Genomic DNA, 72,089 nt, shown 5'->3' on the forward strand with positions numbered 1-72,089 from the left:
GGTGATAGAAATCTTGCCTCTTATAGAGGAAGAGATGGAATCAAAAGTGAAGGATACAAGAGTGTTGATCATAGAAGGTAAATAGTTCATGAAGGAGATTGTAGAGAAAGGTGCAGTTTGCTATATATGCCCTCATGCCTAGCCCAAAGGTGATAAGGAAAGAGAAGTATGCAGAAGGGAAAGGAGGACCAAAACACATAGAACCAATAGTCAGATAGTTGCTTGATAACCATCAAGGAATCATCTTAGATGGAATGCTAAGATCCCTACCACTAGTGAGGGACATCAGTCACTATATAGATCTGATCCCTAGATCTATATTGCCAAACAAGGTAGCCTACAAGCTCACCCCAGACCAGAATGTAGAAATGGCCAGATGCATTGAAGAGTTGCTTGAATCAGGACTAATTGGCAAGAGTCTAAGCCCATGTGCAGTACCAATAGTCCTTGCACCTAAGAAAGAAGGCACTTGGAGGCTTTGTATAGACTCAAGAGCCATCAACAAGATAACCATCAGGTATAGGTTCCCAATCCCTAGAATAAAGGATTTGCTTGATTTCTTAGGGAGTGCTAAATATTTTACAAAAATGGATCTAAAAAGTGGATACCATCAGATTAGAATAAGGCCAGAGGATGAATGGAAAAATATTTTTAAAACTAATGAGGGGTTATATGAATGGAAAGTCATGCCATTTGGGTTGTCCGATGCCCCTAGTACCTTTATGAGGTTAATGAAAAAATTCTTGGTGGAATTCATAGGAAAATTTTGTCATAATATACCTAGATGATAGCTTGATCTTCAGTCACACAAGGGAGGAGCACCTCAAAAAAATAGATATGGTTCTCAAGAGCTTACATGAAGAACAACTAATGATCAATTTGGAGAAGTGTTTGTTCATGCAGGAACAAATCATCTACTTGGGTTTTGTAATCTCACAAGGTGAGTTGAAAATGGATCAAGAGAAGGTGAGTGCTATAGTGTCTTGGCCTACACCTATAACTATGAATGATGTCCAAAGTTTCCATGGTTTAGCAACTTTTTATAGGAAATTCATAAGAGGATTTAGTCATATTTGTGCACCCATGCTTGACACCATAAAGGGAGGACAAAAGTGCGGGTTCAGTTGGACAAAAGAGGCAGATGATTCATTTGAGACATTGAAGAAGAAGGTTGCAGAACAACCAGCCCTTGTCTTACCTGACTTCAACAAGACATTTCAGGTGGAATGTGATGCAAGTCACATGGTAATTGGAGTGGTACTCAGTCAGGAAGGAAGGCCTATTTCTTTTTTCAGTGAAAAGCTAAATGATGTTAAGAAAAGATACTCATCTTATGACTTGGAGATGTATGCTCTAGTATAGTCATTGAAGAAATGGAGGCACTATTTATTGCCTAAGGAGTTCATAGTGTTTACTGATAATTAGGCACTCAATTTCATAAATACCAAAGAGAGGCTTAATCACTGACATATCAAGTGGGTAGAGACCCTACAAGATTTCACATTTACCCTCAAACACAAGAAGGGAGTCAAGAACAAAGTTGCAGATGCTTTTAGCAGAAGTGTTTTGACTGTAAACCAGATCAAGATGTAGAGTATTGGTATTGATTCCTTGAAGAGTATGTATGTTGTTGATGAATATTTTGGAGAAATATACAAGGTATGTGAAACTTTGAGTAACCAGTATCATATTGAGTTTTTTGAGTTTCTAATACAAGATGGATTGTTGGTCAAGGGAGTGCAGTTGTGTATTCCTAAATGCTCCATGAGGTTAAATATTATTAGGGAAAAGCATTGTGGGGCTATGGCAGGTCATTTTGGTCTTGACAAGACCCTAGACCTTATGAAGAGACATTATTTTTGGCCTAAGTTGCAAACAGATGTGAGGAAATTTGTGGAAACATGTTTCATATGTCAAAAAGCCAAAGGGAAGTCTATAAATGCAGGTTTATATCAGCCTTTACCCATCCCTTCTAGGCAATCAGAGAGCATAAGTATGGATTTTGTGTTGGGTTTGCCTAGAACAAGGAGAGCATTTGATAGTGTCCTTATAGTAGTGGACATGTTTATTAAAATGGCTCATTTCTTGCCATGTAAGACTTCTTGTGATGCATCATATGTTGCAGACCTATTCTTCAAAGAGATAGTCTAGATACATGGATTGCCCACAAACATTGTTTCAGATAGAGATGTGAAGTTCATAGGTCACTTTTGGAGGACTCTTTGGAAGAATTTGGGGACTAACCTATCTTTCTCATCATCCTACCATCCTCAAACAGATTGGTAAAATAAGGTTGTCAATAGGTCATTAGGAAACCTTTTAAGGTGTTTAACAAGGCAACATGGAGATTTCTCATACAATGACACCATAAATAGGAGTACCATTAAATCTCCTTTTCATATTATTTATGGCATACACCCATGGGGAGTGTTGGAGTTGAGAGATTTACCTAAAGAAGAAGCCATTAGTGCAGATGGTGAAGCCTTTGCATCAACCATTAAAGAGGTGCATGACCAATTCAAGCCTCTTCTCCAACAATCTACAGTGAATTATAAAGCTCATGTTGATAAGAAAAAGAGAGATGTACATTTTAGTGTTGGGGATTTGGTATGGATACATTTGAAGAAGGAGATGATACTGAAAGGCAAATACACCAAACTTATGCAGAGGAAGATTGGACCATGTCATATAGTAAAGAAGTGTGGACAAAATGCCTATGAGATCCAAACTCCTCTTGATCTTGGATTATCACCTATTTTTAATCTGTGTGACCTTACACTTTTCAAAAGTGATGGCAATGCAGAAGAAGAAACAATGCAGGTTGTAGCAGACAATGGCATTCCAAAATAGGAACCACCTAAGTTGAGCAAAGTGTTTGACACTAGAGTCACATAGAATAAAAGGAACAAGGAGTGCATTGAGTACTTGGTGGCTTGGCAGGATAAACCAGACTCTGAGACATTTTGGATGACAAGTGAGCAAATATCCAATCCTGGTGCGGATTTACAAACTCTGATCTCAAGTAGGCTTGAGATCTCTTCTCTCAGGGAGTATGATGCACCTCATGAACAAACTATTCTTGAACCTAAGGATGAGGACTAGGATCATTAGGATGTGTTAGTGTACTATCTTATGTTTCATGTATGCAAATAAACCCCACCTTGTAAGCCCATGTCACCAATTAGGCAAATTTGAGAGGCCAATTGGGAAAATGTGGTAAAAAGGGGTAGTAGAATGTTTAGAGTTATGGTTGATAGGTTTTAAAAAAAATATATGTTTTTTTCCATGGTCCATGTGTGTGGATCCCAACCTTAGGAAGTATGACAACTTTTTGTGCAAAATTGCAAAAATGCAACTTTTGTAAAATGCAACCTTTGAGTGCAAAAGTGCAACTCTTTGTAATTCAGTTGGGGAAGCCTTTCAATGGCTCCAAACTAACCCAAATTTCGTGGGGAACCATTGGAGAGTTGTATAATACTTGTGGGCTTGATTCCCAAGGTTTCTCATGTTGGAGTTGGATTTAATGAAGCAATAAAACTCCGAACAATTTAGTTTTCCCAAAATTTTTGAGTTTGTAAGCATTGTAAGAGACTGTACAAACGAATTGGAACCCCACATTCCATGGAATATATAGTGTGATGAATTAATTTTCTTTTGGTGGTTTCCTAAGTTCTTAATTGTTCAGGAGTAGAGAGAACCCTCCATTTTACTCACTGTGACCCAAAAATTTAGGGTTTGGAGAGGGTTTTGAACCAAAATGGCTTTATCTTACACTCTGGTCCATTAGAAGACTCTTCCTTTGGAAGGATGTAGGATAAGCCTTTGTATTTTAGTGTTTTCATGTTTTTTTTGTAGGGGAGATCTTTTTGTGTGGATAAATGAATAGATTTAGGTAGGCATCTGTATGTGACTACATAGGAGAAGTTTTAGGATAGTCATCATAATTTGTCTTTGTGATGGATTCTAGGCATGCAGCCCTAGAATTAGAATTTTCTCACTACCACTCACATTCCTATTAAGTTGATTTTTTATTTGGTCTACTGGTAAAGGTAGTTGTTTTGGGAAAAAAGGGCTAATTTCTCCTATTAAGTCTCTTAGCCTCTGAGGGAACAGACCTTATGTTTGCAGATTTGACAAAACCACTTTGGGAATCTATATATCTTCCAAAAGGGTGTCCAAAATGATAAGTTGTTTGTATGGGTGTGTGGAATATTTTTGAGTTAATGTCAAAGCACCAGTCTAGAAGGGGTACTAGCTAGAGGGGTAGGTTTACAAATGAGTTATAAGGATTTGATACCCTAGATCAAAACCAGTGCTTGAAGTGGTCTTAGATGTTATGTGTTGGCCAAATACAAAAACCAAAGGAGTGAGGATCATCAGTAAAGCTTGTTTGAAGAGTTGAATCCTTTTACTCATCTTACCAGTAAATCCTATTCGAAGAGTTGAAGCCTGTTACTCATCATGAGTAGGCCTAAGACTAGGGAATGTGTGTGTAGTTTCATTCAAGGTGTAGAGTCCTTCCTTGCAAGACCCTTGTGAGTAGTGGAAGGGTCACTAACCTAACCTTATTTGGGCTTATTAGTAGGTGTTTGGGTAGGCCTCTGCATCAAACAATGTGTCATGTAAACTTTGACTCATTGATTAAGATCAGTTCTAAACAAGCTATTAGAGATCTTCCTAAGATTGTTAAACCTATTAATCTATTTTGTAAAAAATGTTAGTTGGGTAAGCAAACAAGGATTTAATTCAAGAATAAATGGGATACATTTGATGGATTATTGGATCTTGTGCATACTGACTTGTGTGGACCTACAAATATTAGAAGTGTTCAGGGTGATAGATACTTTATGCTACTAATTGATTATTATTCTGGGATGATGTGGGTTCTTTTTGAAGGAAAAAATAGAAGCATTTGAGAAATTCAAGATATTCAAAGCTAAAGTTGAAACTGAGTCCGTATTGAAGCTGAAATGTTTGAGATCTGATAGAGGTGGAGAATTCTATTCTGATGAGTTCAATTCATTCTATGAGATGCATGGAATCAAAAGACAACTATCTGCTCCTAGAACCCCACAACAGAATGGACTTGTTGAGGGAAAGAATCGTATTGTTTTGGATGTTGTAAGAACTATATTGATTGAAGGAATTGTTCCAAAGGTCTACTAGAGAGAAGCTATTAGCACTACAGTCTATACATTTAACATAATTCATATCAAAGGTGATACCGGTAAGACCCCTTATGAGCTTTGGTTTGGTCATGTTCCTACTATGAAATATTTCAAAGTTTTTGGTAGAAAATGTTATATCAAGAGAGATGAGTATATTCGAAAGTTTGATGCTAGAATTGATGAAGGTGTCTTTTTGGGATATTCTACAAAGAGAAAAGCCTACAAATGCTATAATAAGAGTCTAAGAAAGATAGTTGAGAGTACAAATGCGAAGGTGGAAGAGAACCGTAGGAAGGATATTACAGCTTATGATGATGGTCAACATGTTGTTTTAGCTCCATTCAACCTGAAGAGCCTAAGTAGAATGATCTAGTAGAGACTGTTAATCTAGGTGTTGTTTCTACTGGTGATGATGTTTAGGAACCTGAGGATCAAAACAAATAGAAGACTCCAAGGTATGTTAAATTGAATGATTCTGAGATTATGATTATTGGTGATAAGAATAAACATGTGATGACTAGAAGAAGGTTAGCTATAGAAGAAGTATGTTTGATTTCTAAAGTTGAACCTAAAGATGTTGTTGAAGCTTGTAAAGATGATAATGTTAGGGGTCCCACAGATACTGAGAGGGGGGGTGAATCAGTATCTGACTAGTGATAAGATTTTCTTGAGTTAAAACATGCAGAACATAATATAACAGTGTACCGATATGCAAGAAATAATGCAATAAACAGAATCAAGAACATCCACATAAAAAGTACACCATAACACAACATTAAATACCTTTTTCTACCTTGGATGGATGATTGCTTGGAGTGTGCTTTCTTCTTGCTCAAGATGCTTTATCTTTGAATCTTCGCGCTCTCTGAAAATTTGAAATCACGGTGAAATGAAATGGAGCCAAAACCTTATTTTATAATGTCTTTTTGCCATTTACCACATTAATTGCATGTTGGTTAAGTATTCACTTAACATTGTCTGCCGGTAATAAGTAATTTTCAACTTCTTATCTCTAACCGAGGGAATAATTAGCACTTGTGTCATTTAATTGCCAAACCCTCAAGGAAATTTTCTTCAATTTGATGAAGAACTTCCTGCCAGTGGAGCACCGCTCTGTCCTGCTGGTGAAGCATCACTTTGTCCTACCGGTGAAGCATTTGTTGGTTCTACTACTGGAGAAGTATTCCCAATATTTAGATCTTCTTTTCTAATCCATTGCTTTGAGAATTCTTGCTTAACCTCTTCAACTTTTTCCTTACCTTTCAAGCTAGTACTTTTGTTGTCTATCGGTGTACTTTTACTTCTACAAAATTTAGCAATATGCCCAATCTTGTTACATGCATAACAAGTTACATTATTCTTCTGAATAGCTTTCCCATAACCTATGCCAGTTTGTGTTCTGCATTGGTTTGATAAGTGTCCAAATCTTCCACAAACATAACATCTCACATTCATTTTGCATTTTTCAGAGTTATGACCAACTTTGTTGCATTTTGAACATTGACCGGTTGGTGTATTGATATTTTGATAATTCCTAGATCTACATTCATTTTCTCTAAGACCATACTTATTACAGTTAAAGCATCTTCCATTGAATTTATAAGCATTAGGTTGTCTTACCGGTTTGCTGTGGTCTTGAGTATTTGTAGTACCGGAGCTTTCACCAACTTCAAAGCCAATTCCAGAAGTGTCACCTTTAGGTTTTTGATTCTTCAGCAAGGTACCAAGTTCCTCTGAGATTTTCTTGAATTTTTCTTTATGTTGATTTGCAGTTTCTAGTTCCCTTTCCAAGATTTCTTTTTGTCTCATCAGTTCATTTGAGTCATTCTAAGTATGCATCAAATCTATCTTCAACATGTCATTTTCATAGCTAAGTCTTGTGTTCTCATTTGCTGCGTCACTTAGTCTTCTGGTCAATTCTTCTTCATTCTTCTTCCTATCCTCAATCTCTTTGCAAAATCTCATAGTCATATCCTGCATTTCATTTTTTGTTGTCATGATCTCTTGTTTCAACTTGCTTGTCATATCATTAAGTGATTCCTTTTCATCATTCTCATTTTGCAGTTTTTCACAAAGTTCTCTTCTCTTATTTCTTGTAACAGCAAAATTTTCTTGAAGTGCCTGAATGATATCCTGAGCTTCTCTCAAATCATCTTCTAATTTGATATTTTTCAATTTCTCTGCATCATAGTCTATAAGAGCTCCTTCAAGTTGCTTCATCATATTTTCCATCTTTACCGGTATCAAGATCTTCCTCAAGTTGTTAGGGTTCTAGAAATAGAGGACCAAGCTCTGATACAAATTGTTAGGGGTCCCACAGATACTGAGAGGGGGGGGTGAATCAGTATCTGACCGGTGATAAGATGTTCTTGAGTTAAAACATGCAGAACATAATATAATAGTGTACTGGTATGCAAGAAATAATGCAATAAATAGAATCAAGAACATCCACATGAAAAGTACACCATAACACAAGATGTTTAACAAGGAAATCCGGTGTGGGAAAAATTTCGGTGGGATTTGTGACCCACAATATTGACTCACTAGCCAATAAGAGAATATTACTTACAATAGGGGCCTGCACATGTAGGAAGGCCAACTGCCTAGAGCTCACTACTCAATGGGAAGTCACACTGACTTACAATAAGGATTATATTAATCCAATGACTTGTATTGCTTTATAATAGCATCTTCAATGCTAGATTCGGTACCGGTTCTTGCTCTGTTCTTTACATATACCCTTGACCTATAATTCGCACATTAGGTCTACCTAATAATTTTCTTTATGCTTCTTACATCACCTCTATCTCATATACAAATGTCTATAATGATCTCCTTTATATACAAGAATCATTTTACAATTTTCCAAGTCGGCTTAAAATAATAAACAAAATATTACATAATAAAAATCTTGTCAGCCTCTGTGTTTGTATACATGTTTTCTTTTGTACTGGTGTTGGTGTCCTTGTTGATGCTGGTGCACTATCTTGCCTATGTAATGCTTTGTCAGTATGATGTCTTGTTGATGCCATAGGATTGCAAGGTTGCCTATAATACTTGTCGGTATGATGTCTTGTCGGTGTCATAGGATTGCAAGGTTGCCATCAATGACAAAACCTTCAATCACATACAATGTCTCATTGGAGTGTCCATATGCCAACAATCTCCCCCTTTTGCATTGATGGCAACACTCATGAGAAATTTCAAAAAGTATCCAAAATGTGTAGTCCAAAAAAAATGTTACCAAAAATGTTTACCAAAAATATGAGGGCTCCCCCTGAGCATATGATTCCTGTGTTTTGAACTTTCTCATCCCACTGCTCCCCCTTTGGCATGAATGACAAAGGTTGTCAAGATGTCAGTAGAGTTTGTAGTTTCATCTATCCATATCCTCAACCCTATAGCTGGGTAGTTATTATCTGAAAAAGATCTCCCAAAATTAAGTTTAAACTATCCATAAATTTCTTACTATCTTTTATTGTTGTCTCAGTCCTCTTTACTGTATCGGTGAGATGCTGCAAATGCTCTGCCAATGTTTTGTTTCCCTGTATTAGTGCCTCTGAGATTTCCTTCCTCAAAGATGCTAAATAGTCCAATCTTGGACTTAGTTTAGACCTCAGATTTTTTGCCTTGTTTATTATTCTTTCTTTTTCTATTTCCAGTTTGAGCAATTCTTCCTCAAAATTTGCTATCTTCTCTTCAAAAACTGATAATGAATCCTGTGAGTTGACAAAATTGTCTGCAAGCTTATTTATCTCATGCTGTGTCTTGCTTATTTTCTTGTTAATGTCTAAAGTCAAAAAGTTTGTTTTACATGTATCTTTATACAGATTTTTGTATTTTTTCAACAAACTACATAGTTCTGGTAGAAGTGTGTCAAAATCTCTGTTACACTTCTTTATTTCCTCATCAAAGAATTTATGTTTCTCTTTCTCTACCTTGTCCTTTACCAATTCTTCCTTTATTTTCTCAATGTTTTCAAAAATATATTTACACAATGTGTCCAATTGTCCTAAAGAATATTTATTATAAATGTTACAGTTTGGAGCTATTGCCTTCAAAATTGGTATTGAATCATCTATTTCTTTATAAGCCTATGAACTACAGTCAGTTATTTTCTTAATGGAGTCAAGTAGTACCTCAGTCACATTTGTTGACTTGAATGTTGATGATGACCCAACAATATGAGTGCCGGTGGAAGTAACCATGCTTGTATTGACCTCTGGTAGGTCAGTTTGTGTCTACATTTCTTTTAGCACTGGTTTTCCTACTTCACTACTTATCAGTGGCACTATTTCCTTGTGAACTTGTTCCGGAGGCTTTAGCTCTGATGGTTTCTCTGAATGTTGTGTTGTCTCTATCTGTGCCTCAGATTCTACCTTTTTCTCTGTGTCCTCTGCTGGTTTCTCTGTTTCCCCTGCTACCGGAGGCTCATTAGCCATATCTGACTTATCATTTGTATCTTTATCAACTATTATGTTGATCTTTTGGGTATCAACATTTACAGTATATAGAACCTCAGAATTAGGATTGCTATCCTCTACATCCATACTTTCTACTGCCGGTTGATCTTTACTAGTTGTAATTTTTACCAGTGGGGGTAGGTTGTCTTTAACCTTTATGCTTGGTGGTCCACCAACTTTTCCTTTCCCCTTGTCCCTATCCTTCTGATATACTTTTATAGGCCTAGGTTTCCTATATTCTTCTTGTTTTTCCTTGTCAACCAGGAATATGTCCCAACCATCTTCTATTTCCTTTGTTACTTCAGTAACTCTTCCTGCCATCAGTGAAATATGCCGGTGTGCAGTAGAGAATACTGACCGGTTTGCCTGAGCAATCAAATCATCAATTTCCTTGGGAGATTTTACTGGATATACAGCAAGTTGTTTCTCTATTTTTATTTTCTTATCTAATTCAATCACTGCTTGCCTTCTAGCTTCTAACCTTTTGTACAAATCATCAGGAATTTCATTCACTACGTCCATCAAAAATTTCTTATACATGTCCATATGCAGTATCACACCTTCTTCAACTTGCCCTTTCTCATCAGCAGATAGAGTTTCATAAATTTTCTCTATGTTTTTCACTTTTCCTTCTTTTGTGATTTCATTTAACAATATATCAAGAGGTGTCAAGTCACTGTTTGTCCTTTTCTTTTTCTTTGGTGTTAGCTTCTTCTTGGGGGTGACCTTTCTGACTGGAGATCTCATTGCTTGTTGCTTTTGCCTTGTCCTTCTAGGTGAAGGAGTGGTTGCCGGTGAGGGATCTCTTTTTCCAACAACTCTTTTAAAAGTTGTTGGCATGTCACCTTCAGAAGAAGTACCTATCAGTGATAGATGAGCTTCAGGTTGTGGAGCTGCCAACTCATCTTCTATTATGCCAGTTTTCTTTAGTACATCTTCCTTAATGGCCTTATCTTTCCTTGATCCTTTCCTCACAAATGCCTCAACCTTCTTTACTCTTTTCTTAGACTGTATTTGGCTTTCTATGGTCTCAGCACTACCAAATACTTCTTCCTTGGGTTCATTGGGGGCTTCCAGAAGTGCTTTAGCATAAGTGTCAACTATGTGATCATCTATCTCATAGCCCATTTCCATTACCCAAATTGTCCTTGGGATGACCGCTTCCATCCATATTTCATCTTTCTTAATAACAAAGCATATATTATCTTTGTATTTGTCTACTATTTTCTGGGATAACCTTATTCTTTGCTTCATTTTGGCCTTCAGTGCTTGAAAAAAGTCATGACTATTGTTCTCCTTGTTCTCACCCATGGTATTAAACATTTTTGTCAATTGGTTTCCTACCGGTATGTCATATCCAAATTCTTTATAACCTATACCGGGAACCTATTTTTGTTATGTGTAGCATTAGACATACCAATAGATTTCCAAATTTGAAAGTTCCTTTCTTGTCCTTCTTTATCTTTCCAAGGTTGTCTATTAGTTCATCTTTTAACCATTCACAAATGTCAATTTTTGGATTGTCTGTTACCATATCATAAGCACTCTTAATGCATAAACTTGAAACTGAGTTAAGTCTATTAGCATGAGTAGCTTTGTAACCCAATATCATACTTATGAATCTCACATTGATATCTTTTACATCATTAACCCTTAGAGATCTCTTATCGAAAGTTGCACTTGTTAGTTTTGTAACTAGGTCATTTGGAATCTTCTTGGTTTTGTCCGGTCTCTTACCAGTGGTCAGTAACCCTATGATAGCTTTCATAGCTTCCTTGGTGATCTTATGGATTGCATCTAGCCAGAAAAATTCTCCATGAACTCTGCCTAACACTATCCCAATCACATCCTTAGGCAATTCAGGAATGCTAAGGATTTCTGTGAATCTTAGGGTTTCAATAATCTTGTGTTCAGCTTTAACATTGCCGGTATCATCACATATTATGGTTTTGTACATGGTTTTGATTTCCTCATCTCCCAACTCTTCAATGTTGCAGTGGATGTACATTCTAGGGTCTTCAGGATATACAACACCTTTAGGGATTTGAGAAAATGCACCTAAGGTATCATCCTTCTTTGCTATCTCCGGGACTAACTGAAATACAGGCCTAGGTCTTTTATTTACTTCAACAACAGTAGGGTTTTCTATGTATTCAATTGCAAAGGTGGATGCCATGATTAAATACGTTTTTCTACCTTGGATGGATGATTGCTTGGAGTATGCTTGCTTCTTGCTCAAGATGCTTTAGCTTGGAATCTTCACACTTTATAAAAATTTGAAATCACGGTGAAATGAAATGGAGCCAAAACCTTATTTTATAATGTCTTTTCGCCATTTACCACATTAATTGCATGTCGGTTAAGTATTCACTTAACATTGTCTGCCAGTAATAAGTAATTTTCAACTTCTTATCTCTAACTGATAGAATAATTAGCACTTGTGTCATTTGATTGTCAAACCCTCAAGGAAATTTTCTTCAATTTGATGAAGAACTTCCTGCCGGTGGAGCACTGCTCTGTCCTGCCGGTGAAGCATCACTTTGTCCTACCGGTGAAGCATTTTTTGGTTCTACCAATGGAGAAGTATTCCCAATATTCATATCTTCTTTTCTAATCCATTGCTTTGAGAATTCTTGCTTAACCTCTTCAACTTTTTCCTTACCTTTCAAGCTAGTACTTTTGTTGTCTATTGGTGTACTTTTACTTCTACAAAATTTAGCAATATGCCCAATCTTGTTACATGCATAACAGGTTACATTATTCTTCTGAATAGCTTTCCCATAACCTATGCCAGTTTGTGTTCTGCATTGGTTTGATAAGTGTCCAAATCTTCCACAAACATAACATCTCACATTCATTCTGTAGTTTTTAGAGTTATGACCAACTTTGTTGCATTTTGAAAATTGACCGGTGGGTGTATTGATATTCTGATAATTCCTAGATCTACATTCATTTTCTCTATGACCATACTTATTATAGTTAAAGCATCTTCCATTGAATTTATAAGCATTAGGTTGTCTTACCGGTTTACTGTGATCTTGAGTATTTGCAGTACCGGAGCTTTCACCAACTTCAAAGCCAATTCCAGAAGTGTCACCTTTAGGTTTTTGATTCTTCAGCAAGGTACCAACTTCCTCTGAGCTTTTCTTGAATTTTTCTTTGTGTTGATTTGCAGTTTCCAGTTCCCTTTCCAAGATTTCTTTTTGTCTCATCAGTTCATTTGAGTCATTCTGAGTATGCATCAAATCTATCTTCAACATGTCATTTTCATAGCTAAGTCTTGTGTTCTCATTTGCTGCATCACTTAGTCTTCTAGTCAATTCTTTTTCATTCTTCTTCCTATCCTCAATCTCTTTGTAAAATCTCATACTCATATCCTGCATTTCATTTTTTGTTGTCATGATCTCTTGTTTCAACTTTCTTGTCATATCATTAAGTGATTCCTTTTCATTATTCTCATTTTGTAGTTTTTCAAAGAGTTCTCTTCTCTTATTTCTTGCAACAGCAAAATTTTCTTGAAGTGCCTGAATGATATCCTAAGCTGCTCTCAAATCATCTTCTAATTTGATATTTTTCAATTTCTCTGCATCATAGTCTGTAAGAGCTCCTTCAAGTTTCTTCATCATATTTTCCATCTTTACCAGTATCAAGATCTTCCTCAAGCTGTTAGGCTTCTGGAAATAGAGGACCAAGCTCTGATACCAATTGTTAGGGGTTCCACAGATACTGAGAGGGGGGGGGGTGAATCAGTATCTGACCGGTGATAAGGTTTTCTTGAGTTAAAACATGCAGAACATAATATAACAGTGTACCAGTATGCAAGAAATAATGTGATAAATAGAATCAAGAACATCCACATGAAAAGTACACCATAACACAAGATGTTTAATGAGGAGACCCGATGTGGGAAAAACCTTAGTGGGATTTGTGACCCACAATATTCACTCAGTGGCCAATAAGAGAATATTACTTGCAATAGGGGCCTGCACATGCAGGAAGGCCAACTACCTAGAGCTCACTGCTCAATGGGAAGTCACATTGACTTACAATAAGGATTATATTAATCCAATGACTTGTACTGCTTTACAATAGCATCTTCAATGCCAGATTCAGTACCGGTTCTTGCTCTATTCTTTACATATACCCTTGACCTATAATTCGCACATTACATCTGCCTAATAATTTTCTTTATGCTTCTTACATTACCTCTATCTCATCTGCAAATGTCTATAATGATCTCCTTTATATACAAGAGTCATTTTACAATTTGCCAAGTCGGCTTACAATAATAAACAAAATATTACATAATAAAAATCCTATCGGTCTCTGTGTTGGTATACATGTTTTCTTCTATACTGGTGTATGTGTCCTTGTTGATACCGGTGCACTATCTTGCCTATGTAATGCTTTGCTGGTATGATGTCTTGCCGGTGCCATAGGATTGCAAGGTTGCCTGTAATACTTGTCGGTATGATGTCTTGTGGGTGCCATAGGATTGCAAGGTTGCCATCAATGACAAAACTTTCAATCACATACAATGTCTCATTGGAGTGTCCATATGCCAACAAATAACTGGATAAGAGCCATGGAAGAAGAGTTAGATTAGATTGAAAATAATAACACTTGGGAACCTGTGCCTAAACCTAAGGATAAAAATGTTATTGGTACTAAATTGGTTTTTTAGGAACAAATTGAATGAAGCCAATGAAGTAGTCAGAAATAAATCTAGACTGGTTTGCAAAGGATATTGACAACAAGAAGGAATTGATTATGAAGAAACTTTTGCTCTGGTTACTAGAATTGAAGTTTTTAGACTATTAATTGTTTATGCATCTTATAAGGATTTCAAGGTATATCACATGGATGTCAAATCTGAATTTTTGAATGGTGATCTAGAGGAAGAAGTTTACATTAAGCACCCTAATGGATTTTCACTATGGGATGATGGAGACATGGTATGTAAGTTGAAGAAAGCACTTTATGGATTGAAACAAGCTCCTAGAGCCTAGTATGATAGATTAGACAAATACTTGTTGAAATTGGGATTTACTAAAGGTGTTTTTGACAGTAATCTATACTTTAAGATTGAAAATGATAACATTTTGATTGTTAAAGTCTTTGTTGGTGATATTATCTTTGGTGGTGATGATGATGTGAGTATGAATTTTGTCAGTGATATCTAGAAAGAATTTGAGATGTCTATGATTGGTGAGATGAAGTTTTTCTTAGGTTTACAGATTGCACAAATAGGAAAAGGTATGTTTATATCTCAAACTAAGTATGCAAAGGAACTGCTGAAGAAGTTTGGACTAGATGATTCCAAACCAGTTGGAACTCCTATAGTGGCGAGTTGTAAATTGTCCAAAAATGTTGAATCTCTGAAAGCTAATTAGAGTTTGTACAAATCTATGGTTGGTGGACTGCTATATCTTACTCAGACTAGGCCAGACATTATGCATGTTATGTGTATGGCTACTAGATATCAAGTTGATCTGAAGGAGAGTCATGTCACTGTGGTTAAGAGGATATTCAGATATTTAAGGGGAATTATGGATTATGGTTTATGGTATTCAAAGAATGATGATTTCATGTTGTGTGCTTACACTGATGTAGATTGGGTTGGGGATGTTGATGACTAGAAGAGTACTATCGATGGATCATTCTTTTTGGGTAAGAATTTGTTTTCTTGGGAAAGTAAGAAACAAGATATAGTATCCTTATCTACTCTTGAAGCTGAGTACATTGTTGTTCCTAGTAATTGCACTCAAATAGTTTGGATGAAGCAAATATTGAAAGATATCAAATTTATTCATGATGAGCCTATGGTCATTTACTATGATAATTCTAGTGCTATAAACATGCCAAAAAATCTCATGCAACATTAAAATACTAAGCATATATCTGTGTGGGGGAAAAAGCGAGACTAGGTTAATCATGCCCTAATCCTACCTTTTGACACACATTACGGAATACGAAAGAGCCTAGAGATATCGCACAATTGGCTACTTCTTTTGGTGAAAGAGAGAGCCATGAGATATCTATTAGGATTTCTATTCCCTTGTTGAAATTGGTAGATCAAGTAATGCAAGTTCAAACCCTAATCCCAAAATGCAAGTATGAGCTAATAACAAGATTGCAGAATTGAGATTAAACAATGAACAGCTATAAATACAAGGATGAAATAAGAATGCAAATGTGTACCCGGAGTCAAAATCAGACTGAAAATGTTCGGGACGGGGGCGCGGGCGCCACTGTCCTGAAAACTGCACCGGAAACTGCTGTTCTGCACTCTGGAACACTGTCGGAAAGCTGTCTGCAAACTGTCTGTCCGGAGGACCAGGGCACCCAGCACCTCTATCCCAGGGACCAAGGCACCCAGTGCCCCTGTCCTGGCAGGACTAGGGCACCCAGCGCCCCTGTCCCAGTCTTCTGCTCTGCAATTTGATACAGAGTGCTGTCTCGACCTTCTTTCTCCGGATCTGTATCCCGCGGCGTCGTCTGAATCCCGAAACCTGCAATGATATCTGAAAAAGGGTGTATGGGCAGCTATATAGGGTTTTGCCTTAGTCAAACCCCCACTTCGGTGATTTCCACCTCCACGAATAGCCAAGTTGTTTTGTAAAATGTATTGTGTGTGCAGACCTAGTGTGTGTGTAAGGTCCTAAAATGCAAGAAAGCAAACTAGAGCAACCTAGAAAGTAAACCCTAATTGCTTGTAAATGATAACGTAAATGCTCTAAATCAAGATGCAAAGTGATCTAAAGCATGAATAAATGATGTATTGAAGCTTATGTAAAGACATGAAAACAACATGAAATCATACCCAACCCTCAAGGGAGGAGTACAAGCCAATCTTCAGTCGGTAATCTCCTATTGTTCTTCAATGTCTTCCAAGCCCTAAGTGGATGAATGAATTTGATAGATGCTTGATAGAAAGATGTTGTAAGATGTTGAAGTCTTCAAAGATCTGCCCTTTCGCTACATATGAAGTTTTTGGAAACAAAAATCGGATCCCTTCAAATGAGGAAAGAGAGCTTTTATGTATGAAACCCTAGGTCGTAAATTCGTATTTTGGTCGACCTAGAGATTGAATATCCTGCCAATTTCTTGGGGTTAAGCTTTATTTTATGATTGGATCGTGCTCCTAAAATTTTGGGAAAAATGTCCGGGACCATGTTGCACTCCGGGTGCCATGGTCCCGACAACTTTTCACCAAATTTTCAGGGCCGTCGGATATGATGATTTTAGAGAGAATCCCGAAGTTACAGGTGATTTCGAGATGTTTTGACCCCGAAACCAAGCCCCCAAGTTCGAAATAGGACTTAATTAGGGTTTTTGATTAAGTGGTATATTGGAGGAATAAAATGCGAAGGGCGCACTTTAGTGAAAAGGGCCCAATTTTATGATGTAGAGAATGATGAAATGGGACCTTAGACCTAATTAATTTGATTAATTAAGTGCTTAAGGAGAAATGCAATGCAGAATGTAAAATGCACTAAGGCGGGTGCTAAACTAGGTGTGAAATTGTACCACCCTAGCAAGTGCGTACAATTTACGATGCTACATTTAGCCCCCACTTTAGAGGTCATATGAGTACTACGTGCATATGCAAGCTAAAGTATAGAAAAGTAAACGTTATTTGAAAAAAGGATATATCCATAAGTTGTCGGACAAAGCCCCCAGCAGTATCTGCAGTACACAGTTAGGAACCGCACCCTACAAAACACACGTTAGATCACAAAATCACCTAATGCTTACTAGGGAAAGTGATGAAATCTGTGAGTAGCTATATGCCCCCCCCTATTTCAACTTGCTTATTAGGGAGGTGAAACAGGGTAGCATGTTTACTTGCGACAAATTGTGTAAGAGAGTATTGATGAGGGGTGTTCACTAAATAGGCTTCATCAAAGCACTTTTTGGAACATCCCGAGAGTAGGGGAAGGAAAATACGATTCCAACGCAACAAACGGTTTGAAAATCGCATCTCCCAAACTCAAGTTATGATAAAATGAATGACAGAGGAGAATTAGGGTTTCAAAAAGTAAGAACAAGCAAACGAGAGTATATACCTCGAAAGTGACACTTGTATTCATCACTTTGTTGATTTCAAAATACTATTCAGTGCAGCGGAGCCCACATAGCCATCATCATGCCTTCACGATGACCGGAGCATCCCACGAGGATCAAGATCCTGCGCCAGGCCATGATCGACGACGAGCCACTGGACGAGGTGAGTTGACTGAACATTTGACTTTTGATTCTTTCGCATTTTGACTTTTTTGTGATCGTATGTGGGCCTTGAAGGCTGACCGAGGCCCACCCAGGGCGCCATGGTCCCTGTGGGGTGCCTTGGTCCCCCCAGGGTGCCATGGTCCCTGACAGGGGCGCCATGGTCCCTTCAGGGCGCCATGGTCCCTGACAGGGCACCATGGTCCCCTCAGGGTGCCATGGTCCCTGACAGGGCGCCATGGTCCCCAATCAGGGCCTGGCGAGGGATTATAAGGCTAGCATACAATGTACGACAGTTTGCATTAGCGTTCTTGATGATCGAGTACTGATTACAGTCATGTTTTGATGTTGCAGGGTCTCCCGTACATGAGAGAGCATACAGCGGGACATATTCTTCGCACTTTGCGAGATTAGATTCCGCGGCTGACTCAGTCAGAGAGAGACACACTATCGATTGTGGGATTGTGGTCTGTGATTCACATGCCGGCCATTCGATTTCATCCTACGATGCTGATGGCCTTGATGGAGCGATGGGATCCTAACACATGCACTTTTCACCTTCCAGTAGGAGAGCTGACAGTCACACTCGAGGATGTATACCGTATACTTCATCTTCCTATCAGAGGAGCGACAGTTACATACGCGACCGATCGATCAGCGGAGGATCATCAGAGAGAGCAGATGTATTGCATAGGGAGAGTCATGCAGAGCGAGATGAGAGGTCGCATCATGGTCAGCTGGCTCTTACATCCTCCAGGGGAGGTACCCCTTCTGAGACGCCTTATGATAGCCATCATAGCACTAGCCGTCTGCCCTAATGGGCGAGGCACGCACATGCATGGGGGTCTCACATGGTGTATCAGAGCGATGGAGAGACACAGGAGAGTGTATGCTTGGGGTCGGAGTATGCTTGCGCATCTCTATCACGACCTTGAGGAGTATGTATTCGGACAGGGGTTCAGTTTGATGACATGCACACTTCTGCAAGTGTGGATTTTAGAGCACTTCACATGTACCAGGCCCGTCAGCTTTCCGATGAGTACAGCAAGCGAGCGACCTAGGGTGTTCGCTTATCCACTTACCAGCGAGTGGAGATTTGGAGATTTGTTATATTGGAGAGTGATTTTTGACAGACTGACAGCCGAGGTGATAGTGTGGAGACCTTACCTACAGATGCATAGATGGGATGGTATGGAGAGACAGTTAGCATGCCTACAGAGGAACTGCCTACTGCGAGGACGATATGCACACATCATAGTCCCCTTCTACTTCGATCGAGTACGGAGGCAGTTCGGGCTAGAGCAGTGTGTTCCAGCCGATGTGCCCATCTATACTCGACACTCATGGGTCCTTCCCAGACCTAGAGCAGTAGCGAGACCGACGGTAGATGACATTGAGATTACAGACTTAGAGGGATCTGATCAGGATGTAGTCACTGACTACTCTACAGAGCCTGGAGCACAGCGCAGGTACGTCTCATGGTTTATGAGATCATATCCAGGTCCTATCTTTTCACCAGATCATCCGACAAGCTATCCAGGCCCATGGAGACATGGAGACCAAGACGAAGACCAGGGATCCAGGTCAGAGGAGCCAGAGGAGGGAGAGGATCATGAGGAGGTGGGAGATCCTGATCCACCTACAGGCGATCAGTCCAGTGCCGAGGAGGAGGAGGATACAGATAGAGAGGAGGATGAGGGAGATGCAGGTGATGATGCGGATGAGGATGAGGATGACGAGGAGGAGGATAGAGATGATGAGGAGGAATCGGATGCAGCTCCCCACCATTCAGAAGATGATACCATAGCTCTGGATCCACCTCTTATTCCCCAACAGGGGGAACATGAGGCGATACAGAGACCTGTTCCTAGTACCATCCAGCCTACACCCATCATGCACAGATTATTCGAGCGAGGGGAGCCTAGCGATGCCCAGGCATAGATGGTACCATATCATGATCCCTACTGGCGTGAGAGAGATCCAGGTATAGTAGTTTTATATTGATTGATTAATATTTTGATGATATAGAATGGTACTAACAAAAAATCTATTCTACTGCCACAGCTAATGTGCAGGAGTGGCGCTCCCTGATTTAGCAGGCAATGACAGACATTTCCATGATAGCACAGATCCCCAGTTCCTCACAGATTGCCTATAGGCCTCAGGAGAATGCGGGTCGGCATGAGGACTTGTTTTCCCCATTCCAAGTATAGGTAGATATATGGAGGGAGAGAGAGAGAGTCTTATCAGAGGACGTCCAGCGAGCGCAGCAAAGAGAGAGAGTCCTATCAGAGGACCTCCAGCAGGCGCGGCAAGATCTAGCAACAGCTCAGGCCGAGGCTACCATCTATCATGCGATCCCTATGGATAGGGATCGCAGGAGTTCCTCTCGGAGTCACTCACGATCTGTATCGCGCTACACACCCATGGGTCCACCTTCATGGCCAGATCAGGAGGGAGTGTCCAGTCAACACTCTCCAGCCACTAGCCCTAGGGATAGGAGATGATTTTATGATGTAAAAGAGAGGTCACATTTTGGATATACAGTGACCTGTTTTTGTATACGATCCACATATATATATATATATATGTATATATACATGCTTCTCTTTGTCTCAAATGTGTTATCTTTAATGCTTAAAACAATGTATATTTTGTTTTGATTAAATCTAATTCATTTGGTAAATGTACATGTATGTTCAGAATTTAATTTCCATGTGATTGATTTCTCAATGCTCCATGATTAAATTGATACATGTGTGACTTAATTAAATATTTAATCAAGTACTACATTGATGATAAGGAAGACATATGCATTAAGTCTAAGAATCATATAACTAATGTGATTTAATTCTGAATTTAAACACAACATGATACGATTCTACTTAACACATGAAGACACTGTATAATATGCTAGCATAATAGGAATGTAAATCTTTTACAATTTACATAATTGAATTCAAGACAAACTATAAAGTAAGAAGACACGCTTGTCAGGAACGAAGCAATATAGATTAAACAACATAACATTTAATTCTATTTTGCTTTAATTAAGAGATACTAACATATTATCCAATGTTGAAGAATTGAAAAAGAAGATAGATGAAGAATGAAGAATTAAGCATAATATCTACGCAAGTGCATAGCATTAATAGGTTCTTTAAGAGGCATACCGTCTACATCCGCTATTTTGTAAGCACCTGATCCATAATCCTCAATAACGATATATGGTCCAAGTCAATTAGGACTAAATTTTCCCTTTTCTGCAGGTAAGGCATTCACATTGCGTTGATTCTCATAAAGGACTAAGTCGCCTACTGAGAAGGAACATTGAATAACCTTATCATTATAGCTTCGTTGTAGAGTTTTGTGATACGCTTGAATATGCTCAAGAGCATTTATGCGCTGTTCATCAAGCATCTCAAGCTGTTGAAGTCGTTGTTCTCTATAAGAGTCATCATCTACTATACCTTTCAGAGAAACCCTAAGTGATGGAATCTCTAATTCTAAGGGTATAATAGCGTCAGCACCATAAACAAGGTTATAAGGAGTAGTTCCCGTAGCAATTCGTACACTCGTTCGGTAGGCCCAAAGAGCATAGATTAGCTGGTTACTCCAATCCTTACCATGCTTATTCACGGTTTTGCAAAGAATTCGTTCAATTATCTTATTGGATGATTCGGCTTGGCCATTTGATTGAGGATAGTAAGGTGTAGAAAATCGATGTTTGATATGATACTTCTCAAGGAATTTCTTCACGTCCTTGTTCTTAAACGATGTCCCATTATCTGAAATAATAGTAGAAGGTATCCCAAATCGAGAAATGATGTTTTCTAGAAGAAATTGACAAATCACTTCAGCAGTGATAGAGCGAAGGGGAATAGCTTCTACCCACTTCGTAAAGTAATCTGTTGCGATTATAATGAAGGTGTGTCCTTGAGATGAAGGAGGAGAGATTTTACCAATAAGATCCAAACCCCATGCGGAAAAAGGCCAAGAAGCTACTTGAGAACGGAGTTCTTGGGCAGGAGCATGAATCAGATTATTGTGTTGTTGACATTGATGACATTTTTTAACAAATGAAAAGGAATCCTTCTGCATAGTTTGCCAATTGTATCCCATACGAAGCAATCTATGAACTAAGGATTTTCCCCCAAAATGCCCCCCACAGGCACCTGAATGTGCCTCTTCAAGAGCAACAGGGATTTCCGACTTGTTAAGACAACGAAGGAGAAGACCATCATAACCCCTTCGGTATAGGACATTAGAAAGAATGATATACCTAGCAGACAACTTGCGGATTCTAGCCCTAGTGTTCCTATTAGCAGAATCAGGAAAGGTACCATCAGTCACATATCTTACGATATGCGAGTACCATTCGTCTGAGTCTACAAAGACACAACATGTTACCAAGCTAGAATCATCTACAATAGCTGGAGAAATAAGGTTGTGAATAACGAATTTAAGATCGACCACAGGGTCCTCTAAAGATACTAGAGAAGCCACACATGCCATTGCATCCGCATGTCGATTATCTTTTCGAGGAGCAGGTTCCATAGTATAAGAATCAAAATTTTGTAATAAAGAGACAGCAAGGTCTTTATATTGTGATAATTTGTCTTGTTTTGCTTGATATATTCCTATTACTTGTCTTATAATCAATTGTGAATCTCCATAGATATGTATGTGTTTTATATTCAGAGCTAAGGCTGCTTTTATTCCCACTATAAGAGCCTCATACTCAGCAATGTTATTGGTACATAGGAAATTTAGATGATATGATAAAGGAATGGACTTCTTTGTAGGAGAAATCAGAACAACACCTGCCCCCGATCCCGTATGACACTTAGAGCCATCAAAGTATAACTCCCAAGTTTCATCTTTCTCTATAGAAAGAATGAAGTCATCAGGAAAGGACTCAGGGTTAGGGAAGGAGAAAGGTGAAGGGGCCTCAACTAAGTGATCGGTCAACGCTTGTCCTTTAATTGCTCTTTGTGAAACAAATTTAAGGTCAAATTCAATTAACATCATAACCCACTTAGCTAGACGTCCTGATAAATCAGTTTTAGAGAAAAGATGCTTCAAAGGATCAAACTTTACCATGACATGGACTTCTGAATTCAAAAGATAATGTCTCAATTTCTGAGTCGCAAATACCAAGGCCAAGCATTGTCTTTCTATCACAGAATATCAGGTCTCATAATCGAGTAAGGTATGACTTATGTAATAAACCGGACATTCCTTACCATCTTTATCATGTTGTGCCAACAAGGCTGCGAGAGCATGAGAGGAAGCAGCTGTATATAGAAGGAAGGGTTTAGAAGGTTTGGCAGGTTGAAGAATAGGAGGACTAGCCAAATACACTTTTAAATCTTCAAATGCTTGCTAACAATCCTCATTCCATTGAAAAGTGATATCCTTTTTAAGAAGTTGAGTAAAAGGAAAGGTATGATCCGCAAGCTGCGACACAAACCTACGAATAGCTTGAATCTTTCCTTGTAAACCTTTAAGTTGAGACACATTTCTAGGAGGTGGCATGTTGACAATAGCATCTATTTTCTTAGTATCCACCTCAATCCCACGATGCGAAACTATGAACCCTAATAGCTTTCCACTATCCACACCAAAAACACATTTTCAGGGATTCAAGCGCATGTGATATTTACGAATTCTTTCAAAGATTTGACGAAGGACTTTAACATGATCCATGCGAAGAAAGGATTTGGCCAAAATATCATCAACATAATCCTCTAAAATCTTATGCATATAATCATGAAAGATAAGGGTCATCGCTCGTTGATAAGTCGCACCGGTGTTTTTAAGTCCAAAAGGCATCATTATCCAACAAAACGTACCCCAAGGAGTGGTGAAAGCAGTTTTGAATTGATCTTGAGGGTTAATAAAAATTTGATTGTAGCCCGAAAAACCATCCATGAAGGATAACAAGGCATGTCCTGCCGTAGAATCAACTATCATGTCAATGTTTGGAAGAGGGAAATCATCTTTTAAAGAAGCCTTATTTAGATCCCGAAAGTCAGTACACATTCTTATTTTGTTGTCTGGTTTAGCCACAGTGACAATATTTGAAATCCATGGGGAATAATCAATAGGGCGGATAAATCCAGCCTCCAATAATTTTTCAATCTCAGCCTTAACAAGCAGAGCCACCTTAGGATTCATTTTTCGAATCTTTTGTTTCATGGGCTTAGCATCAGGAACTAAGAAAATATTATGAGTAACGATCTTAGGATCTATACCAGGCATGTCAGAATATGCCCAAGCAAAGATCTCAGGGAATTCATGCAATAGTTCTTCATATTGTTTCTGTTCCTCTTCATCCAAACATTTCCCGATTTTAATGACTTTCTTTTTATTGCAAGGATCCATCTTAACATTAGTGGTGTCACTTATGAGAAGATTGCTTTGTTGAGGAGTGTCCTTTAACTGAGGGAATTCTTTCACAATCTCATCATTATCAATCTCTTTTCCAAAATAGGCTTCGGTGTTCAAACAATAAGGGAGTCCCCTATTGTGATGATAACGAGGAAGAGTGTCACAGGCTCCCAAGAACTCAGCTAAAGCATCATCGGTATGGAAGATATCCAAAGCACAGTCACCCGAAGGATCCCCATCAATATACTCAGGGTGCTACATTGATAGAGATGTAGAAATAGTATTAACACTAATGCATGGTCTTTTAGAAGCTTTAGTACGTCTGCAGGGATTATAGCCAAGTCCAAAGGCATAATTGTGAAAATTAGTCTCTAGAGGAACTCTTATCCCTTGTTCATGAGCACCACAACCTTTTCCATGATACCCATGCTTAGCAAAAATGCGAAAACCATGACCATAACGATCAGCCATTTCAGGAAGAGAAGGTGGTTTTTCATAAGACAAAGAATCAAACTCTTCATAATTATAGATGTGAGGAGAAGAAGTTTGAGAAGCAGCCACAAAATTATTACTCATAGATTCAGGTAAGGTTGATTGATTTTTAGCTTCCTCTTTCTTTTCAACTTTATGATTTTCAGCTTCTTCCTTCTTTTCAATTTTAATTTCTCTGTAAGGAACCTTATATTCACCTACAAAGGTAGGGTTAAAATCAAGAGATCCCCAATCATCCTCTACGAGAACCTTCTCAGGATCAAAATCCTTTTTATGTGTAGTTTCAAGTCGAGAAGGATCCTCTTCAGGAGCTCCAGACTCATCCAAAGAATTCCGATCATCGGAGAGCAAGGATTCATCGATAGGTTTCTTGTTTAAACAGTCATCACTAGACGAGGATGGCTTAGAAGGACTCCCTTTCGAAGTAGATGTTTGTAGACAAGCTTGAAAATTAGTATCACCCATCAAAGTGTATGTCTTATTGTTATAAATGAATTTAACTTGTCTATGCAATGTAGAGGGGATAGCTTGCATGTTGTGAATCCAAGGCCTCCCTAATAACAAGTTATATGTTAAATTTCCCGGCATAACATGGATAGGAGTAGGCAAAGTGACAGGTCCCACTGTGAGAGGTAAGGTGATGATACCTAATGAAGTCTTAGCCACATTGTCAAAGCCACGAATGGGACGAGAGTCAGGCTCAATAAGAGACGTATCCACATTCATCTTATGCAATAAATTAATGCTACACACATTAAGGCCAGAGCCATTATCTACTAGTGTTCATCTTATAGCAGTGTCTTTCATGATAGCCACAATCATCAAGGGATCATATTGTTGTTGAATTTCACTAGTAGGCAACTCATCTTGGGTAAACACAATTTGAGCTTTAGGATTCATCACAGAGTTAACAAAAGATGCTATATTACTAGATGTATTCGGTGGAGGAACATTCAAATCTTTCAAGGCATCTTGTAACATTCCATGATAAGCGGAAGAAGTTTGAATCAAATCCCAAAGGGATATCTTAGCAGGGGTAGCTTTAAGTTGTTCTATGAGATCATATTCCTTACCCATAACTTGCGAAATATGGGGAGCTTGAGGAAGAATTGGTTGAGGATTAGGAAGGGAAACTAGAATAACAGGAGGAGGATTAGGTTGCCTATTATTTCTAGTATGATAAGTATGGGCAACCACATGATAACTCTCTCTAGTTATTTGTTTAGCATAACTGTAAGGACTTACAGTTTTTCTTCCTTGCACGGTGATGATTGGTTTATTCGGGGTACGAAAGGAATCATGATCATACCTTCCTTGGACAGTAAGGAGAGGTGATTTAAGAACTTGAAAGGTGGGAGAAGGATAAGCACCTTGGACTTCAAAGAGAGGCTTATTATGTTCATTCAAGTTTATCATGTTAACCAATTTAGAGGCCTTGTTCTTGTTTAAAGATTTCGATAAAGCCACAAAGTCATCAAGAGCATCATCCAACAAAGCATGATCATATCGGTTAAAAGGTTTGTCTTTTGATTCAAAAGGAGACATCTCCTCATAGAGGGGATTATTGAAAACAACCATGTTACTAGATTCAGGGGAAGAGTTGATAGGAATGTATCCTTGAGAGGAATCATTCGACTTATCTTTCTCATCACACCTAAATGGCATAGTAACAAGGTTTATGAGTTTTTGTTAAAATGAAGGTTTGGCATATTTAGGGTTTAAAAACTCATCTAAAGATTCATCTAATTCATCTTGGCTATACTCATAATAATCATCAAAAGCATGAACATTTTGCAAATAAAAATCTGACATTTTGAAAAGATTGCATAAAATTTTCACACAATGCAAAGAAACACACTTTTTTTTTTTTTTTCTTTAATGAAAATGAAATGAAAACACACTAAATCTAGATCTAGATCTAACAAATGTAATGCAAGAGGAAGCAATGATAGATTCATGTCGGGTTCACCAAAATGTGTGGGGGAAAAAGCGAGACTAGGTTAATCATGCCCTAATCCTACCTTTTGACACACATTACTGAATACGAAAGAGCCTAGAGATATCGCACAATTGGCTACTTCTTTTGGTGAAAGAGAGAGCCACGGGATATCTATTAGGATTTCTATTCCCTTGTTGAAATTGTAAGATCAAGTAATGCAAGTTCAAACCCTAATCCCAAAATGCAAGTATGAGCTAATAACAAGATTGTAGAATTGAGATTAAACAATGAACAGCTGTAAATACAAGGATGAAATAAGAATGTAGATGTGTACCCGAAGTCAAAATCGGACTGAAAATGTTCAGGATGGGGGCGTGGGCGCCACTGTCCTGAAAACTGCACCGGAAATTGTTGTTCTGCACTCTGGAACACTGTCGGAAAGCTGTCTGCAAACTGTCTGTCCGGAGGACCAGGGCGCCCAACGCCTCTGTCCCAGGGACCAGGGTGCCCAGCGCCCCTGTCCTGGCAGGACCAAGGTGCCCAGCGCCCCTGTCCCAGTCTTCTGCTCTGCAATTTGATACAGAGTGCTATCTCGACCTTCTTTCTCCGGATCTGTATCCCGCGACGTCGTCTGAATCCCGAAACCTGCAATGATATCTGAAAAAGGGTGTATGGGCGGCTATATAGGGTTTTGCCTTAGTCAAACCCCTGCTTCGGTGATTTCCACCTCCACGAATAGCCAAGTTGTTTTGTAAAATGTATTGTGTGTGCAGACCTAGTGTGTGTGTAAGGTCCTAAAATGCAAGAAAGCAAACTAGAGAAACCTAGAAAGTAAACCCTAATTGCTTGTAAATGATAACGTAAATGCTCTAAATCAAGATGCAAAGTGATCTAAAGCATGAATAAATGATGTATTGAAGCTTATGTAAAGACATGAAAACAACATGAAATCATACCCAACCCTCAAGGGAGGAGTACAAGCCAATCTTCAGTCGGTAATCTCCTATTGTTCTTCAATGTCTTCCAAGCCCTAAGTGGATGAATGAATTTGATAGATGCTTGATAGAAAGATGTTGTAAGATGTTGAAGTCTTCAAAGATCTGCCCTTTCGCTGCATATGAAGTTCCTGGAAACAAAAATCAGATCCCTTCAAATGAGGAAAGAGAGCTTTTATGTATGAAACCCTAGGTCGTAAATTCGTATTTTGGCCGACCTAGAGATTGAATATCCCGCCAATTTCTTGGGGTTAAGCTTTATTTTATGATTGGATCGCGCTCCTAAAATGTCGGGAAAAATGTCCCGGACCATGTTGCACTCCGGGTGCCATGGTCCCGACAACTTTTCACCAAATTTTCAGGGCCGTCGGATATGATGATTTTAGAGAGAATCCCGAAGTTACAGGTGATTTCGAGATGTTTTGACCCCGAAACCAAGCCCCCAAGTTCGAAATAGGACTTAATTAGGGTTTTTGATTAAGTGGTGTATTAGAGGAATAAAATGCGAAGGGCGCGCTTTAGTGAAAAGGGCCCAATTTTATGATGTAGAGAATGATGAAATGGGACCTTAGACCTAATTAATTTGATTAATTAAGTGCTTAAGGAGAAATGCAATGCAGAATGTAAAATGCACTAAGGCGGGTGCTAAACTAGGTGTGAAATTGTACCACCCTAGCAAGTGCGTACAATTTACGACGCTACAATATCAATCAAATACAATTACTTGAGAGAGAAAGTTAGTGAAGAGAAGGTGAAGCTGAAATATGTATCTACAAAGGAACAAATTGTTGATATTTTCACTAGTCTTTTCACTGTAGATACATTTATTTACATGAGAGACAAGTTAGGGATATCCACCCCGCCTAATAAGAAATAGATGCATTGAGTTGCATCGATCTAGTGGATTTGAGATCCTTATTATTTTATCTAGATTGGTGTGTTGGTGTTGCTCCTCTGTTAGAGTAGTCTATTGATTTGGTTGTGCATCCCAAGGGGAGAGATATTCATGTTTCTATTTTGGGAGAGAGTTTGGTTTTCTTTTTTGGAGATCTTTGGTATTGTTGTCAAAGGAGGACAAAGATCATGTGAAAAACTACATTATCTATCTTAGGGGGAGTTTGTTGGTGATAACTTCTTCTTGCATTAATTGTTTTTCACATTCATATGTTTCCATCAATGACAAAGGGGGAGATTGTTGGAGTTATTGGATATTGTTTTTCATTTTTTTTGCTAGGATATGTTGTTGTCATTGATGTCAACATATTCATGTGGTTTACTTCGGTGAGTTTCGGAAGATCTTCTGATCCGGTTTTGTAGTTTGGTTATGCTAATCACTACTTTGTAGAATCCGATATTTCCTTTGGAATATTTCGATGTGATCAGATCTTGTGCTAAGGTTTTGGGATATTGTTTGGGATGATCTTGTATATCTTCATTTTATATGGTTTTTGATTTGGTGGCCCACAAGTTATCCTTCTTTGTGGCAGTTGTTGATTGGCTATGTTCTTGAACTTTCCGATGTTGATTGATGAAGATTTGATAAGTGGTGTTGTTCCAACTATTTGTGATGATTCTAACATGCTCTTTGGTGTTTCCTAGTCATGTCCTATTTGTTTTGGTGATCCACATTGATCATTGTGCAAATTTTTGGTGGTTTTTGTCAACTGGTATTGATTTTCATGTTATGTGGTACTTTTGATGGTGTAGTTTGTTGCAGTTCATTGTGACGTGATTTCCAGTGGATGAGATGATTTTGAAATTTGAAATATAGGTCCATGCTATGTAATTCAAATCATTATATTGGTTCACTAATTAATCCTTGTATCTTGTAATGTAATTTTGTGAGTTGAGGGTTGAAGGTTTAGCCGACGTTGTTATAAAGGTTGATGGATTTTATATATAGGTATGTTATTCACTGAGTTTTGGTGTCAAGATAGTGTTTGCATTATCATAGAAATGTGAATGTGCAAACAAGAAATTTATCATTCAATGAATTGTTGAGGTGAGATTAGTGTTCCTAAGTAGACAACTATGCTTAACTGAAACTGTCATCAACTATTTGTAGATGTTATTATTGTAGTTCATTCCTTCCGGATTATAGTCTGAATCATATTGTAAGTCAATGAGACCTCCCAAAGGGTTGTAGCCTACCGATCATATATATTTGGAGCAATGAGCTCTAGGCAATGTGCCTAAATGCATGTGCATTACCCATTGTAATATTTTTATATACTACTGTAGAGTATCATCTTACTCTGGGTAGGTTCCCACAGTGTTTTTCCCTTAACCGGGTTTTCCACATCAAAAATATTGGTGTTGTGTGTTGTGTTGTTAATTTTCTTATCTGTTTATTGTTGTAGTTTATCAGTTTATGTCTTGAAGTTTAATTATGAGATCAGGTGAAGACTGATTCACCCCCCCTCTCAGTATTCTTTCTTGATTGCTGCTAATAGTGTAACTCTTCTCATTGTCTTTATGCTTGGGGGCAAATGATCTCTCTCTCTCTCCCTCTCTCTCTCTCTCTCTCTCTCTCTCTCTCTCTCTCTCTCTCTCTCTCTCTCTCACTCACTCACAAAGGATATACTTTTCCTTTGTTGAGTGGTGTTTTCTTATGATTTAGTATCACTCCTTGTGTGAGATGGTTATTTTCTCAAGGATTTTCTCTTATGCAAGAAGTGTGTGATCTTAACTACAACCTATTTTTCACTTGGAAGTGTACACCTATCATGAACTTACCCCTCACATTGGGTCAAAAGTGTGTCATCCTTCATCAAGAATCCCTTTCAACTAGTATTGGGAGGAAGGTTTGAAATCTTGTTCCCCTTCCTTTCTTTCAAAATGCTATGTTTGTTCAAGAAAATCCTCTTGGAGGTAGATGTCTTTTGAGCAAAGATCGGTTCTCTTCCAAGGATCTCCTTTACACCTATTGCAAGATATCTCTTTTTCAACTATCTTATCCTTGCTTATAAGAGTATTTCCCCTTTATCTTGGATTTATGACATTGTTTCCTAAAGGATATATCCTTGGTGTTGAAGAAAAGGTATCCTTGTCTCTAAGATTACTTTAGGCATCAACATGGAGCTAGGTTGATATTTGAAGGGGGAAGCACCCATATCACTCCCTTTGTAGCATATTGTACCATACTTTTGCATATCATTTTTGCATGTCTTAAATGGGGTGTTCATCCTCAAATTAAGAGTAAAAAAAATCTTAGAGAAAGATGCTGCACACCCAAATCTAGACACAACATTGATATATGTCTTAAGAGAGGTTATACATTACCAAAACCAGAGTAAAAAAAATCTTACACAAAATATCATTGAAACCAAACATGTATCTATTTCAACCGGGGTTACACATTCTCGAAACTAGAGGAAACTCTTAGAGGGAGATTTTCCTGAAGTCAGACATTCTCCCCTTGGCATTTACATAGTCACCACTTGCAATTTGTATTTACATTACATGTATATTCATATGCACACTCTTATATGGGGTGCTATATACTTGAAACTAGACATCACTTGCACACATGGACGAGGATGATTGGAACTAGCAAAAAATAGCTAGACTATTTCTACTCTCCTCCCCAACATGGATAACCTAGATAAAAACATCTAGGAGCAAGGTATCCATGTCATTTCTCATCATTATTCTCATGGATCACCTAGACCACATCAAGAGTGTATCTTTTCTCTCTCTTTCCTTACTGTTATGAATTCGTAGCTTTGTTATTGACAATTCGTGGATGATGCATGTTTTTCCCTTTTATGTGATTTCTTGAATTAGCGAGATGGCATTTTTCAAGAATGATGAACTAGTGGTTGAGATATTTTGATATCAAGGTCTCTTCAACTAGTTGACTTGAGGTCTTGTTTTTGGTCTTTGGATTGTGTTGTGTGTCTTTTATCTTTTTTCCTTTGTTTATTTGTCTTTGTTTGGCTTTTTGTTTATCTTATTTTTTGCATGCCCTTGCATATGATTAAGTGAGTTAAGATCCTAAGATTGGGGCTTGGTTCTTTGAAATTAGTGATAATTTATACTCCATGGGATTTTTCTCCTCATTCCTCCTCTTCTTCATATCTCTTTCATCTACTTTCCCATGAGTATTTGTGTAACCTCATACTGACACTAAAGTGGGGCCTAAATGTAGCATCCTAAATTGTACTCCCTTACAATTTAGTCCACATTTTGATCCCTCACCTTAGTGTTTATCCACAAATGCTTAATTAAGAGCTGATTATTCTTGCATCATGCAAATATGGCCTTGTTTTCACTTTATACATCACATGGCCCCTTAGTCTAGCCCTAAAGTAGGGTAGGACTAGGGCATGGTACTTTGGTCCTCATTATTTGGGCCTCATTTTGAACCCATTTAGCATTATCAAATTTGAATAGGAAATCTCTCTCTACGTCAGCCTATGTCAGAAAATTAACATGCTTTCTGACAAGAAAGTATATAAGAAGGCTTTCACCTTTCGTTTGAGGATCATAAGGAAAGGGTATAAGGATGATATTATAATCATCAACCATTGAAGTATTCATCATCAAGAATTTATAGAGGCCTTCAAGGCTATATTATTCATTCATCAATTGTGGAGCAACATTAAATCATTCATATGTAAGCACATGTGTGTCATTAGGGTTTTGTCATGTTCATGCCATTTCATGCAACATATGTGATTACATTCAAGAAGAAAAGCATCATTATCAGTCATTGTAGATCTAAGGTATATCCTTTCATTATTTATTTCAGTATTTGCAATATTACAATCAAGGTTAGTTCATAAACCGGGGTTTGACTTAGGAAACCGCTTATTTACAACCTTTTACCTTTTTTTGTGTGTAGGAAACCGGTACAAATATGTGATTTTAAGAATCAAAATTATTTACAGAGATGAATAAACCTCTTTTGGTGTGCAAAAATTTTAGAGGACTAGAGTGAAGGGCACTTCAATCTTGCCATTTTTGGAAAATTTTCAGGGATCAGATTGAAATCTACTTATAATTTTTAGATCCAAGTGTGTGTGTCATTCTCGCAGTTGTAGCTCATTGTTTCCATTTTTTTATCTTCATTTTCAACACTTTACCCTAATTTCAGCAATTCAACTCACAAAAGAGGTTTTATAAATTCATCCCTTTAATCCAATTAATATTCAGTCCTAATCCTTGCTAGTTTGTGACTGAATCTATTGCATTCTAACACTCTTTTCAATGTAATAGGTCCCTAAAAAAATTAATTGTTTTTATCCTTCATGTGGTAGAAATCCTAATTTTTCACACATTGCATTCATTAAACAACAGATTAAGGAAAATGTGAATATTGCCTCCTATGGTTTGTCTGAAATAATGCCTAGTTTTGAAGATCTCAGAATTAAGCAGATTTGGGGAATAAGACACAACCTCATGAGGATCAATTGGAATAAAATGATATTAATAATGGAGTGAAAATGGTCCCCTCTGGAGGTTGGATGGACTAAATGCAATTTTGATCGCTATTCCAAAGGTAACCTGGGAACTTAGGCGCTAGAGGATTCACTAGACATAGTAGCTAGGAGAATATTAATTGAGGGATACTGTGTGAACTTGGGTAGGGGTTCTAATAATAGAGTAGAATTTGTTGTTGTGTGGTAAGGACTTCAAAGACTAAGTCAGATGAATAGTCAGAATGTCATCCTTGAAGGAGACTCTAAGTTGATCGTAGATTGCTTAAATGAAAAAGTGGGAATTCCTTGGGAAATTAAAAATGTCTTCGAAGAAGGAAATTATTTAATGAGATTATTTCCTAATATTAGATTTTAGTATGTCATTTAGGAAGGAAATAGGCAGCCGATGAAGTGGCCAATTATGGCCTTAACTATGTAGAGTGGATGCTCATCAATTTCACCCAATTCCCTACAAGAGTTAGAGAAATTTTATCTCTAGTTCAAGGACCAAGTATTATCTAAAAGATTCTATTTCCTTTACTAATAATCATGACAATGCTCATTAATATAAATTTAAATAAAAAATGGTGGAAAGGTGCCAAAAAATTTGAACTCAAAATTGGTTGTTGAGTTGGATGCTGATGTGGATTTTGGGGCTCAAGTTGAGCTAGCAAATATTTATCACTCCCCTTGGCATGAGGGAATTAAGTGATTATAAAGTATTGAATGATACAAATGAGTCATATCACTATCTATCTATCACTGTCACATATAATGATATTATTAGATGGATTAGAACTGAATGAAATTTTCTTTCTTGTAAGAAAAATCATTTTGTGAAATCTCACTTCACTTGTGTGAATAGAATAGATATTATTAATAATACTAGTGTAGCATCATAAATTGTACACCCTTAATTGGGTGGTAAATTTCCACATTTAGGTTAGCATCCACCTTAGTGTGTTGAATCTTGCATTTTAATTTCCCTTTAAGTATTTAATTAATCTAAACTCCTCTACACATCATAAAATTTGGCCCTTAATCTTGAGTGTGCTCCTTTTTATTTTATTCTTTCAATTAATTAATCCATCCAAATCCCTAATTATATCCTATTTCAACCTTGAAGGCCCAATTTCACATACCTAAACACCTTGAATCATCACATCCTTTTGGAATTTAATTTAGAATCAGAATACCTTGCTTCCCTAAAAGTTTGGGAAAAAGTTGGTCGGATCGGGATGATGCCTCTTGGTCCCTACTTTTTCTCCCCAAATTTTGGGAGCATGTTTTGGTAGTATTTTTATGTTTAAATCCAATGGATTGTGAAATTATATTGATTCTAGGTTGACCTATCATCAAAAACAAAGTTAGGGTTTCATACATATAGCCTTTCCTTTCCTCATTTGAAGGATCCATCTACAAAAAATTGAAGGATCCTCTTCTGAAGTGAAAGTGTGGGTTATGTGGATTCTTCAATCAGAAAATCAAGCATCTATCAAGTCTACATCAAGCATTTTCATCATCAGTTGAAGCTTTGGGATATTGAAGAATAATAGGAGATCACCGATATTTGATTCACTTGTACCTTTCCCTTAGGGTTTGGTATAGTTTCATGTTATTTTCATATCTCTTTATAAGTTTCACAACACTTGTTTTTAGACTTTTATTCATGCTTTAGATCCATTATTGCATTTGTGATTTGAATCATTCATTTAAGGTTTAATATCTAGGCGTAGGGTAGAACTCTAGATTTACTTTCTTGTTCATTTAGGATCTTGCATACACACAAGGTTCTTGCACATTCATTTTCAGTACTTTATTGGCTATTTGTGGAGATGGAAATCACCAAAACAAGGATTTTGACTAAGGAAAAACCCTATATAGCTATCTAAACACCATTTTTCAAGTTGCAGGTGTAGGTACAGGAATTTGATGGATGCATGATCTTCTGAACCGACAAAAAACATAGGTGCGGACTCAAGGCCAAAGGCAAGTCTCAGTTTTCTAGGACTAGAGAATCGTGCCATAGCCAAAGACAAAGGCATGCCACCCTAGTCCTCTATTTTTTTCTTCTTTCTATGGTAGTTTTGTAGCTCAAAATATCAAGGACCATGGTGTAGCACCCTGGACGAGCTCGGTTAGACCTAATTTCGAGTGACAAGTACACATCTAAGTTTGATTTCCATTTCTGTACTTTGTGTCTTAGTTTCAAAATATACATTTTTTGTATTTTTGAAGTTATATTAGGATCTCTAGTTATCTCCTTAGCCTAGTTGACCACACTATCACATTTTGCACACTTCCTATCATTGCAGCAAAGGAATGGAAACCCTAAAGATATTCCTTGACTCTCTTTCACAAGTAGTTAAAGTGAATCATCTCCTTAAGCTATTTTGTAATCCAATGTGTGTATGAGAGTGGGATTAGGTCTTTGTTTTCTTAATTCCATTTTCATCCTATACAACTAGCCTTAATTAATGTCAGCTTTCCTTTTGTGGGGTCTGCAACAAGCTTGTGGGTCTACTCTATGTTGTGCCTATTTACCTTGCCAAATGATGTTTTCGCCAAATTGTGAAATGGGGGTAGCTTTAGAAAGTTTGGAGCCTAAAGATTATAAAGAGATACAAAAGAATGACTAGGTTTGGGACCTTTTTTATAATGCAAGGATCACACCCTTCTCTTTTACTATGAAAGGATACAATAGGGCCCTTTTGTCAAGATTCTACAATTCTTGGTAGAAAGGGGCAGTTACTATTGGTAGCATTACCTTTATTGTCACCCCAAAACTCATTGCAAAGGTGACTGGTTTTAAAAATAAATGTAAGAAAGTAGAAAAGAAGATCTCTAGTGATTACTAAAGCTACATTAAAAAATTCTTCAAGAAAAGTGAGAAGTTGGTGGTCATGCAAAATGGCTACGACTACTCTGTCCTACATGTGCCTTATGCCATGGTAAGTTGTTATGTGATGAAATATTTTTCCCTTGAAGTTTTCCACTCTATTATGCATGGGTACCACCTTTTGATATTAAATAACATCAGGCATGAAGAAAAAAATGATTTACCTTACTATCTATTTACCTCTTTTTTTACAAGTATTTCGAAAGAGGTCACTCCACTTCACCAAGGGATAATCTATGCCCCTTATCATTATGTGCTTGACTGATTCCCTCATTGTAGTCATTTTATAACCCTCATTGAAAACCTTGATGTAATGGAAGAGGCTCCTCGCTCATCATTCCATATTGAACTAATTGAGTCAAACCCTTTACCTTCTTATGAGACCATTTCTACTTCTAAAGATAAAGGCAAAAAATTCAAAGGTGAGACAATCAGTGAAGCCCTTGAAGTTGCTCATTTGAAAACTGCCCCTAAAAAATGCAAGTCAGTCACTCCCCAAAAATAGCCTTGTTAAAGCCATAAAAATTGGAAAACACTCCTAAAAAAATTCAATTCACTATTGATTTGGAAGTGTAGGAGTTTGAAGAAGAGGATGGAGCTAAAAAGGAGCATGATTAACATGAGGGAAGTTTGAGGGAGAGACGCTCTGCTTGCCTTCTTTCAAAGGACAAGAAAGGTAAAGTTGAAACTAAGGAGGCCACCCCTAAATTGGCTAAAGTTTGTATACCTAATGATGATGAGGAATTCTCTACAGAAGTCTCAAAAGATGAAAACTTCCATGAGGTGGAAGAGGAACAAGAGGTAGATAGTAGGAATGATTTGGATGGAATGAAAGAGTTAAAGGAAGAAAATAAAAATTATGATCAAAGGTCCCCTTCCCTTGAAGATTATGAAGTTGATGAGATGGATTTGTGTTCTCAGGATTCTCTAGTGGAAAAGGAATATGTCAAGGCTAATTTCAAAGGCTACATTATCGACCTCTAATTTAGAGTTATTAACCTTGAGACCATAGCGGAGGAGTATAGATATGGTTACAAAAAATGGGTGAGGCCTTGAATTCTATCTATGTTGTCACTGATAAAATAATGAGTAAGGTAGCTATGGGATTAGTCTCTGGCCAAAGAAAATTGAAGAAGAAACACATGAAACGATAGGGTAAGCATAATCTATAGGAGGGTGAGAAGAATAAGGAAGAGTTGGGTCAAGAGGCTTGGTAGGAATAAATGATGAGATTAGTTAGAAACTGGGACATCCTCAACAATAATTAGGCTACTGTTTGATTTATGGTGCTAGTTGTGGTGTCATTTATTCTTTTCCCATGATAATATTTTTTGATATTTCTTATAGTGTATTTTTTTTCTAAGGAGTAGCTAGTTAAATTCTTAATAGTTAAGGGTTAATTTTTGTGAACAATTTCATTTATATGGCCTGTGTGCCCCCTAAGACTATTTTTTATTCAATTATGTGGATTGTTGTTAATTTATTTAATTATTATTATCACTTTATAGTTAGTTTGGTTATGTTATCAATTAGTTTGTTTGGTAGAATAGTTATGGCATACTGGTTGTGCTATTATGTTTCTGGCTACTTCTAAGAGTTAGCTTCTAGTGTTTGTATGGGAATCTAGTTGTGGGATACCAGAAGTTGTATTATGGTGACTCTATTTTTCTATTTTTTTATTTAGGTCCCTTCGCCTGCTAAATTAATAAATAAAAAATATCATCAAATTTGGGGGTGGCCCATGTAATGTAGCAGTTAAAACACTTGCTTGGTAAAACCACCACTAAGGTTCAAATCCATGTTGTGCAACTATACTTGCAAGCTTTATGCTTCTACTAGGCTGGTGGACTCACGGATCTAAACATCAATAGTGTTTGGCTCGTTAAAAAGTGCCCCTTACCGATCACAAAAAAATATCATCAAATTCATCCACCCTTATGTTGGTTGGTTGAAATTGAATTTTGACTACTTGTTAAGAGGTAACCCCAATCAAGTGGGTGGGGGTGGGATCATAAGGGACTCTAGTGGTAAAATGATTCTATATTATGTGGCTAATCTTGGAGTTCAAATCTCAAGCTTTGTGGAGGTGACTATGATTTACCATGGAATTATGAATGTGAATGACAGAGGATTCAAAAGAATCATCATTGAAGGTAATTCAAGTAACACCATAATTATTCTAAAAAATAAAGTTAGGTCGGATTGGAAATTAAGACACCTCATCTCCAAATATCTTCATTTTCTCCCTATGTTAAGCCACGTTAGAATTAATCACATATAGTGGGAAGGTAATAAGTCAGTAGACAGGATGGCTAATCTCATCCCTTTCTCTAATCATATTAAAATATGGATAGATTTGCATGAAGTTCCTACTGATATTTGTGCCTCTATCCTAGTTTACATGAGTCCTAATTATATAGAGAAATCCCAAGATCACCTTTTTACTTCTTTTCATAGCCACCTTATCTACCAATTATTTATTGCTTTGGATTTAGGGCTTTAATACTAGTGTTAGTTTCATGTCCCATAATGCTAACCAATGTTGTCCCTTTCTTACTTCTAGTTTTTGGATTCCCTCTCTAGTTTTAGCTTCTAGTTTTGTTGTAAAAAATCTAGCTATGGGTGGTAACCTAATCTAGACTGAACCTAAGAACCGTGATGAATTCAAGAATAATGGAAAGTTGTGGCTAAATATGGTCAAGGGTAATCTCATAGACTATGTGGATGGGATGACGGGTTTTGACCCTACCCTCTTAGAGAAATTTTCCCTGTCTTGGGAGAAAGGAGTGGGTTTCATGGTTTATGTAGAGACCTTTGTTGTTGTTATAGGTCTATCCTTGGATGGTGTGACCTTTCTCAAAAACCCTAAGGGGAGTTATAAGGCTTATTTTAAGATATTATTCAATCTAGGTTAAGGTGTCTTGGGGCTCTAGAGTGACTACAATAGAGACCATATCCTTGGGGTTTGGAATGATTTGACACTTCTACTCATGAATTATTTCACATTGGATAGGAGGTTCAAATGCTTTCACACCTAGTTCTTTACCATGTTGAACCATTTGAGGTAGGGTGCTAAAATAAATTTCCCATTCTGGATTTACACATCCTTATCTTAGTCAGTTATTTTAGTTAGAGCCAAGAATATTATCCCTCTTCACCAAGGTTAAATTCTGAGACTTTATAAGTTTCATTTGGATTTGAGACCATCTAGTGGGATCTTGTGATCTCCTTCAGTCTGATTTCCAATTTCAACCTAGTGGTGCAACTTTTTGGTACCCCGATTTCCAACGTTGACCCCAATATGGCCTCCACATCTAAGATTAAACAAATCCCTAACCTGATCAACCCTCTTTATGTGTCCAAACAAAAATATCCCCCTGATCCCCCTCTAAGGAAATTGATTTCATGGAATTTGAGGAGGATGAGGCTACTAAGGACTTTGATTATTCCTTAACCTTAAGTTTAAATTGGTCTCTGGATAATTCTATGGAGGAGTCCCCCTTCACACCTCCTTTATGGCCCCCTTCCCTAGTCCCTACTCATTCTACCCTTATGCTTGGTTCCCCTTTTCTGGTAGACAAATTTAGTGGTCTATGCCAGGTTGTCAACAAAAAAGATACTTCATTCATTTGCTCATTTCCCAACTGAATGTAGCCAAGAAAAAGATTAGCTGGCTAGAAGTAATGGTTGATGTAGAGGCTTGTGGTGATAATTGGGCTATGGAAGAAAATTATGAGAGGGTTTCGAAGGCAACTATTAACATGGTACAGAATCAAAAATTGGGAGGCCATGGAGGAGAAACTTAAAGATATCAATGCAAAGGTCAATCCAAGGGATGAGAGGAAGGATATTGAATAATTCAAGAAAAATTGTGAGGCACTAAAATGGAAAGTAGAGGAGATGACTAGCTTGACAAAAGATATGGCTATGAATAACTCTTCCTCTTTGCATACCATTAAGGAGGAGATTGAAAGGAGGAAGGAAATGAAGTGACATCTAGAGTCTCTAACAATTATGTTGAACCCCATCACATCAACTATTGAGGCTACTCGACATTGTGTTGCAATTCCTCCAGAAAAGATTCCAACAAAAAATTATCCTTTGTTAATAAAGTTAAACTGTTATGCCATGAATGGCAAGCTAATAGTACTCCCACTTAGTAGACCATTCCTTTGTGTTTGTGTCAAGTGGTTGGTTGCTTGGCTTTTTATTGTCTATCCACTCTTTGGTTCTATCCTATTTGTCAACTGGTTTTTGTGTGTTCTAGGTTTGGTCTTTTGTTGGGTGCTTATCTCTCATGAATCCCAATTATTTTCTTTTTAGTGGTTATGTAAAAGTTTTGGACCTATCCTACTTTAATAAATCATATCAATATCATCACATTCTCTCTTCCTCCTCCCAATGGCCTCTTTCTCACCCTCCCATTACCAAAATTTAAATAACCATCTCTCGCCCTTGGGGACTAGTAATAATGACTCCCCTCATAATGACTCTCCTGGAAATGACTCATGTGGCAATGACTCTCCTTTCCATGGCTCACCTATTTGCAAACTTGTTTTTGACATTTCCAACTTAGAACCATCTACTATGTAGGGAATCTTGCTTGCTACTTTGGTGGCTAACAGTTTTGTTAACTCCCTTCTTAAGAATTTATTTGTGGATATAATTCCAAAACCCCTAAGAGGATATTTATACCAACCTTCTAGTTTCCCTCTTGTGCCTTCTCTATCCCAAAGGTGGTTCTTGGTATTGGAATACATTTCTTTATTCAAGAATCTAGATTTCATCAAGAGATTCAACCTTCTGTGGCCTTCTCACCCTATACTACAATGTTGGATCTTTTAATAATGGAACTTGTAAGTGTCAAGTAAACTAGAAATTTACCCTTGTGCTAGTGGATTTTTGTGATTTTCTTTGACAATACAGATAATAGGTATGTTGTTATTGTTACCAAAATTTATTCATAGTTCATTTTGGTGGACTATTTTCACCTAGGAACTAACTGAAGTAAAAGAAAGATTTACCAAATCAATTTCATATTGCATTCATATGTAGGAATGAAATCATAAAGGATTACAAAGCTTCATTTATACACATGCATACAATATGAAAAAGATTTGGCAAAAACTTTCTGAAAGGTAATCTTTATTGATATGTGTAAATTTGTTCTCATAGAAGCTGTGAGACTAACCTTGCTTATTAAATACATACAAAGATCAAATCATGCATGAATAAGTAAATGTTAAAATAAACATGTAGGGAGGGTGACCAGTCATTGCCTGAATGACTGGTTCATGTTGGTTGATCTAGTTTCTGGCTTAGTTGGTTTTGCTCCCGTTTGCTTCTGCTTGCTCCTGATTAGTCCTTAGTGCTTTTTCCTCCATGGAGTGAACAATGAGTTAGAACTATGTTCCAAGAAATGAAAGGTCATAATCCAAACATGAACATATACCCATGCATACATGAGTTCATCTCAATATGTATTAAATGTTAATGCATACTTTGAGTATCCACAAAGCCACAAAGAATCATCATGCATACCTTAGATAGGTATATATTTTTCTAACATGTCTGTGTCATGTGCAGATACAGGTATGATCATGTTCATTTTCAGCATGTGGGGTAAATTGTGGCTCCCGCAAGGGGTGAGCCCAACATGCTAGCATATAAAACTAAGAAATGAATTGATAGACTGATAGTAAGTTGCAAAGTATGAATCCTTACAAGTTCATCATTCATGATTTATAACCTAAGACAACATCTACTTTGTAGAGGCCAAGTGCAGATTCAACATTCTATAAATTTGTTTTGACATGATCACCTTTTTCTTTTCCTAAAATTTCACTAGGGAGAAAAAGGTGTTCAATGCCGAAACAAGGTACTACATTTCTATTAAAAACTATTGACATTGTTCTATTTTGAGAATATAAGCCTGGAAATCAATGCAAACTACATCAGAAAATGTGTTTGAATGTAAAAGAAAAGAAAGAATTGAATACAAAAATTGTTGGTGTAAATAATTATTCATCTTGGATATTATCACACTATACTTAAGTTTACTTAGGAAATGCATCTCATAGTAGTTTGGGTATGAGACACTTGGGTGTTTGTGCCACATTGGGATAGTGTGTGTAGGAGAATTTCCACCCTTTATGGTGTGATCTTGTTACTACTCTATCATATCCACTTATTGTGGAGTGATAATTCCACATTCGATGGGTGATCCACCTCATGTGGAATATTTTATTGTTTCTTATTGAGCCACATGTCATGATTGTGTGCTCACATATCCATATAGCCTTTCGTATATATGTAGGCTCATATTCCTTGTATGTAACAACTATTGATCATTTATCTATTTATGAGAATACAGTTTATTCTTGTCCTATATTTGTCTCTCTATTTTATACATTTCATTGAGCTCTTGATCTTGGCAAAATATCAAATGGTGTAAGAGCCATTAGAGCATCATTGATTCATCCTTGAGAGGCATTATTGCGATGTCAAGAGGTAGATCTGAGGATAAGCATCTTTTGGAGGTGTCCTAGACCAGATCTGACCTCGCCATTGCATCCGGGTGGCCGTTTCCATGAATTTTGAGTATAAATTCGGCCTATTTTTGTGAAAGTCAAATTTCAGGCTTGGAGGAAAACTTTTGCCCAATTTGGGTAGTCCGGTATAGATTTTGAATTTTTTTTTTTTAAAAGTTTTTTTCGATAAAAATATATTTCATTCTTTGGAGAAATTTTTTTCAAAAATACAAATTAAAAAAAAAGGGAAAATAAATAAATAAATTTGGCGGGTCTACGGGTCTAAAGGCTCCGTGCTGTTGTATCTTCTTAGGCCCCCATGTCCTTCCTAGACCAAGCAGCTATCATTGCCTTTCCTGCTCTCCCTGCCGCCGTGGACTCCCAGACTCCTATTGACTGCATTGACTTCCAGATCCTCCCGGCACCGACACCGCCGACCTCCTACCTGCACCAACACCGTGCGGTCACTGACCTCATGCCGCCGACAAGCCCCCTCGGTGAGTGCTATGTTGTCGGCACCTATATCTCAGTCGCTGACCACCAGAGCTCACCAGCCCTCTAGCCCACCAACACGAGGAGACCCTCCACCTCGTCAGCAGACAACACCGACACAGCTGCCCACATCAGCGATTTTCATAGTCAGTCATACGATCTTTTTCCACCTCTACAATCGAGTTGTCATCGCCACATCATCCATCCATACTATACGGATGCCACGTAGGCAAGGAGGTGAAGTTTTTGTGACAGCTAGATGACCATCAAATTTAGACTCATATTTTTATGATGTCATCATTTTTAAAACAATTTGCTGGCCCCCTTCATTGAGCTTTTTGATTTTGCAGTTCAACTTCAAATGGCCATATCATGCTCATTTTTTCTCCTTTTTTGGTGCAATGGTTTTTGAAATGGGCTATAATTTCATGTAATTTCTTATGGTGGCATTATTTTCTTATTTTTATGGACAAAGTTTTCAGAAATCTTAGTTTTTCGTGACTGTACCTATCCAATCCTCATTTTTGCAACTTCAGGGACTCCATTTGGACTCATACGAACTCCTTTTCAGGTGCCATTTTTTTTAAAGTGCATAATTTTTTGTCTACTCTAATAATATTCTATCATTTTGCAGCAATTTTGGGTAGAAATTGTACTTTCAGCATATGGTCTTTTTTGGCCAATTTGGCACTTGTATTGCATAGATCTATTTTACTGGTCTTTTGCTTTGTAGTTCTTAGACTATTGGGGCAGTTGTAACAAAAAAATGGAAGTCCACCTTGCCACTGTTTGCAAGTGGCCTATTGTACACACACTACATATAAAGTGTCAAAATCATTATTTTTGGTTGGTTACTTTGATTGATTGAATTTGGGGGGTGTCTCTTGTGCTTTTGTGCTCTTATGGTCCTTATTTTTTGCTGCTATGGGTTCTTCTAATTTTCCTCTCTTAACTCCTCATACTTATGCTACTTGGAAAATTGATGCATGGAGTAAACTTATGGAAAAAGGACTAACTCATTATATTGATGGAACTATTGTTGCTCCCACTGATCCTAAGGTTAACCTTTTTCGTCACTTGAATTGGCTTACTAAAAATATCATGGAAATTGGTACCTTGAGAAAGTATGTATCAAAGGATCTCATTTTCATATTGAGAAGAGTACTATAATCAAGGATGCTTGGCAAAATTTTCAAGACTTGTATGATCAAGTTGAAGAGATTAGGGGATATCAGATTGATAGGGATATCGCCATGTTAGATCCCAAGAACTTTGATACTATACAAGTGTAGCTAGGAAATCAGAAATCATCAAAGCAAGTAGTATTAATAATAGCTCAATCATAAAAGCAAATTGCAATGATCAATCCTAACACACTCAATAAAGACATGAAAATAAAACATTCAAAACTAAGAACTAAGCAAACCAGATGCAGATTCGAATGTCTCCTTCATGCGGCTCCATTGTCCTTCTTTCTTCTCCAAATAGCCTTTTGTTTGTGGATCTCACCTTCAAGTGCATAAACCTAATGTGAAAGCAAGATTGACATTGGCACAAGAATACTAAAAGCGTGATTGATTCGACAAAGTAATTCAAACAAGTGATTATTAGATCGATAATGTGATTATTAGATCGAGATTGAAGAAATTCATCCAATTTATAGATAAATTGGAGAGATGATCCAATTAGCATGAAGAGATTCAAATGGAAATTGCAAATCAAGAATGTCAATTATGACAAATTATGACAAATTATACACTTTCTATGCAAAATTGATTGATTGATAATTTATGATAAGATTATGACAAATTTCTATGTCAAAATTGATTGATTGTCAATTATGACAAATTATGACAAATTGAAATGTCATTCCCATGAAATTAGGAGGAAAATAGGAGGAAATTGAATTAGAAATTAGGAAAATTAGAAAAATAGAAAATAGGAATTAGGAAATTAGAAAATGAGGAAATATGAAATTAGTGAATGAATTAATAATTTTTCATTTATTAATTAATTCACAAAGAGGGAATTTAGAAATTGAGGAATTTAGGAAATTAGGAATGATGTGAAATTAGGTATGATGTGAAATTAGGTAAATTAATTAATAATTTGTCATTTATTAATTAATTCACAAAAAGAGGAATAATTAGCCAATTAAATAAACATTTAATTGCGACTCAAAGACCTAGGATAAATAAATAATTTATTTAACCTAGAGAGAGAAATGACAAACAGGATTAAATGAATAAATCATAAAACCCTAGAAGATGAATTAGAAATGCAAGGATGACAATTAGATCTTGACAAAGGATAATCGATATCGATTCGATTTAATCATGATTCTGACTGATAAAGGACCAATGTTGACAAACGATTTGATTAAAAAATGCGCCAATTGACGAGGACAATAACTAATTGATCCAAATTGACATAATTGAGAAAGACGATGATTGATGACAAATTGATCTCAAAAAATGACAAAATTGACAAGAAGACAAGGATCAATGACAAAATAGATTGCAAAACAACAAGATTGATGACAAATCGATCAAACGACAAGAATTGATGACAAATCAATCGCATGATGACAAGATTGAAAAATGACAACGATCGATGACAAATCGATCACAAGATGACAAGATCAACAAGAGGAAAAAACCCTAATTAGGATTGATGATGTCCAAAATGATGACAAATTAGCACGCACATTGATGCGACAGGATAAGATTGACCAAAATCATGACTGAATAGTGTTGTCGACAAGACCAAATTCGAGAGTGAGATATATGAAGAATGAAGAAGAAGGACTCGATGCTCGCAAATGATAAAGACCAAGTGTGTGACATAGGAGAAATGTTAATGCGACACAAAAACCCTAAAATAAGGCAATGCGCAAATGTTAAAGTACGATTCTGCAAGCGTTGACCATTTTTAGGTGTCTACAACAAGATTACGTCATTAATGCAAAAGAGTTGAGGGCACAACTCAAGGATTATGGAATTGATAAGAAGGATGCTCAATTGATCTTCAATTTGATGGGCAAGCTTCCACAAGAATATGCAACATTTGTTTCTAGTTTCCAAACCCATAGGATGACAATGGGTTAAAGTTACACAATGCCTACATTTGATGCTCTCGCTGAAATGTTGATGATGGAACAAACTAAGCTGATAAGAATGAGCATTCTTAAGACTTCTAAGTCTCAAACATTAGTGGAAAACTAAGGGAACAAAGGAAATCAAGGAAAGGACAACTCCAATAAGAATAAATGGCAATCAAAGCCTAACGAAAGAGAATCACCTTCTCCACAATAAGGAGATTCATCCTCTTCCAAGAGGGACAATTTACCAAAGAGGGAGAGACCTACTTGTGCCTATTGTAAAAATTTTGGTCATGAGGAGCATCGTTTCCATTCTAAGAAGATTGATGAGCTCACACATATCCTAAAAAAGCATAACATTGATTTGCCTAATGTCTACAAGAAGGATGATTCCTCACAATGAAAAGAGAAAGGGAAAGCATTCATGGCTTCTACAAGTGGGAAGGCTCAGTCTTTTGGGACAAGAAAAGGAAAAGATATTTGTGCTACTACAAGTCATGATTCAAGGGAGATGACTTCTAAATTCAGGGGCTTCTCATCATATGGCATCTTCATAGTCTATGTTCTCTACAGTTGAGCCTTGCACCATGCCACAAATTTTGATGGGCAATAATACATACATGGATGTGATTGGGAAAGGATCTATTGACATTGGGGATAACTCCTTCAATGATGTGTTGTTTGTACCCCATTTGAAAAACAATCTCCTTTCCATCTATCAAATCATACATGGAGAAACTAACATAATTATGGAATTCACACCTGAGTTAGTTTTCATTCAAGACTTGGAGACTAGAGCTATCATTGCAACTAGGGTAGCTAATCATGCATCTTGGTTATACTCCTTTTTCGATTTTGTTGATGATGATGATTTCACATATGATGATTCTACACATGATGATCTCACACTTCTTGTGATGATTCAGATTTTGAGGACAACTTTGGGTACTTGAACTTAGGGATTCTCACATGTGACCCCATTCTTGAGTCTTGTGTTTCATCTCCTCCTATTGCTATCATATCACCTATTGCACCTGATGATGTGGCTTGTGCAACAGTTTTGCCTTCATGTGATTCAATGAAGTAGGATATTCATTGTCTTCTAGGTTCAGATTCTTGGGATGATTACTTGACAGACATTGCAGGTTTGTTTGTGGAATTTGACATTCCATATTTGGGAGACATCATTGATGATATTCATCTTCTCTTTGATGAAGATGATCCTTCTTTTATTGTTGCGAGGGAACACTCTAACCCTCTTGTTCATTTTCTACATGATCATTCTTTCGAGGTTGATATGTTTGTGGAAACTTATGTAAAACAGTTGGAGAAGGTCTCTTTATGTTTAGAGGAGACATGTGAGTCTTTTGGACATGTTATACATCCATCTCCACTAGATCTTGGAGTACCTTTTTCAGCAATGTGGAGCAGTTTACCACCTTTGGAGGGGATATCTTTCAGCATCAACATGGGGACACTTGAGTAGTTTTTAGAGAATTCATTCATCATGAGTTTTTTTCATACATCTTCCCTTCATGATTGGGGAGACTTCATGGATACACCTTTGGTTTTGTTTCTTCCTAAGGAGAGGAATGTTGTTTGACGTTCATAGAGCAGTTTCTTCATACATCATCAAGCTTCTATCATTCGTGCAGATTCTACTTTGAGGTGGGGGCTACCTAGCTTCTCTTCTCTGATATGGGGGGTTCTTTTTTCTCACATGGGGTTTTGTTCCTCACATACTTCTATGAGAGTTCTCTTGTATATCTTTCATCTCTCTTTTTAAGGGAGGGTTTTTTCCCATTGGGTTTTTCTCTCTTTCCCCGATTTTTGAGAGATTTCATTGCATTGCTTTGCATGCATTTGCATTTGAACATGGGTACGTAACATGGCCTAGTAGCTAGGAACCATCTTGCATTGCGTAGTTGTATTGTAGACTTAGGTGCATTCCCCTAATCTGAACTTAAGGGGGTGTGTTGGTGTAAATAATTATTCATCTTGGATATTATTACACTATACTTAAGTTTTCCTTAGGAAATGCATCTCATAGTAGTTTGGGTATGAGACACTTGGGTGTTTGTGCCACATTGGGATAGTGTGTGTAGGAGAATTTCCACCTTTTATGGTGTGATCTTGTTACTACTCTATCATATCCACTTATTGTGGAGTGATAATTTCACCTTTGGTGGGTGATCCACCTCATGTGGAATATTTTATTGTTTCTCCTATCTGCCACACCTATTTCCTACCTACCCTTGTTTCTTATTAAGCCATATGTCATGATTGTGTGCTCACATATCCATATAGCCTTGCCTATATATGCAGGCTCATATTCAATGTATGTAACAACTATTGATCATTTATCTATTGATGAGAATACAGTTTATTCTTGTCCTATATTTGTCTCTCTATTTTATACATTTCTTTGAGCTCTTGATCTTGGCAAAATCTCACAAAAATGAACTTTAAGAATACAGTAGTGAACACAATCAATGTTGTGTATGCATAGCACTAAACTAAAAGGGCAAGTACATCATATGAAAGTTTACTAAGAAATATTAGTATCAGGTTCATCAATTAAATCTCACTATGCATTGTGAAAAGGTGTAACAAAAAAATGATCTCAGGAAAGAAAGAATAGTCATCTTATACTAGAAGCTACAGGACAGGTCTGTGCAAGAATCATTAAGAATTCACAACAAAATAGTATGAGTATGATACTATGACCATTACTATGTCATTGAAATGATTATTCATAATTATCATGAAATGATAGAGAGCTTATCACAATTCCTGGAGCATGACTACATGGATTCAATGTTGAACAAAGAATGGTAAAAGTTGCACTATGATACATAGTCAATCCATACTAATCTATAGAGGCAGTCGATTCAATGTAAGAATAAGAAAGGGTCTTAAAGGCAGTCTTGAAAACTGTAAAAGTGCAATGCTATAGGACTTTTGTAGTATACAAAGTACAGATTTAAGAGATAGATTCTGACAACGTAGTAGGGGTTCACAAGATTGTAATCCAAAGATGCATATCCATAATCATAGTAGTTGAACAAGGTTGGAGCACAAAGAGGAGGTTAATTTACCAATACAAGATAGTGCAGAAGTATCATAGTGTTAGAAAATAAAGACATGTAATGATAACTATAGTAGGATACATACAAATGACAATCTTTTTCATCAGGTTTTTAAAGTCTTAACGCTTCATGGAGTAGCATTTTCTTTTTAAGAAAGACATGGAGGAGTCATCTTATGACTAAATCTAGGCTGTGTTGATGAATAACAAGAGATGCAACTCATAAACATTTATCAAACAAAACAATCTAAAAGCTAGAATATAGTATTCATCTCAGCTCTAAAGACATGTGGAAAATCCCAATCATGACATGGTCATAGGAAAACAATCACTAAAGAAAATTATAAAGATCTATGCCAGAATGGTGATCTGTTGAAGGTATTATTGCAAAAAGAAAAATCTCAGTCTACACATAATAATAGTGATCAAAATGAAGAATTGGGCCCTAAAATAGAGTCATGATCTTGCACGATAAGGGTTTTTTGTATCATCAAAATCAGTGGAAATCCTATTGACTATCCTCAGATAGTATTTTTGTTTGAAGTTCAAAAGGGATCATGTCATTAAAATATAGTGCTTTCTTTCCCTTAATATTGATGCACTACAAAACGGACTCAAGAGACACAAGATTCAAACGTTAGTGTTGTTAGTAGCAATAAAAAATGAAAGATGAAAGAAACTACAATCCTAAGCATGCATATCAATAGAGATATCAAATGGATTATGGAAAGCACACAAAAATATTGGAAAGACACAAAATCCTCTAAGATGCCCTCCAATATGCTCATAGTTCCTCCTCCCTTGTTTCTCTCCTCTCCAAGTTCCACATGAGTGTAGCCCTCAGCCTTTTGCACTATTATGGATGTCTTATGGAGATTCAAGATTATGAAAATGAAGAATATGCAAATGCAAAGAAGCTAAATATGAGAAAATACCTAATTAATCTATGTTAATTTTATCCAAAATAACAAAGAAAAATTCTTCTAAATTCTCTCTCAAATTTGGTATAAGTTTGATGCATACAATATTTATGGATGTGGATTAAGAAGGAATGGGCTCTATTTATAAGAAAAATAGAGCAATGGATGGTTGAGATTGAATAATCTCAACAAGGGTCAGGATTGATGGGTATGTGATGCATGTGAGGGCTTTCAACCCAATCACAGGATGACAAATGTCAACATGAGATGGCTTGAGAGGAGAGGGAAGAAGCATTAAATGCTTGAGATGACTTGAAGGTTACCATAGGAGGTAAGGTTAGGCTTGATTGGAATTAATAAATATTATATCTAATAAATAATGCCTTTATCCAATGGACAAACTATTGTGCAAAAGTTAGTGGGGGTAACCATGGTTAAAGCAATAAATGCTTGAAGAGACCCAGGAGTCAAATGAGGGTTGAGCTAGAGGGAAAGTATCTAACCATGTGGGTGACTTGAGTTTAACCATTAATGGTCATGTAAGAGCCATAAATGGTTATGTAAGAACCATTAATGGTTTGGAAGACTTTAGGGGTTAACTTGTTGAAGACTTTGAGGCTTTTCAAAGACTTTGAGGCTTTGAGAAGTGACTCCAAGTTAGAAGAGTCTAGAATGGGTTTGGTGGGTGAGAGAAAATATGATTATAATTAAAACAAAATTCATTATTTCAACCAAATAGGTGCAACTTGCATTTGTAGGAGAATGCAAGTGGGGGGGTAGTTTAGGGATTTCAATAAATATTTTATTATTTATTTAAATGAGGAAAGGGAGTTAAATTAAATAAATGTGCTTTATTTATTTAATTGACTTATAGTGTGCCTTAATGAATTAATTTAAATAAATTGAATAATTTATTTAATTAATAGGAGAAGAGGTTGAGGATGAAATTTACTGATTATTGAGGGTTAAATAATCAAATAAATAGTAAATATTCATTTAACTAAGTGGACAGATTTATGTGACTACATTTGCACCTCTTTGAGATGGTGTGGTTTATCGCGTCGTTTCAAAGAAAGAAAGATAGGTGTGAAGAAATATGCCCCATAAATGTTAATTTAATGGGTGGTATGCCCCCTCGAGAAATGGGTCGAAAAAATTCAAAAAATCGAGCAATCTCTCGAAAAAGAGAAAGAAGTTGAGGGGAGGTAGAATAGAAGATTTTAGAAATAATGGTGAAAGAGTGGGATAAAATGGAGTTAAAATAGAGAAATGTGAGGCTTCTGAAATTCATGGGGATCATGATGGTGAGCGGGGTGAATTAGGGTTAGGGATGGGGGGTATATATGGAGGGAAAGGGGTAAAAATAGACTCATTTGCACCTATCTCCCTGGTAGTTTAGAGCACTAATAGTGACCTTTTGTGAAGGAGTGAGCAACATTCATCATGGTCATGCTGATAGTAGATCACCGGTTAGAGTGGATCCATCGATACCAGTGGCCAGAGGACTACGGACTAGGGGTACGCAAATATTGAATCGTTCTTTTTATAAATTTTTGTCATGTGTTTTCAAGCATCAAAGTCCAACTAAGACAATAGCACTATTGTGTCGCCTAAAGTAGCGCTATTGTGTCACCTAAAGTAGCGCTATTGTGTCACAGTGGCGCTATTGCATAGTAATTGTAGCGCTATTTTCATTTCAGCACAATTGAGTCATAGAAATAGCACTTTTGTAATTTTAGCGTCGTCGGGTAGATGTTGTAGTGCTTTTGTTATGTAATAGTGCTATGGTGTAGTTGTATTAGTGTTTTTGTTGGTTTTAGCATTGTTGTGCATAAGTTGTAGCACTATTGTCAGAAAAGTAATGCGATTGTAAAATGCCCCAGTGTTAGAGAAAATATCTCCTGATGCTTGTATTTGAATGATTGATTGGTTGTTTTGATGAATCATAGCAGCCCCGTTGAGAGTAGGTCATTTGTGATAAATGCCTATTGGAATCTAGGTTTGCCATGATCAAGTACCTATTGAGACCCAAAGATTCTTGATCAAAGTATCTGTTGATAGTCTAGGTTGAAACTTAAGAAATTTTGTAGAAAAACAACTGATATGAGTGTCAATATGTGTAGGAGGATCTTCCTATTTTACGGATGTAGGAGAGCCATCCCGCCACACATCAGTTGTGGGAGAATTTGATGGAGGTATAGATAGATTGCATCTATGCAACTGGCTTGTATGACATGATGTACCTACCCGTGATTCAAATGAATCGAGTTCTACTGATGGCCTTGGAAGAGCGATGGCATAGTGAGACATGCATGTTTCACTTGGTGATGGGAGAGATGACAGTGACATTGGAGGACATATGGAGGATTCTGTACATCTCGATCATGAGGGAGCTTGTTACATATGATTGGTACCTGAGGATAGCAGTTGTACAGAGGATATCTATCGATGATATGTACATTGAGGATGGCTCTATAGCATGGGAGGATATAGCAACATTGTATGAGCCTCTACCATCAGTATTATCATGGATCATCTGAGGTTTGCATTGCCTCGATTGATATTCACACAGATTGTTCATTGGTTGGTCTAGGTGATAGAGCAGATGATGATGTAGGGGACATGCTATGCATGGGGGCCATGTGTGTTAGCACACCTATACAAGGATTTACATGAGACAGTGTACCGAGAGGTAGTGTATATGTATGGAGGTTTGATGAGTTAGACCTATATGGGGAAGTTGGAGTTTTGGTGGCGGGCTTTGGATGATTTAGATACAATCATATTGAGGCCATACCTTGAGTGTGAGCCCTAGGAAGATGATGTAGAGGCACTACCATATGTATTCGTGACACATTTTTTGATTGGGTGTACATCCTACTATGTGGAGAGATAGTTGCCAGGGAGAGTGATAAGGCAGTTTGGATGGAGGAATAGTTTGTCAAGGGGTTTGGGGGAGTATGCATGGGTAGTGTGGGAGAGATTTCAGTACAGACTAGTGTTACCTTATGATCAAGCCCTGGTAGAGTTCCGGATGTTATAGGCGAGACCATGGTAGACTAGGCCAGAGATTATGGATACAGGGATGACAGAGGACTACATGTAATATCGTATCGAGCATCTGATTCCATGCATTTCAGATCCTATCGAGCTTATACCACCCTTTTAGGATGATAGGAGACAACAATGGAGGAGGAGAGGAGGCAGAGGTGGAGGAGGAGGATGTGGAGGTGGGGAGGAGGAGGACATGGGGAGGAGGAGATGGTGGAGGAGGTTTTGGTGGAGCTGAAGGAGGGGGTAGTGGTGGTGGATTTGGGGGTGGGGGTGGATTTGGAGGTGGAGGTTGTGGATGAGGATGATTATAGAGGAGAGGTAGAGGTGGGCAGCTATTACGACTATCATAGGGTCCATTGATATAGGGAGCAGCTAGAGCAGGAGGCAGGGATGTTGGTGGGGGAACGACGCCTATGGAGATGGGAGAGGGAGTCATAGGTGGAGGAGAGGATCCTATGCAGATGAGAGGGGGAGCCATAGGTGGAGGAGAGGGAGATCTATGAGAGTTTAGGATTGTACGATTGCATACTCGGTTTGAGGATAGGGAGGCAAAGATTGCAGCCAAGGATGTCCAACTTTTTGCACTGGAGGCTGAGTTGAGGGTAGTGATGCGAGAAAGAGATGATCTGGTGGACAAATTGAGGGAGGTACAAAATAGAGTTCGAGTGTTGGAGGGAGCACAATGACAGGGTCCATCTGAGGCAATGTTGAGGGAGATGCAGCGGGCTGGGGGAGAGATTGACTATTGGCAGGTATTCTATGAGCAGTTTGTGCCAGTTAGTCAGCGAGAACTAAGCTATTCCCAAATGCGGCAGACGAGATCAGAGCGGTCTCAGAGGGTTCAGAGTAGTGGTGGTGTTATGGGTCCTCCTCAACGAGATGGTGAGGATGGTGGGGGAGCAGGAGGTGGTGGAGTAGCATCTAGCCAGAGTGTTATTATAGAAATTCTATGCATTTGTTACTTTGTTATTTAGACTGTGACTTGGATGACTCATGGTAGCCAATATATTTTGATATCATTGTACTCTGATACATGTATTTTTTTTATGCGATATATGAGGAGATCTCATGTTTTGTGATGATGTGATATGTATGTAAGTGATGGCATGCATGTTTTTATGCAAGATGATGATTATGATTTATGCTTAGATATATGCTATGGATGATTTTCTTTCTATATGTACATGTTGATGATATGATTCCTATATCCATGTTATGGATGATTTTTCTAATCATGTGGATGCAGGTAGAGGATGAATGATGCTTTTGTAATGCTATTAATGTGATGCAATGATGATGTATGCTAAATGATAATGAATAATGATATTGTGATAGATAATACTTGTTCATGTTGATTATATGAGATGATGATGATATGAGTTAATGATGCATTTTTTTAAGATGTATATTTAAGTGAACCTAAGTGAATCAAATGTTTATGCAAATGTTTATGTATGCAACTAGATGAATGCACTTAAATGAATGAACAAATGTTTATACAAATATTATGCATATATGCACTTAAATGCATGTTTCTTAGATGAATGCATTTAATGAATAAATGTAATTTAATGATTAAACGAATGCCACTAAAAGATAATAAATAACTGCACCTTAATGCAATTAAAGAATAATGAATGTATCTTAATGAATCTAGATAAAACTAAATGGGTGAAAATGCACCTACTAAATGAACTAAATGAAACTTTAATGATAATGAAATGAATGCATATTTAATGATTAAATGAATGCACTAAATGAGAATGAATGTTCTTGATAAAATGTAAGTAAAGGAGGATAAATGAATTAAATAAATAAATGATAATGAATGATTGTGTATGATTGAGATGAATGCAACTTAATGATTGAGATGCAACTAGATGATAGAAAATGTACCTTAATGATGATATGCATGTACATTAATGACGAATAGGTCACTAAATGAAGATAGATGAATGAAATGATTTGAAAGGTATTTAAATGAATTTAAATGCACTTAATACAACTAAATGAAATGACAAAATGCAAGTAAATGAGAACAAATGCACCTGATGTTTTAAATGCACTAATTTGATGAATAAAGTAATGCACTTAAATGAATATCTAAATGAATCTTAAATGCAAGTAAATGATAATGAACTGAATGCATGTAACACAACTAAATGATAATGCCATGCCTTCATGATATATGAATGCAAGCTGGTGAGAAGTTGCTGATGTGGAATGTAGATGTGAGATGATGTATCAGAGAACTTCATCATGATTTTGTACCAAAGACAAACTATATTAGGTTCTTTCTCATAGAAACCTAAGTTACTTCCATGCAAACAATAGATATGAACAATGAATGAGCAAATGGGTGGGTGAGATGCAACATAATGCATTATAAATAGATGAGATGAAATGACAATCCATAGAGTATTCATAGTGCTTTATTTTCCTCATTGATCATGGTAGTATCGTACTTGGCCAAGGTAGTAGGAACCAAGTTTGAGCATTTCACCTGTAAGCAAGCATCATGGACAAGGAAAAGCTACCCTCCATTCTGGTTCATGTGCAAATGGTCAAGGTATACGCTGTAGTCAGTAAGCCATAGTGATCCATGATTGTTTTTTTTTCATATGATCACGTAGATTAGTGAAATTCCCACTTAGACACCATTAGTACATGCCCAAGAACTTCATTGGATCAATCTACAGACAACAAATAAAGAAAAAGATATCAAGAGCCATCCCAGCTACTCTAATCACTTGTGGATATCCTGGAGTAGCATAGGAACCTGATATGAATAAATAAATGACAAATCGACCAAGTGCTTATCAGCTAAACCAAATTTTCTTGTCACAGAGAATGTTATCATGTCTTGTCTATGAGGAAGGATGCATCCTTGTGAAGATGGTTGTGTGCAGATGTTTTGATTCGTTGGTTGATTTGATAAGTGGTAGCTCAAAATGTTTGTTTGGTGTCTATTGTGATGTGTTTGTACAAAGAATATTATATATATTTTGCAATGTTTTTTATTGATTTTTGATGTTTTTGACATGTTTTTGGATTTTGTGAGTGTTTTTGAATGTTTTTGGTAACTATCTTTTAGGACATTTTGCAAATGTTTGTGGGTTTTTGTGATTTTGTATGATTTTTTTTGGTATATATCCAGCCAATTTTGAATGAGGAACTCAATGAATCACAAGTAATGTAGAATCCACTTCCATTAGTAGGTTAAGAGTATTGCCTCTAGTTAGATGTTGCTATGAAAGTGGGATGCAGAACACATGAAGTACTAACCCTGATTGCAGATCAATGACTAGCCATGGACTGAATAATAGATGAATGGATGTAATGGAGGTGATCACAATGAGTCTGAAAGACAATGGAGCCATAGCCTTTACGAGTGGTGCTTGTTTTCCAGGTTTTCACCATCGTACTTACCCAAGGCGCCACCGTAGTGGTTTTCACCATTTGGATGAATGATTTTTCTTTACTATTATTTTTTATTTTTTTGTATTTTCTTTAGGAAATTTTTCTTTTTTTTTTGGGTATTTTTTGATTATTGGAGAAGCTTGATGCTCTGCATAGCTTATGTATGAAATTGTTTGAGGTGCATGCTATTGATAGGATCTGCTAGTGGTTCTCCTTCTAAAGTTTCCAACTGATATGACCTAGACCCAAAGACGGCAGTGATAATATATGGACCCAACCAATTGGATTCAAACTTGCCCTGATGTTCTTGGTTTGGTTGGTTATGAGGATTCTCCCTGAGAACAAGATCACCTACCTCAAATGTGTGAGGTTTGACTTGATGATTGAAACTTCTAATCATGCACTGTTGATAGGCTTTTAGGTGGTTGTATGCAGCTTGTCACCTTTCTTCAAGTAGTTCCAAGTCCTGAAGATGGGAGACTCGGTATGCTTCATCATCTATTAGATTGTGCAAGGAAACTCATAAAGAGGGTATTTCAACCTCAATAGGCAAAATGGCTTTTTCTCCATAAACCAGTGAGTAGGGAGTTGCGTCTATAGGGGTTCGAATGCTAGTTCGATATGCCCGTAGTGTTGGATTTAAGCGAATGTGCCAATCATGTCCAACATCATTGACTGTCTTCTTAAGGATCCTTAATATATTATTGTTTGATGCCTCAACCTGACCATTGCCTTGTGGGTAATAGGGAGTGAAAAACACTGTTGGATGTGAAACTTCTGATAGAGTTCACAGACATCCTAATTTTTAAAAGGAAGGTTGTTATTTGTAATAATGGACATGGGTACACCATACCAGCAGATGATGTAATTAAGGATGAATGAGGCGATCTGCTTGTTGGTGACTTGGGTAAGTGGAATGGCTCTGATCCACTTTGTGAAGTATTTGGTGATGGTAATAATAAATTTATGGTCATTGGATGAAGATGGATGGATTTTACCCACAAGGTCAAGTCCCCATTGACAAAAGGGCCATGGTGTTGTGATTGGTTGCAATTCCTCTATTGGTCCATGCATCAGGTCTTCGTGAACTTGACACTTCTTGCATTTTCTAACAAAATAGTAGGAGTCTTTTTTCATGGTGGGCCAATAGTATCTAACGTGCATGATTTTATTTGCTAAGAAAGGACCGCTTGAGTGAGCCCCACAAATTCCTTCATGTACATCTTCCAAGGCCTTTTTTATCTCATCTTGTTCCAAACATCGAAGGAGAGTACCATCAAGACCTTTCCTGTATAGGATTTTGGCAATAATGGTGTATCGAGCGGTTTGGTAGATGAATGTTTTTTTGTTGGTTATTCGATTGGTTGGGGGGAAGTGTGTGGTCACATAGGTAAGTAAAGAACTCATCATACCATGTAGATTCGAAACCGACAAGGCGACATATTATTTCAGTTTTGTGGATATCATATGTGGGGATCCAAAGTTGTCCTACCAAGAACTCATAGTGTGTTTACTTTTGTGGAAGATCCAGGACAGAGGAAATTGTAGCCATTGTGTCAGCAGCTTGATTCTGATCTCTGGTTACTTTCTCAAATGTGATAGTTGTAAATGATTCTTTGTAACTATCCACCATCCTTTTATACAACATGAGTATATCGTCCTTAGGTTGATATTCATTGGTGACTTGTCGGATGACTAACTGGGAATCTCCATATACATGTAGACAACCAAAATTGTCCAATCTAATTAAATAAATATTATTTATTTAATTATCTAAACTTAATTCTTCTATTAATTAAATAAATCTTTATTTATTTAATTAATTCATTTATCCTCTTCTAGCCTTATTTCTTATTTAAATAAATACATTTATTTATTTAAATTATCCTTTTCCTAAATTAAATATATATCTTATTTATATAATTGATCCCATTTCTTCTATTAATTAAATAAATCTTTATTTATTTAATTAAATCATTAACCTTTTCTACCCATGACACATGTCATTCATCTCTTAATTCATACACTACCTACCTCTTTCATTATTTTATTATTTCTTTTACCTACCCTCTAATCATAACCAACCTCCTTTTACACCTCTCAATCGTATCCCTCCATTTCATATAGTGTCTTCTATATAAGGAGATTATTCCTTCATTATCAACCCTAATCAATCATTCTAACTACTTGATCAATTGACTACTTGGCATATGCGATCCTACTTGCAACCACATTTCGTTCTTTGTTGAGCTCTTGTGGACATAAAATCTAAGAGCAAATATATCAAACAAGATCAATGGAGATAGGAAGAATGGAGATTCAAACCCTATTGGACATGTGATGGTATAATCTTTGTGATTTCATTTGATTTGCATTGTCTTAGGTAATCTTCATATGTTATGGTGGATCTTTGTTGTTGTTAGGCTAGGGTTTTGTGGTTGAATTCATTTAGCCTTTCAATATTATTGTTATCCATTTTCACCATAAACATTTTGGCACGCCCCGTGGGACATGGATTTTTGTTAGATCTGTGTTTTTTTTTGTAGATTTTTCTAACCCTATATTGTTGTTTTGTAAAACAATTTGGAGAATAATCTTGTGCAGCTATGGTTTTGGACACAAAATCAAGATCTTGGAGAGATTTGATCATATCTCACAAACAGCTATGAAATTTTGTACCAAATTTGTTTTGCAGGTTGAAGAAAGTATCACAAGCTCTCAATCCAAAATTTAGAATTTTTGGAGCACATTTTCATTTTCTATGAATTTTGTATGATTTTTCATAAAAAATTAATTTTGAGAGCAAATGAGAGAATTTTTCAGATTTTCTTACATTTTTGGAAATCTCTCATAATTATACATAGGATCTATTCTTTGTGATTTTAATTTTGATGCAAAATATTTCCCTAAAAATCAGATCTTTAAAAATTAGGGTTTTTCCTTATTTTGATCAGATCTCACAAACGGCTTTGAATTTTGGCATGAAAGTTTTTTCACAAGTCAGAAAAAGTATTATAAGGACTCAGTAAAAATTTTAGATTTTTAAAATCTATTTTTCAATTTATATGAATTTTTTATAATTTTTCATAAAAAATTAATTTTGAGAGAAAATTAGAGAATTTTTCATATTTTCTTATATTTTTGGAAATCTCTCAGAATTTTACATAGGATCCATTCTTTGTGATTTTAAATTTGACGCAAAATAATTCCTCAAAAATTAGATGTTTGAAAGTTAGGGTTTTGCATTTTTTTACTCATATCTCACAAACTGCTTGGATTTGTTGCAGAAATTTTTTTATGCAGGTTTGGAAGACCATCAAGACTCTCCAGTATAAAATTTCAGATTTTTTGGATCGATTTTGCATTTTATATGAATTTTTTATGATTTTTCATAAAATATTAATTTTTGGAGCAAATTAGCAGATTTTTTGGATTTTCTTACATTTCTGGAAATCTCTTGAAATTTTACAAGTGTTTTTTTTTTTATGATGAATCAGATCTTTGAATTGGTCAACAAAACGCATTGTTGAAGGCCCCTATTTCACAAAGTCTTTTGGATCTAAAATTTACCTAACTTGTGTGCTTGCAGGAAGGGGTGATCATTTGAAACAATCCAAACTACTAATAAATCTTTGTTGCAGGTCCTTGGCAAGGGTTTTTGGATTTTTATTGTGTGTCTTGTTTTCATAGACTAGCAAACACTTCAATTGGTGCACTAAAATTGAATCATTGTCTTTTGTGTCTTGAGCAATAGGCTCTTTTTGTTTAATCTTTAGAGGGCCTGTCTTCCCGTGTGGTCATTAGGACTACTAGCGAGAAGAGAACGACCCAAGTGGTAGCAAAAGAAAAACCATCTTCTTCCAAACCACTATAAATAATTGTGTTCATGGTGAAAACTATGAATAACGTGTGTTGATTAGTTCATACCGACACTATGTCTCCCCATAAACCCGTTTGATCAAATTTATTTGATCAGTTGTAGGGCGTAACCCCTACTGGCTGGGAGCCTTCTGTATTTACAGAGCTGAAAGTGCCGCATGTATGGCCACACGAGCGAATGCCATTACTAGCACCTTTTTATTTTAGAAGCCCAAATCCTTCTAGTTGTTGGGGCAGGAGGTCGGACCTTTGGTAGTGGCCCACACACATACGGTTCTTAGTAGAGATACAAAGTTCACCTTGGGGAGTTTTCATGGGGACTGATGCTTGGCTGACCCGAGAAGTGAGTGCCGAGGGTGGAGCCAGTGAGGTCAAGCCTCTAAGTATCCACTCTGAATAGAGTAGCCTCGGGGGTAAAACCCCATGTGAGATCAACAACTATTGTTTTGGCCAGCCATAAGAATTGTGCTTGACTTATTTTAAACATTCAAAACATTCAAGACCAAACAACAAAACATTGTGTCTTTTGTGTCTTCAAGTGTATGCAAAACATTTTTACATCAAACAACACACTTTTCTTGGAGTCATTTTGAGTCTAAACACTTGCAAACATTGAGTCCTCATCAACATTGTGTCCTCTTGTCATGAAAAACAGTCAAACATTCAGTTTTTTTCACAACCAACAACTTCACAAATTGGAAAAATTTTACAGTCCAGCAAACAAGAGCAATCAGTTTCAGAATTCTTAAGCTTCCTAGGTTGTTTCTGGAGGTTTTCATCTAGCATTCAACTTGTCTTTGGGTCCCACAAAGTCCATCATTGCTTTACATCTTGCATTAAATTTACATTTGTCTAAACTTGAGTCAAAAGGTCACTTGCTTGTCCTCATCATACTTTGTCAACACACTACATACAACAACATTTTGCTAAGTGGTCCCTCATCAAGGTCTATTACCTTTGGGTCTCATTTGGTCATACTTAGAGTCAAGGTCAACTTACCTCATCAAGAGAAACTATCCTCTCTTTGGAAGTCACACCTACTCTACTACATACATACTGGGTCTTACACTTTGGACATTGCAAGTACACCTCAGATTCATTTACATTCCATCCAACTCTTGGTCTTCCATACTTTTTCCATTTTTCATCTAGTCTCACACATCTCGGTCAATACCTAGTTCATGGTTGAAACCCATCTTCAAAAATCTAGGAGAGAAACTAAAGAGGCTCAAGAGTCCGCAAACATGAGTTCTTATGAGTATGACAATGATATCTTTTTCAATTCTGATCATACTACATTACCTGACATGGATGCCTATAGAAACATTCTAAATGTTGAGAACATGGACACTACAAACAACAATGATACACACAATGATGATATGGACAACTTTTCAGTACATTCAGCAGATGTGGAAGAATCCATTATGGATCCCCATTTCAATCGATTGGTTGAGGAAATAATGAGGGATAGACAATACTTCTTACAAATGATGGCACAAAGTGGAGACAAGATACCTCATGATTTTGACATGTCTCAAATAATGGAAAATCGACCTTTGCAACAACCTCACTCCAACATGGATCAAAGGAGGCCTAATAGTGGAGGCAATAGAAGACCACATCTTGTGCCTGAATCACCATCATCTTTGTTTCAAAAACCAAAGGTCCCACATACACATGGTCAAGCATATGATACTCACCTTCGCAAACCATTATGGAAGTCTTATGCGGAAAAATATGCTCAATCACATACCAATGTTAAGGACCAACGACCAAAGCAATTGGATATCCAAAGACATGATCAAAATTTGGGCACAAGGAAACCCCGTGTCAAATTTGGGGGCAACACACTAGAACAAACTCATGAAATGCCTGTAGAGTATGGTATACATGGACAAAATAGATATTTCATTCCTCAACATGAATCCATACCAAGTGGTCCATATATGCAGCATCACTATAGACCTCCTCCATATGAACATGTGTATGATCAATATCATCCATATATGCAGCATGCTCCTCCTCCAATTGGTGCCTCAAGCATGGGGTATGGTCCAAGGAGTCGATCTCCACCTAAGAACAATTTGAAGCAACAAATCAGGGACTTACAAAAGAAAATGGAGGACATAAATACACCAAATCCAACATACACAATGAGAGACATATGTCCTTATCCATTTGACAAGAGCATTCCAATGCCTCCTTTTCCTACACACTTTGTGACACCTAAATTTGATAAGTATAGAGGAAAAGGGGATCCTAAGGCACACATAAGACATTTTTTCATAGCTTGCATTGAGATAGCAGCAGAAGAGACATATTTGATGAGATTATTCCTATTGGATTTTGCCAAGATCAAGAGCTCAATGAAATGTACAAAATAGAGACATAATATGGGACAAGAATAAACTGTATTCTCATCAATAGAAATGATCAACAATAATCAACTGGATTCAATTATTCAATAGTTGTTCAATAGTTGTTCAATACAATGTAGATGAACTTGCTTATATAGCCAAGGCTAGGGATATGTATGAGCACACAAATATGACATGTGGCTCAATAAGAAACAAGGGTAGGTAGGAAATAGGTGTGGGTAGGTAGGAGAAATAATATAATATTCCACATGAGGTGGATCCCCCACCGAAGGTGGAATTATCACTCCACAATAAGTGGATATGATAGTGTAATAACAAGATCAACACCATAAAAGGTGGAATTTCTCCTACACACACTATCCCAATGTGGCACAAACACCCAAGTGTCTCATATCCAAACTACTATGAAATGCATTATCCTAAGTAAACTTAAGTAAGTGTAATAATATCCATGATGAATAATTATTTACACCAACAACCCCCCCTTAAGTGCAACTTAGGGGAATGCACTTAAGTCTACAATGCAACTAAGCAATGCAAGATGGGTCCCAGCTACGAGGCCATGTTAGGTACCCATGTCCAAATGCAAATGCATGCAAACCAATGCAATGAAATCTCTCACAAAGTGGGGAAAGAGAGAAAAACCCAATGGGAAAAAATCCTCCCCCAAAAGAGAGATGAAAGCTATACAAGAGAACTCTCATAGAAGAATGTGAGGAACAAAACCCCATGTGAGGAAAAAGTCCCCCCCATATGAGAGAAGAAGAGAAATCAAACTGTGACCCCCCCTCAATGGAGAATCTGTACCAATTATAGAAGCTCGATGTATGAAGAAACTGCTCCACAAACGTTGAACAAAATTCCTCCCCTTAGGAAGAAACAAAACCAAAGGTGTATCCATGAAGTCTCCCCAATCATGAAGGGAAGATGTATGAAGAAAACTCATGATGAAAGGAATCTTTGAAAACTGCTCAAGTGTCCCCATGTCGATGCTGAAAGATACCCCCTCCAAAGGTGGTAAACTGTGCCACACTGCTGAAAAAGGCACTCCAAGATCTAGTGGAGATGGATGTAGAACATGTCCCAAAGACTCACATGTCTCCTCAAAACATAAAGAGACCTCCTCCAATTGCTGTACATAAGTATCCACAATCATGTCAACCTCGAAAGAATGATCAAGTAGAGAATGAACAAGAGGGTCAGAGTGTGCCCTCGCAACAATCAAAGAAGGATCACCTTCATCAAAGAGAAGATGAATGTCATCAATGATGTCTCCCAAATCTGCAATGTAGGATTCCACAAACAAACCTGCAATATCTGTCAAGTAATCATCCCATGAATCTGAAGCTGGAAGACAATGAATATCCTGCTGCAATGAATCACATGAAGGCAAAACTGCTGCACTATCTGCATCATTAGGTGCAATAGGTGATGTGATATCAATATGAGGAGATGAAATACAAGACTCAAGAACGGGGTCACATGTGAGAATCCCCATGTTCAAGTGTCCAAAGTTCTCAAAATCTGAACCATCACAATAAGTGTGATCATCATATGTAGAATCATCAAATGTGAAATCATCATCATCAACAAAATCTGAAAAGGAGTATAACCGAGATGAATGATCAACCACCCCAGTTGCAATGATAGCTCTAGTCTCCATGTCTCTAATGAAAACAGAGTCAGGTGTGAACTCCACAACTCTCTTAGTTGCGCCATGTGTGATTTGATAGATAGAAAGGAGATTGTTTGTCAAGTGGGGTACACACAACACATCAATGAAGGAGTTATCCCAAATGTCAATAGATCCTTTCCCAATCACATCCATGTATGTATGATTACCCATCAAAATCTCTGGCATGGTGCAAGGCTCAAATGTAGAGAACATAGAGTGTGAAGATGCCATATGATGAGAAGCCCCTGAATCTAGAAGCCATCTCTCTGAATCATGACTGATAGTAGCACATAGAGCTTTTCCTTTTCTTGTTCCAAAAGAGTGAGTTTTTCCACTTGTAGAAGCCATGATTGCTTGCCCTTTTCCTTTTGAATCTGAGGAAGTTGAAGTTGATGAATCATCCTTCTTGTAGACTTTAGGCAAATCAATGTTATTCTTTTTGATGATATGTGTAAGCTCATCAATCTTCTTAGAATAGCAATGATGCTCCTCATGACCAATCTTTTTACAATAAGCACAAGTAGGTCTCTCTCTCTTTGGTGAATTATCTCTCTTGGAAGAGGATGAATCTCCTTGTTTTGGAGAAGATGGTGCTTTGTCCTTAGGCTTTGATTGCCATTTCTTCTTGTTTGAGTTGTCCTTTCCTTGATTTCCTTTGTTCCCTTGATTTGCCACTAATTCTTGAGACTTAGAAGCCTTAAGAATGCCCATGCTTATCAAATTAGTTTGTTCCATCATCAACATTTCATTGAAAGCATCAAATGTAGGCATTGTGTAGCTTGAACCCATTGTCATCCTATGGGTTTGGAAACTAGAAACAAATGCTGCATATTCTTGTGGAAGCTTGCCTATCAAGTTGAATATCAATTGAGTATCCTTCTTATCAGTGCCACAATCTTTGAGTTGTGCCCTCAACTCATTTGCCTTAGTGACATAATCTTGTATAGTATCAAAGTTCTTGGGATCTAACATGGTGAGATCACTATCAATTTGATATCCCCTAATCTCATCAACTTGACCATACAAGTCTTGAAACTTTTGCCAAGCATCCTTGATTAGAGTACACTTCTCAATATGAAAAATGAGATCATTTGATACATACTTTCTTAAGGTACCAATTTCCATGACATTTTTAGTGAGCCAATCTAAGTGACCAACTGGATCAGCCTTAGGATCAGCTGGAGCAACAATAGTTCCATCAATGTAATGAGTGAGTCCTTTTTCCATAAGTTTACTCCTTGCATCAATTTTCCAAGTAGCATAGTTATGTGGAGTTAAGAGAGGAAACTTAGAAGAACCCATAGCAGCAAAAAGGAAGGAACATAAGAGCACAAAAGCACAAGAGACACTCCCCCCAAATTCACTCAATCAATGTACCCCCCCTAAAGTGATGATTTTGGCACTTTATACTTAGTGCGAGTACAATGAGCCACTTGCAAAACAAGGCAAAGTGGTCTTATGATGCAAATTTTACAACTTCTCAAATGAGATACAAGAGACTTCAATCAATAGTGCAATGAATCTAACTTAGATTCAAGCAAATATACAAGTACCAAGAGAGCCAAAAATGGCCAAGATCTGAAAGTACAATTTCTACTTACAATGGCATCAATCTGATAGCATCATGTGAAAGTAGACAAAAAAATACACACTTTCAAAAAAAATCACACCTGAAAAGGAGGTGGGATGACCCCAAACGAAGCCTCTGAAGTTGCAAAAATTGGGATTACTTAGGTACAGTCACCAAAAACTGCATTTTTTGAAAAATCCGTGCATCAAAAACAAAAAATTTCTTCACCACTACGGAGAGCACAAAATTATAGCCCATTTCAAAAAAATTGCACCCAAAAAGGAGCAAAAATGAGCAAGTTATGGCCATTTGAAGTTGAACTGCAAAATCAAAAAGCTCAATGAGAGGGGGTCCAAAAATTTTCAAACCCTGCTGATGTGGTGCTGACGTTAGCCATTCACAAGATTAAATTTGATGACTGTATGACCGTTGTAAAAACTTCGTCCTCTGCTGACTGGGCGTCTATACTGTATGAACGGATGACGTGGACAACTGACTGTGTATTCCGTACTGTACAGATTTGTTGACTGGGACAGATGACTGTATGTACGGATGTCTACGTGGCAATGTATGAAAATTTGACTATGCGTGACACGTGGCATCCGTACGGATGTTGGTGTGGCAGGTTTGTACCGCGGGCCAGTGGTCGCCTGCCACGTGGCGGGCGCGGTCCTCGGGTCTGGTTGTTCGTCCGAAAAATTTGCCGGTGGTGTTGTCTGGAGCTGTCAGCGAATGGCGGAGCCGGGAGTGGAAGCCAAGGGAGTTGAGCTAGGAACTGTGGGAGCCGGCGCCAGAGAGGAGATCCGAGCTCGGTAGCTGCACGCGGGAGCGTCCGGCGAGAGACGGGCACGGAGTCCGGCGAGGATGGCGGTGGAGCAGCGGCCGGCGGGCGGAGGGAGCGCTGGCATCGGTGGTGGTGCCGGGACCTACGGATGGCGGTGGGTGCTATGGCTAGATGGGACACTATGCACAGATAGGTACGCGGTGGGTACAACCCTGCAAAAATAGTCGACGCAGGGTATAGAAAGCACGGGGGGTCTGCGGACCCCCAAAACAAATTGATTTTTTTTTTTCTTTTTGATTCGCTTTTCAAATTTTTTTTTTCATTTTTTTTTTCATTTTTTTTCAATTTTTGAAAAATATTTTCAAAAAAAGGAAAATATTTTTTTTTCGAAAAAATACAATAATATTCCGAAAATCCGTACGATACAAGCAAAATTGGGGAAAAAAATTTTCTCACCAAAATAGGCCGAATTTATAACCAAAATTCATGGAAATGGCCTTTTGGATGCAATGGCGAGGTCGGATCTGGTCTAGGACGCCTCCAAAAGATGCTGGTCCTCAAATCTGCCTCTTGATGTCGCAATAATGCCTCTTCAAGACGAATCAATGAAGCCCTAATGGCTCTGATACCATGTTGGATTTTGCCAAGATCAAGAGCTCAATGAAATGTACAAAATAGAGACATAATATGGGACAAGAATAAACTGTATTCTCATCAATAGAAATGATCAACAATAATCAGCTAGATTCAATTGTTCAATAGTTGTTCAATACAATGTAGATGAGCTTGCTTATATAGGCAAGGCTAGGGATATGTATGAGCACACAAATATGACATGTGGCTCAATAAGAAATAAGGGTAGGTAGGAAATAGGTGTGGGTAGGTAGGAGAAATAATATAATATTCCACATGAGGTGGATCACCCACCGAAGATGGAATTATCACTCCACAATAAGTGGATATGATAGTGTAATAACAAGATCAACACCATAAAAGGTGGAATTTCTCCTACACACACTATCCCAATGTGGCACAAACACCCAAGTGTCTCATATCCAAACTACTATGAAATGCATTATCCTAAGTAAACTTAAGTAAGTGTAATAATATCCATGATGAATAATTATTTACACCAACAATTCCCACAGAGCCTAGACGATCAAGCTATGGAATGGTTCTCCCAACTCCCACCTGGTATTAAGTTATGGGGTGATCTAGCAGAGACATTTATTCAACATTTCTCCTACAACATAGAGACAAACATATCAGTCACTACTTTGTGCAACACCAAGCAAAAAGAGGGAGAGTCTTTTGCATCATTTTTACAAAGATGGAGGAATCTAGCTAGCAGATGCTCTTGTGAAATTCCACAAAAATAAATGGTAGAAATGTTCACCCAAAATGTTAACAAAGACATTGACTATGATCTAAGGAAAGCTTGTTTGTCCACCTTCAAGGACGTCATTGAAAAAGGCTTAGCGACAGAAAAGGTCCTAATTGAACAAGGACTCATTAAGATATTCAAGGAAAACAAAGATGACTTTAAAGGAAAAGATAAGCCAAGATTTTGGAATAAAAACAAGAACATAGTCAATGATGGTGTTGTTGATGTCAATACAGTGCGACCCAAATTTGTTTTTTCAGGATCAAATCAGGTGAATACTCAAACAACTTCTAAATCACAAAGGAAGTACACTCCATTGGGAGAACCACTTGAGTCAGTTTTCAAAAAGCTAGTGGCAAACAAGGTAATCACTATTCCAGATTTTCCTCCATATGAGCCAAAGGTCAAACCAAATTGGTGGAATGATGACAAATACTATGAATTTCATAAGAGCAAGGGTCATAAGACAGGAAATTGTCATCGACTAAGGAACATCATACAAGATCTCATTGATAGGGGTGACATTGAGATTGAAGGACACTCATCCAATCAAGAACATGAAATGTTTAAGGAACCATTCCCAAAGCATGACAAGGGAAAAGCTACAGCCATAGATGACCAAACCAACTATACTAGAACATCTTATAACTATAATTCAACCATCAATCACATCTTGATGGACAATTATGTCTCTACCATTGTCATCAATGACAAAACCCCTAGGAATTCTACCCGGAGACCCAAGATTGTCCTAAAAGGTGTTGGATCTTCTTCCGAACCTACCTCTGAATGTCATGTTACAACTCGTCGAGGTAAATTCACCTTGCAAGGTGCTCCAACTAAAAACACCACTTCCTCATCAACCAAGCCTGAGTATGACCTTGTAGAACAATTAGGGAAGACACTCGAACTCATCTCCATTCTTGAGCTCCTATGCATATCCCCTGCACATAAATCCATTCTTGACAAAATCTTGAGAGAAACTGATGTTCCTACTGATCTAAACATGCACCAGTTTCAAGCCATGGTGGGGTACCTTTCCATTCCACATTCCCTTACATTCACAGAAGCCAACAATGCCTCCGTAAGTCAGCCACATAATGCACCATTACACATTGAAGCCTTCATACACAAACATTGAATAAAACGAGTCCTGAAAGATGGAGGAGCTGGTCTAAACATTTGTACATTGAGCACAATTAAACAATTGGGATATTCTGATAAAGCTGTGAATTCTACAAACAAAATTACCATCAAAACATATGATGATGAAGAACGTTCATCCAAAGGCACAGTCACCTTACCTCTTAGAGTTGGGGCCAATTACGAAGGATGTGGTTTGTCAAGTCCTAGACCTTGATCTCATATACAACATATTGCTAGGATGTCCTTGGATTCATGAGATGAGTGCAATACCATCTACATATCATCGATGTATCAAGTTTCCATACAATAGAGTTGAAGTGACCATCAAAGCGGATCCAAATCCATTCATATATTGCAACAATCTGCAACCTCGATTAGAAATAACAATCCCAGTCAATCGCGAAGCTATTCCTTCATCGGTATATGTGGATCCTAAATCCTTAAAAGCTTCTACATCCAAACAAGCAGAGCTAAAAGAAAAGTTCAAGATTAAAGACCTAGGATGTGGTGAGTATATATTTCATGTTGACCAACTCCCATTATCTCCTAAGGTATTCAGTCAACAAGAATAGTCTACAAACAAGTTGCAATGCCAAGGAATTGGGTATGAACCACCTAGTGTTGTGGCTACTAAGTCTGAATGCAAATCTCCTCTAGTGGTGCAAGCATCTCTTGATATCAATAATCCTAAGAGTGGTTCCAGCGAAGAATCTATTGAGTGTATCACCAACCCTCTTGAGAAATCACATATCTTTACCATTTCATCCACTCATTCCATTTCCACTCCTCTCCTAGACTTGGATCAACAAGAATCACAAAAGCCCTTACTCATTGGGGATCAAAAATCAAGCTTTGAAAAGAAAAATCTACAAGTCAAAAATAAAGAAAAGTCCTTTAGTCCAAATCAAAATCAAAAGCTATTGGACTCTACAAAAATCAAAGTCAAGGATAAAAATCCTATAAACAAAAAAGAGCAAGAGTTGATCTCCCCTAATATCAAAATAACTAGGGGCAAAAGTTCTAAAATTTTAAATCAAAAAGCATACTTGTTGATCCTGAGTCTCCATCATGCTATCCTACTTTCACTTCTTTTCACAATCATAAGCCTTCATCACTCATCCACTTGTTCCACACATCCATTCCCTTATGGAAATACATCATGGACCTTTAATGGAACTTCCTCGAAGGAATTTATTGTCAGGGATGCCCAAACTTCTTCAGGTGACACGCATACGGGCCTACGTAGTCCACACACTAGTAATTCTATCTCAATTCCTTTATCAAGGAAGATAGCCACTTGAGCTACACATCATTCAGTCAAGAAATAACGCAGCTACAATCATAAAGTCAAGCCTTGCACATTTGAGGTGGGTGCCTTGGTTCTCAAAGAAAATCCTAAAAATCAGCAAGACAGAGAGAAGAAGGGCAAGTTTGAACCAAATTGGCTTGGTCCTTACATCGTTATAGCAACATATGGATCTGGGGCATATTAGCTCTCAACTCTAGATGGCGAACCTTTGGAGAATCCTATCAACAGCATGCACCTTCGCAGGTTCTACACATAGCTCTTTGGAATATCCTAATTCAAAAATACAAAAAAATCAAAAATTTCAAAAATACAAAAAAAAAAAAAATCAAAAATTTCAAAAATACAAAAAAAATCAAAAATTTCAAAAATACAAAAAAATTCAAAAATTCAAAAATACAAAAAAATTATAAAACAAAAAAAATCGTTACTTGGTGAAAACATGGCAAACAGGCACCTTGTGACACAAAAAACATTGAAAAATAAAAAAAAGTAAAGAGAAATAATTTCGTCCAACAATGAAAACCACTTCGGTGGCACCCTGGGCAAGTACCATGGTGAAAACTGGGTCACCAGCACCATGCGTAGAGACATTGCTCCTCCCTCCTTCAGGATTCACTTACATCCCTTCACTATTGCACACACTCACAACCCATTCATCCATAATAAACTTACCCATTCCCATCATGACTTGTTATTGATCTACCCAAGATTGGTTAGCCATTCATAATAAACCTCCCTTTTCACTCCCTTTCCATCCATAATAAATTACATCCTATCTATGGCTAAGGCAAATCCTACATCTAGTGAAGGGTGTGGAACTGAGAACATCACATGTTTCGAGGAGTACAATTTCTTCCAGCTTCCTTCAGTCTATCCGCGCACAATCCGCAATAAAGTAGCATCTGCATTGCCAATCCACAATAAAGTTTCATCTTCTCTGCAATAAAGTATCAGTTTCATGGATTCAGTCAGTTTCAGATGAGACATAGCAGCAACAATGGGCTTCAACAAATCAAATCTTTCAATAGACTCAGACAACATATGGTTCAGTGCTATCTATCCTTTCTGTGAAAGTAAACATTGTGACCACAATCAAATAAGACTTATACAAGTGACAAGAGACACTAAATTTGAGGACTATAGTGGATGTTGGTGTTGAGTCTTGGTTTTCTTTTGATTTTATCTTTTGGCGACATATCTTTTAGCTTTTCCAGGATGTCTCTGACTAGATATTTTATCTCCAGGATGTCTTTGACTAGAAAGGTGAGGATGGGGTATCATCACCTATTTGTATTTGTTGTCTGTGGATTGTCTTTTAGTAATGCTATGACTTGTCCAAGGATATGAGGACACTGT

Source organism: Cryptomeria japonica, chromosome 6, assembly GCF_030272615.1.
Source record: "Cryptomeria japonica chromosome 6, Sugi_1.0, whole genome shotgun sequence".
Lineage (NCBI taxonomy): Eukaryota > Viridiplantae > Streptophyta > Pinopsida > Cupressales > Cupressaceae > Cryptomeria > Cryptomeria japonica.